Raw genomic sequence first — 72089 nt, 5'->3', positions numbered from 1 at the left:
TACGGTTCGAGAATCCCAGCAGCGATCCAATGTTGTTAGGCTTGCTAAAATTCATTCTGTAGGCGCATTTGATCTCGCTCCTCATCGTATTATAATTAGCGCGGAGCACTATCGGATATTCTCCATCTTCAAAGTCACCGTCGTCATTCGTCCGAATATGCATGGTGTCAGCGTGTTTTTTATCATCGTCATGAACAGCGTGTCGCGGACGTTTTCGTAAAATTGCATGTTTCAAAAACTCATGTGCATACGTTTTGCCAGTTGTAGCAATTGTATGTTGGTAGTTACGCCCTGTGGCATTTTTAGCGTCTCTTTGACGTTTTTTTTTTCCCCTTTTTTCTCGTTGAAACTCCTCGTCCGCGTTTGTATGGAGCGAGATACAATCCGTGACCTTCCATGGCGCGATTGTGACGTAGCATCTCTTGCAACTGACGTTGTGCGGCTTTTCCGTCGTTCACCATCTTTGCTACACCAGCCGCTCCACCGACCAGAGATCCGAGCGCGCCCAACATTGGTAGAATCGGCAATACACCCCCACGTTTCGCTACCGGAAGTATTCGCTTCTTCGCCATCTTTTTCTTCGTCTTCGTCTTTGTCGTCTTCAGGCCCATACCGAACTTCGTCTTGGCTTTCATCGCTGCCCAGACAGCTGTGGCGGCGGCTCTCTCACCGAGAGTCGAATCTCTCGCAATGATGCGAGTTTGCGCTTCCTTGGCGAGTATCCTATCTGCCGCGTGTCTCTCGATGAGATCGTTGCTTCGAGAGTACGCTATATCGTGTTCACGGCACGCTGCGTCCAATGGGTTGATACCTCGATCGCCTCTGGCTAATCGCTTTTGTAGTCGCGTGCCCGGACCGCAAAACTGATAGCCGGGGATATGGAATTCGATCGGAAGTGCGTTTATCGCGAGATTTAATAGGCCTCTACCTATTTTCGTTGACATTCGCTGCAATCCTTTATCATCGGCGCTGGACCGTCGATGTGCGTCTGCTGCCACGGTCGAATGTAATGTTCGAAACAGCGGCGATAAGTTTGAACCTCCAAATCCGCCTTTATATGTTCCGGAAGCTTGTCCCACACGCAGTGGACGTAATTGCCACACATTCGCAATAAAACTGTTTTCGACACAAATTGTAGCTGTTCGGCGCTCAAATTACAAATATCGTAAGGACTTGATAGCAAGACAAACATTTTTTCGTTACAGAGCGATTCCGCGCAGCTATAAATAGGCAAGCGTTCGATTCAATCGGGGAGTGGGAAAATGAGATTCGTGCGACAACCTTTCGCGATACGCGTGACGAATTACGACGCCAGATTACGATCGATGGGGGACAACGCGGAGATGCGTAGGCACGGTACGATACTGCCGACTACTATACGCGCGATCGTTTGCGGCCCCTCGAATTGCGGTAAAACTAACGTGTTGATTAGTTTGATAGAAAGCCCGCACGGCGTCCGCTTTGAAAACGTGTACGTGTACTCAAAGTCACTGCAACAGCCAAAATATCAGTATCTGGAGAATTTGTTGACGTCGATCGATGAAATCGGCTATTTTACATTCTCCAATAACAGTGACGTCATTCCACCGAGCGAAGCATGTCCAAACTCGATTTTCGTTTTCGATGACGTGGCGTGTGACAAACAAAATACGATAAGAGAATACTTTTCAATGGGACGCCACTCGAACGTCGACTGCTTCTATCTCTGTCAGACATACGCAAGAATACCGAAACATCTTATACGCGACAACGCAAACCTGCTAATCTTGTTTAAACAGGACGGCACCAACTTGAAACATGTGTACAATGATCACGTGAATACTGACATGTCATACGAGGATTTCAGTGAATTATGTCGTACTTGTTGGCAGCAAAAGTATGGATTTCTAGTGATAGATAAGGATAGCTCGCTTACGAACGGCCGATACAGAAACGGATTTAACGTGTTCGCGATACCGCAAAACAATTAGTCGTTGCCGATGTTCTGTCGAGAGAGGTGAAACACGAGCGTTCGACACTCTACCGACATGGCTGAGAACGATAATATTCGCGAACGTGAAAAGATAGCGAAGGAGATTGCGAAAACGAGTGAAGCAATCCGCAAGAAACATCGCGCTTTGAAAACCGGTAAGATCGATGACGATATCGCGGTCAAGACCCATTTTAGACCTATTATTGAGCCGCTACAAAAGATTGTCGACAACTCGATCGCGGTGAAAAACGAGCCGGAAAGTACCGCAAAGATTAAAATCTTACCCATCAAGCGGTACAAGGAGGAGGAGGAGGAAGAGGAGGAAGAGGAGAAGGATGATGCGACACCGAAAAAGAGGAAACGGTCAAACCCGAATCGCTCATCGACACCGCGTACATCGAATGCTTTATTGGATGAACCGATGATAAGCTCTACACCGTTCGCGACAACGAGAATCGTACAACCTATGATACCCGAAACACTCGCAAACGAAAATGTTTTCGAAACCTCGGGCAGCACGCTCGAAACATCGTTTGTTCGAAACACATTACAAACGCTGGAAGGTCAAGAAATGTTGCGAAAGCACTTGGGACCACTGGGACAAGAGTACATGAGCACTCTCCTCGGTGGCGACAAAGAAAGGAAAATCGATCACGTGTACGGTGTCTATTTCGACAAGGATGAAATGCGTCTCGGTAACAAACGATTCGACATTGACAAATATGACTCTATAATTATAGATGAAGTGAGGTACATTGGTACACCAGGATTATACGAATTGATCTTCAAGAGAATTCCCGATGATGACATTTACACGGAGGATGATATGCGTAAATACAAGAGTATATTATTGGCGACGAACGCGCATAAACGCAATTATGACACACAAGGCCAATTACGAAGCAACAGGGGATATAAGTACAAACATATAATCGCACCATTGATATCGATTGAAAAGAAAAAATCTGGAAAGGGAGTATTCATGCCTCACGCGATGGCGCTAACCGACAATAAGATCGATTACATACACTGGGATGACCCCAACGAGCTAGTGGATCGGGTACGATTGCTGGACGCTTCGCGCCAAGCTGGCCACAACGCTCACGACAATGAGATCCTGTCGATCATCGAGGAACTTCGCGAAGCAGGCATTATTATAAATTGAATGGTGTCTCGACAAATCTAATCAGTCGATCAGCGTCACTCATCGGTGGAAAAAAAAATGCCTATCAACAAATTTGGATTATTCGAACCAAGAAATGATGCAACCGGCACAAGCGGTTCTTGGGATAGATTGGTGAAAAGTTATGTGCATGAAAACGCTCTGTGTCGCGTCGTTACGGACTATGACGCAAGGTCGAAGAAGATTCGTCGTGTAGCGCAACCTGAGGCTGACACCGATGCCGTCAACAAACTGTATGTGGAATACTGCGTTAAAAGATTGATGAATCAACAGAAAGAATCAGATGAGAAGCTGACTTCGTTCGAGAAGGATGTGCGGGCAATACAGATTGTGATAAACGAACTTCAACGCGCGGCTAACGCTAACTCAGAAACGGCTATCAACCTGAATGAGCAGCAGTGAACGGGTTAGGAGCGGCTATCGAACGGTTATCGAACATCTACGAAGGGTTATCGAACGGCTACGAACAATTATCGAACAGCTACGAAGGATTATCGAACTACTATCTAACTACAATGAGTGGTAGTGAACGGCCTAGCAACAGCTGCGAACGAGGCTATGAACGGCCTAGCAACAGCGAACGAGGCTACCAACAACTCAAGCAGGGCTGCGAACGAGGCTACGAACAAGTCTTTAAAGGCTACATGCAAGGCTACAAACAACTCAAGCAGGGCTGCGAACGGGTCAGTAACGGCTGCGAACGGGTCAGGAAAGGCTACGAACGGGTTAGAAACGACTGTGAACAAGGCAGCGAACGAATCAAGAACGATTTTCGAATGGGTCAAGAACGGAAGTAAACAACACAAGAACGGCTCAAGAACGGGTCAGGAACGGCTACGAACGGGTTAGGAACGGCTACGAACGGGTCAGGAACGGCTCAAGAACGGGTTAGGAACGGCTACGAACGGGTCAGGATCGGCTCAAGAACGGGTCAGGAACGGCTCAAGAACGACTATGAACAGCTCAAGAACGGCTCAAGAACGGCTATTGAAGAACGACAAACGAAAATGAATCATAAAACGAACGACAAACGGCGATCGAGAAAAACGGACGAAGCGAAGAAACAATGAGTGGTAGTGGTAGTGAACGGCCTAGCAACAGCGAACAAGGCTACCAACAACTCAAGCAGGGCTGCGAACGGGTCAGTAACGGCTGCGAACGGGTCAGGAAAGGCTACGAACGGGTTAGAAACGACTGTGAACAAGGCAGCGAACGAATCAAGAACAGAAGTAAACAACGCAAGAACGGCTCAAGAACGGCTCAAGAACGACTACGAACCGCTCAAGAACGGTTCAAGAACGGCTCAAGAACGGCTCAAGAACGACTATGAACGGCTCAAGAACGGCTCAAGAACGGCTATTGAAGAACGACAAACGAAAATGAATCATAAAACGAACGACAAACGGCGATCGAGAAAAACCGACGAAGCGAAGAAACAACATAGTTTGGAGAAACGGCAGTTGGTGAACGAACTGCACGCGCCGGCAAGGAAAAATTTTCCCCGAAGACACGTCATAGTGCGGGGATACGATGACCTGTGGCAAGTTGACATCGTCGAGATGCGTCCGTACTCTCGTTTCAACAGAGGTTACCACTACATTCTCACCGTCATCGATGTGTTGAGCAAGTACGCGTGGGCCATACCACTCAAGAGTAAAGCTGGAAGCGAGACGGCTGACGCTATCGCCGAGATAATTCGAGATAGCAAGAGATGCCCGAGAAACATGCAAACCGATATGGGGAAAGAATTTTATAACGCCGACGTGCAACGGCTTATACGGAAACATAACATCAATCACTATTCTACATATTCGGTATTGAAGGCATCGGTCGTGGAGCGATTCAATCGCACGCTGAAGAACGACATGTGGAAGATGTTTACGCTGAACGGAACTTACAAGTGGATCGACGCGTTGGCGGAACTCGTATCGGATTACAACGCGCGCAAGCATCGAACGATCGGCATGCGACCCGTCGACGTCACCCCCGCGATCGCTGATAAACTTTTAAAAACGGTATATAGTAACATAAAGATTGCCGCTCCGGCAAAGTTCAAAGTAGGTGACCCGGTACGCGTTAGCAAGTACAAGAAACTTTTTGAGAAAGGTTACACACCAAATTGGACAACCGAAGTGTTTAAAATTGTTAAAGTGCAGCGTACTAATCCCATAACCTATCTACTCGAGGACTATCGCAAAACATCTGTCGTTGGAGCGTTTTACGAGCACGAGTTGCATAGCGCGAATTATCCGGACGTATATCTCGTAGAGAAAGTACTGCGCAGGAGGGGTGACGAGGTTTACGTAAAATGGCTGGGATTTGACAATTCGCACAACTCTTGGATACATAAGGACAATGCAATTTAATTCATACAAATTGTATTTATTAATTACTCAAAAATTAAAAAATATATAATGTGTACAACAAATAAAAGTATTTGAAATATTACAATATACATGAAATATGTGAAATACAAAATCTTTATTAATACATCCTTTCCGTTCCAATATATGAAATACATACACATATGTTACATAACATATCGCACATACATTATATTACATTATATTACATTATATTTTATAAGGGTATCTGATAATGTCCCCATGGTAATGTGTCGGTCGAATCAGGTATGATATACCGCTTATCGCCGTACGGACTTAGAGCAATTTTTGTCTCGCAGATGGTGTATACTTCATGCAATTTCGACCTAATACATGACTGACTACGTGTCATTTCAATCTCGTCGTTCAGGCACCGCGTATAATCGTCGAATGTTATCGTTCTCGCGACAACGTTACTTTTGACACCTTTAACCTTTTTTGTATCTTTCTTACCATCTACTCGCAAAGCGTACATTTTTGCTCTAAGTCCTACAAATTCAGTCATTATCGCGCCATTATTTTCATCCTTCATTAGACCTGGCACCTTTTTATTCACAAGCGGTATACTGTACGCGTTGTCAATTGGATAATCGCTCGTATCGAATCTAGCGATATCGCGTTTCATATTTTCATACACGTCTTCGCATTTAATATGATATATTAAACTATCTGTATCGGTGTACATTACCCGACATCTGTCACGATAGAGCGGTGACATGTACTCGTGATGAAATTCGTACAGACACACTTTCGATATGTCGAGTATACACATACCAACATAGATTGGTTTGTTAAATTTTACTTCTAGTTTACGTAATTCTACGGCAATTAAATTTTCTGAAAAGACGCTCCTGCTATGGAAATTTGGTTTCGCTATCATCGCCTCTGCACCGTATCGTCCGTCCCACTTTGTCAATAATTTTACATCTACATGATTACGCACATTTTCCATCGTTTTGCCAAATACCGCGTTGATCATCAATTTGTTCAAATTTTTCTCAAAATCATTTTTCGCTTGTGTTCTAAATTTTGTATTTAGTTCAATGTAATCGCGGAGCCATGCGGATTGAGTGAATTGTAATACGCGATGTATTTTTGTAACGCGAAGACCGTGACGCGTGCACTGCTGCAGGTTGCGGTAGTGTATGACGTAACGCTTCTTATCATATAGCGTTGCGAGAAGCTTATCTTCCCGCTTGCCGGGCGGTTTGTCACGTGTCGGGCAAAACGGTAGGTCAGTGTGCATGTCGTGAAGATGTTGCGGATATTCTAAATCTACTTCGAGGATATAGCCTGTAGGTGAATCGAGCGCTATTGACGAGATGTCAAAGTTAGATACATCGTCGACCCATCGAAAATCGGCATAAGGCAGTGGTTGACACATTGCCCATCCATACAAATTATTTACATCTAAATACATAAGGTACGACGATGGTTTCGACGGATCATATGACTGCATGTACTTGTTATTAGCATGCGCGTATCTTCCTGAACATTGACTTAGACCGCCGCGTATACCCCGTTCAATAAACATAACGATATCGGTAAGCAGTTCGAAATTTACGCATGTATGTTTTAACATGGCGTCCCATGTATACCCAGGAAGAGTATAATAATACGTAGGGTCGAGTCCGTAACTCGCGATGCAAGTGTCGCGAAAGTTTTCAAATATATCTGCCAACAACAAGACATCAGTTTTTAAGTACAGATCGCTGTATTCACCCAAGGTTTGAATGGAGAACTGCTGCCACACGTTGACGGCGTGTGCGTAGTCGCTCTCGGATACAGTGTCACTGGTTAAAGAACTGTAAAACGATTCGCGTGGTGGTAAACGCGTGTCCTGCAGCCTGTCCACGCAGTCAATGTACTCGTACGGAAAGACACCTTTTCGCGTTAATAATTCAAAATTGTTAGCGGATAATGCGGAAAAATTGGAACGCAAAATTTTTAACTTATCCTTATTCAAAAAAGATGCCAATTTGTCAAGACTAGCATTGAGAAATTTGTATGAATCGATGAATCGTAATTTCATGCAAGCTTTCCGATCTTTATCGTCGTCGGTACTATTGACAGTCTTCGTAAATGAAATGTATTTTTCTTTTGTTATTGGAAGCACATCTACGCGTCCTTCATACGCGGTAGCTATTTCTTTTATGATAAAATGTGCGTCATAGCCGGATAGATTATGGAAAACTACAGGAATGACATAAGAGTCTTTGTAGTTTAGATTACAGTTTGAGTGCGCGGGACCCCTGTATCGCCCGGTCAGATGACAATGATCGCGTACGCGTGTATCATCCGGCGCAAACGGTTTTTCGCAAATGTGACATTGCGTGACGCTATGAAATTTTTCCCATTCATCTTGCGTTAATTTTGTCATGTGGACATTATCAGACAAAATACCCTTTACGCGATGCGCTAAATTTTTAGTTCTTCGGCGAACCATGAAACGCAATCGATACTACGGCGAGAATTATACGCGGATAACGAGTTGTCGTACGAACATTGCACGTAATACCCAACGCTAAATACCTCGTGATGTTGGGAGTATGACGCATGTTCCGGCGTCTTCTTCAGCACACACTCCAAGTCGGCGTACATCACGAAGGGAAATCGCTCCTTTCTGTTGTAGTTGTCGAAGTCGAGCCACTTGTCTTTATCGCTTGGTAATCGGATAGCGCAGTCGTTCATTTCTCGACAGTCCGCAATGTGAGCCTCCAATTTTTCGCTCAAATTAAAGAAGTGCAAGCATCTGTGAAAAAAAAATTACAATTTTATTTACAATTTTATTTAAAATTATTATATAGTTTGCAATAAATATACATACCGATCGCAGATATATTTTTGACCATTGTGTTTGCTCAGTTGCGTGCTGACAAGCCGAGATAGATTTTTTATATACGCGAAATGCCCAACGCTGTCGTCCTCCTCCACATACAGCATATTTACATGTTTTTCTCTCTTCCGATCGGTGAGCTGTATCGGAAGAATAGATAATTCCTTCTTCCTCTCAATGCCGTAGACGTTGATTGAGATGTTATTTGCCAGTTCAAACTTTTTAATTTGGTTCAACGTCATCGGAAACTCAATGTTTTGTAAATTTAGCACTGTCGTATAGTGTGGATATGACAATGTTCTCTCACTATATTTTGCAACTGGATGCAGAGCGGCCACCACTGACCATGCGAAACATGCATTGTCCGTTGATCGCACGTTCACCACCGCTCTCTTTGTCACAATTTCTCGCGGTAAGTTTAGATAACACCCCGCGCGCATAGGATTGCACTTGTTGACGTTGACCGTAAGATCAAGGATTCGTGACAATGCCCATCCGCTATCACGTTCCTGAAACTCTTCGAGAGACGCCAATGTGGATTCGATGACATGCCGCTCATACCACTCGTGTAAATCGGACGTGCGAAAGAGTTCATAATTTCGCGTGTTAATGCTTTTGTTGGAGCGCTTATCACCTGTCACAAATTCACCGTTGAACACGGTATTTACTTTTGCACAGTTGTGTATTTTTATAACATCTTGCACTTGCTCGAGTACTACACTACTAGCGTCTTCCAAAAATTGTCGCGGTTCGATATAGTCTGCGTTAATCACCGCACCTGTCAGTATCCGATTTTCGAACGCGGTATCAATCTCTCGCCAAACGAGTCTTCCCGTGTTATTATCGCCACTGTAATTACCGCCACTGTAATTACCACCACTGGGTATAAACTGTCTCTGCAATCGAGTCTTTGCACCCTCGAGTCGCGCGATTCTAGCAACCAAAGATTGTCTATATCCAATGGAGAGTCGCGGACGCTTGACACGACTGCGTTCTTCGAGCAGTTTGATAAAGTCCTCGCAGCGCAGCGCCCATTCAAAATATTCGCCCAAGGTGGTGATTTGATGGGACCGCTCCAACAGGTCGCTTTCGTTCTGCTCGATGTTTTCCATTATTTCTTTTATTCACTATTATACCACTAACACTTCTAATACAAGAAAGTAACCACTAAACTTTTTTCACCGCTGCATCTATGCGCTTTCAAATCGTACTATGGTTTGACGCGCTCTCATCCTCCTTATATATATTTCACCTAATTCTATCTTCTTTTCTAACATTTGGCGTATCTCAAAAGATAGTTTCCCGAGATATCGGTTTTATGGATAGAGGAGTAAGGACACAAGCTGCCGAACGTTGGCGCCGATACGTTGCATTCTTCCTTAAAAAATATTAAGAAAAATGTTTCGCTCTCGTTTTTATGGGAGATTTTCCGCGAGGGTACAAAGCTGCCGAACGTCAACGCAAATAGGTAGAGGCCTATTAAATCACGTTTAGACATGTTCGTCGCAGCGTCGGCCCTAAAATCTTCATTCCTTTCCTAATGATAAAATGTCTATAAAATGAAAAACATAGTTTTAATGGATTCTAGAACGCTCCGTTGACGAGCAGCCGGACATCGGCACTTCCGTAATAAAATTATATTAACGAGGGTACAAAATTGTTAATCATCGGCGCTTGTTCTATACCTTTTTGGGGAAAATGTCTAAGAACCCTCATAAAAAAGTCGTAAAGATACCATCTACAAATATTGCACTCAGAAAACTCCCCCTCTTTTGTCGAAACATCCCCCTCCACCCGCGTGACGTCAGCCCCCGCGCCAACGAGATACCCCCGCCCCGCGTGACGTCATTCCCCTCGCCACGGAGAACCCCCCGCGCCCCGCACCCCCCTCGGAGCCCCATGGGTTAGAACTCTCATAGTATTACTACTGGTATGTATATTTATTACAATAAAATTATATAAAATAATTGTAAATAAAATTTTTTTTTTTTTTTTCACAGATGCTTGCACTATTTCGGATCGGAGGACAAGTTGCAGTCACATACAGTAGACTGTCGAGAAATGAATGACTGCGCTATCCGATTACCAAGCGATAAAGACAAGTGGCTCGACTTCGACAACTACAACAGAAAGGAGCAACTTCCCTTCGTGGTGTACGCCGACTTGGAGTGTGTGCTGAAGAAGATGCCAGAACATGCGTCATACTCCCAACATCACGAGGTATTTAGCGTTGGGTACTACGTGCAATGTTCGTACGACAACTCGCTATCCGCGTATAATTCTCGCCGTAGCATCGATTGCGTTTCATGGTTCGCCGAAGAACTTAAAAATTTAGCGCATTGCGTAAAGGGTATTTTGTCTGATAATGTCCCCATGACAAAATTAACGCAAGATGAATGGGAAAAATTTCACAGCGCGACGCATTGTCATATATGCGAGAAACAGTTCGTACAAGACGATACACGCGTACGCGATCATTGTCATCTGACCGGGCGATACAGGGGTCCCGCGCACTCAAACTGTAATATAAATTACAAAGACTCTTATGTCATTCCTGTAGTTTTCCATAATCTATCTGGCTACGACGCACATTTTATCATAAAAGAAATAGCTACCGCGTATAAAGGACGCGTAGATGTGCTTCCAATAACAAAAGAAAAATACATTTAATTTACGAAGACTGTCAATAGTACCGACGACGACAAAGATTGGAAAACTTTCGTGAAATTACGATTCATCGATTCATACAAATTTCTCAGTGCTAGTCTTGACAAATTGGCATCCTTCCTCGATAAGGGTAAGTTAAAAATTTTGCGTTCCAATTTTTCCACATTATCCGCTAACAATTTTGAATTATTAACGCGAAAAGGTGTCTTTCCGTAGGAGTACATTGACTGCGTGGACAGGCTGCAGGACACGCGTTTACCACCACGCGAATCGTTTTACAGTTCTTTAACCGGTGACACTATATCCGAGAGCGACTACGCACACGCCGTCAACGTGTGGCAGCAGTTCTCCATTCAAACCTTGGGTGAATACAGCGATCTGTACTTAAAAACTGATGTCTTGTTGTTGGCAGATATATTTGAAAACTTTCGCGACACTTGCATCGCGAGTTATGGACTCGACCCTGCGTATTATTATACTCTTCCCGGGTATACATGGGACGCGATGCTAAAACATAAACGCGTAAATTTCGAACTGCTTACCGATATCGATATGGTTATGTTTATTGAACGGGGTATACGCGGCGGTCTAAGTCAATGTTCTAACAGATACGCGCATGCTAATAACAAGTACATGCAGTCATATGATCCATCGAAACCATCATCATATTTAATGTATTTAGATGTAAATAATTTGTATGGATGGGCAATGTGTCAACCACTGCCTTATGCCGATTTTCGATGGGTCGATGACAAATCTAATTTTGTAATATTATCTATCGCGCTCGATTCACCTACAGGCTATATCCTCGAAGTAGATTTAGAATATCCACAACATCTTCACGACAAGCACGCTGACCTACCGTTTTGCCCGACGCGCGACAAGCCGCCCGGCAAGCGGGAAGATAAGCTTCTCGCAACGCTATATGACAAGAAGCGTTATGTCATACACTACCGCAACCTGCAGCAGTGCACGCGTCACGGCCTTCGCGTTACAAAAATACATCGCGTATTACAATTCACTCAATCCGCATGGCTCCGCGATTACATTGAACTAAATACAAAATTTAGAACACAAGCGAAAAATGATTTTGAGAAAAATTTGTACAAATTGATGAACAACGCGGTATTTGGCAAAACGATGGAAAATGTGCGTAATTATGTAGATGTAAAACTCATCATACATTGGGATGGACGATACGGAGCAGAGGCGATGATTGCTAAACCAAATTTTCACAGTAGAAGCATCTTTTCGGAAAATTTAATTGCCGTAGAATTACGTAAACTCGAAGTAAAATTTAACAAACCAATCTATGTTGGTATGTGTATACTCGACATATCGAAAGTGTGTCTGTACGAATTTCACTACGAGTACATGTCACCGCTCTATCGTGAAAGATGCCGGATAATGTACACCGACACAGATAGTTTAATATACCATATTAAATGCGAAGACATGTATGAAAATAGGAAACGCGATATCGCTAGATTCGATACCAGCGATTACACTGCGGGCAATGCGTACGGTATACCGCTTGTGAATAAAAAGATACCGGGTCTAATGAAGGATGAAAATAATGGCGCGATAATGACCAAATTCGTCGGGCTTAGAGCAAAAATGTACGCGATGAGGGTGGACGGCAAAAAGGACACTAAAAAAGCAAAAGGTGTCAAAAGTAACGTTGTCGCGAGAACGATAACATTCGACGATTATACGCGGTGCCTGAATGACGAGATTGAAATGACACGTCAGCAGTCATGTATAAGATCGAAATTGCATGAAGTGTATACCATCTGCGAGACAAAAATTGCTCTAAGTCCGTACGACGATAAGCGGTATATCAAACCTGATTCGACTGACACATTACCATGGGACATTACCAGATACCCTTATAAAATATAATATAATATAATGTAACATATGTGTATGTATTTCATATATTGTAACGGAAAGGATGTATTAATAAAGATTTTGTATTTCATGTATATTTTAATATTTCAAATATTTTTTTTATATGTTGTACACATTATATATTTCTAATATTGAGAAATTAATAAACAGTTTGTATGAAATAAATTGAATTATCCTTATGTATCCAAGAGTTATGCGAATTGTCAAATCCCAGCCATTTTACGTAAACCTCGTCACCCCTCCTGCGCAGTACTTTCTCCACGAGATATACGTCTGGATAATTCGCGCTATGCAACTCGTGCTCCTAAAACGCTCCAGCGACAGATGTTTTGCGATAGTCCTCGAGTAGATAGGTTACGGGATTAGTACGCTGCACTTTAACAATTTTAAACACTTCGGTTGTCCAATTTGGTGTGTGACCCATCTCGAAAAGTTTCTTGTACTTGCTAACGCGTACCGGGTCACCTACTTTGAACTTTGCCGGAGCGGCAATCTTTATGTTACTATATACTGTTTTTAAAAGTTTATCAGCGATCGCGGGGTGACGTCGACGGGTCACATGCCGATCGTTCGATGCTTGCGCGCAGTTGTAATCCGATACGAGTTCCGCCAACGCGTCGATCCACTTGTTAGTTCCGTTCAGCGTAAACATCTTCCACATGTCGTTCTTCAGCGTGCGATTGAATCGCTCGACGATCGTTTTCTTCAACACCGAATATGTAGAATAGTGATTGATGTTATGTTTCCGTATAAGCCGTTGCACGTCGGCGTTGTAAAATTCCTTCCCCATATCGGTTTGGATGTTTCTCGGGCATCTCTTGCTATCTCGAATTATTTCGGCGATAGCGTCAGCCGTCTCGCTTCCAGCTTTACTCTTGAGTGGTATGGCCCACGCGTACTTGCTCAACACATCGATGACGGTGAGTATGTAGTGATAACCTTTGTTGAAACGAGAGTACGGACGCATCTCGACGATGTCAGCTTGCCACAGGTCATCGTATCTCCGCACTATGACGTGTCTTCGGGGAAAATTTTTCCTTGCCGGCGCGTGCAGTTCGTTCACCAACTGCCGTTTCTCCAAACTATGTTGTTTCTTCGCTTCGTCGGTTTTTCTCGATCGCCGTTTGTCGTTCGTTTTATGATTCATTTTCGTTTGTCGTTCTTCAATAGCCGTTCTTGAGCCGTTCTTGAACCGTTCTTGAGCCGTTCATAGTCGTTCTTGAGCCGTTCTTGAGCCGTTCTTGAGCCGTTCTTGAACCGTTCTTGAGCCGTTCGTAGTCGTTCTTGAGCCGTTCTTGAGCCGTTCTTGCGTTGTTTACTTCTGTTCTTGATTCGTTCGCTGCCTTGTTCACAGTCGTTTCTAACCCGTTCGTAGCCTTTCCTGACCCGTTCGCAGCCGTTACTGACCCGTTCGCAGCCCTGCTTGAGTTGTTGGTAGCCTCGTTCGCTGTTGCTAGGCCGTTCACTACCACTACCACTCATTGCAGTTAGATAGTAGTTCGATAATCCTTCGTAGCTGTTCGATAATTGTTCGTAGCCGTTCGATAACCCTTCGTAGATGTTCGATAGCCGCTCCTAACCCGTTCACTGCTGCTCATTTAGGTTGATAGTCGTTTCTGAGTGAGCGTTAGCCGCGCGTTGAAGTTCGTTTATCACAATCTATATTGCCCGCACATCCTTCTCGAACGAAGTCAGCTTCTCATCTGATTCTTTCTGTTGATTCATCAATCTTTTAACGCAAGATTCCACATACTGTTTGTTGACGGCATCGGTGTCAGCCTCAGGTTGCGCTACACGACGAATCTTCCGCGACCTTGCGTCATAGTCCGTAAAGACGCGACACAAAGCGTTTTCGTGCACATAACGACGCGACACAGAGCGAATATAACTTTTCACCAATCTACCCCAAGAACCGCTTGTGCCGGTTGCATCATTTCTTGGTTTGAATAATCCAAATTTGTTGATAGGCATTTTTTTCCGATACGAGTGACGCTGATCGACTGATTAGATTTGTCGAGACACCATTCAATTTATAATAATGCCTGCTTCGCGAAGTTCCTCGACAGGATCTCATTGTCGTGAGCGTTGTGGATAGCTCGGCGCGAAGCGTCCAGCAATCGTAACCGATCCACTAGCTCGTTGGGGTCATCCCAGTGTAGGTAATCGATCTAATTGTCGGTTAGTGCCATCGCGTGAGGCATGAATACTCCCTTTCCAGATTTTTTCTGTTCAATCAATATCAATGGTGCGATTATATGTTTGTACTTGTATCACCTGTTGCTTCGTAATTGGCCTTGTGTGTCATAATTGCGTTTATGCGCGTTCGTCGCCAATAATATGCTCTTGTGTTTATGCATATCATCCTCCGTGTAAATGTCATCATCGGGAATTCTCTTGAAGATCAACTCGTATAATCCTGGTGTACCAATATACCTCACTTTGTCTATTATTATAGAGTCATATTTGTCAATGTCAAATCGTTTGTTACCGAGACGCTTTTCATTCTTGTCGAAATAGACACCGTACACGTGATAGATTTTCCTTTCTTTGTCGCCACCGAGGAGAGTGCTCATGTACTCTTGTCCCAATGGTCCCAACTGCTTTCGCAACATTTCTTGACCTTCCAGCGTTTGTAATGTGTTTCGAACAAACGATGTTTCGAGCGTGCTGCCCGAGGTTTCGAAAACATTTTCGTTTGCGAGTGTTTCGGGTATCATAGTTTGTACGATTCTCGTTGTCGCGAACGGTGTAGAGGTTATCATCGGTTCATCCAGTAAAGCATCCGATGTACGCGATGTCGATGAGCGATTCGGGTATGACCGTTTCCTCTTTTTCGATGTCGCATCATCCTTCTCCTCTTCCTCCTCCTCCTCCTCCTCTTCCTCCTTGTACCGCTTGATGGGTAAGATTTTAATCTTTGCGGTACTTTCCGGCTCGTTTTTCACTGCGATCGAGTTGTCGACAATCTTTTGTAGCGGCTCAATAATAGGTCTAAAATGGGTCTTGACCGCGATATCGTCATCGATCTTACCGGTCTTCAAAGCGCGATGTTTCTTGCGGATTGATTCACTCGTTTTCGCAATCTCCTTCGCTATCTTTTCACGCTCGCGAATATTATCGCTCTCAGCCATGTTGACAGAGTGTCAAACGCTCGTGTTTCACCTCTCTCGACAGAACATCGGCAACGACTAATTGATTTGCGGTATCGCGAACACGTTAAATCCGTTTCTGTATCGGCCGTTCGTAAGCGAGCTATCCTTATCTATCACTAGAAATCCATACTTTTGCTGCCAACAAGTACGACATAATTCACTGAAATCCTCATATGACATGTCGGTATTCACGTGATCGTTGTAAACATGTTTCAAGTTGGTACCGTCCTGTTTAAACAAGATTAGCAGGTTTGCGTTGTCGCGTATAAGATGTTTCGGTATTCTTGCGTATGTCTGACAGAGATAGAAGCAGTCGACGTTCGAGTGGCGTCCCATTGAAAAGTACTCTCTTATCGTATTTTGTTTGTCGCACGTCATCGAAAACGAAAATCGAGTTTGGACATGCTTCGCTCGGTGGAATGACGTCACTGATATTGGAGAATGTAAAATAGCCGATTTCATCGATCGATGTCAACAAATTCTCCAGATACCGATATTTTGGATGTTGCAGCGACTTTGAGTACACGTACACGTTTTCAAAGCGGACGCCGTGCGGGCTTTCTATCAAACTAATCAACACGTTAGTTTTACCGCAATTCGAGGGGCCGCAAACGATCGGGCGTATAGTAGTCGGCAGTATCGTAGCGTGTCTACGCGTCTCCGCGTTGTCCCCCATCGATCTTATTCTGGCGTCGTAATTCGTCACGCGTATCGCGAAAGGTTGTCGCAAGAAATTCATGTTCACACTCCTGACTGGATCGAACGTCTGCCTATTTATAGCTGCGCGGAACCACGAATCGCTCAGTAACGAAAAAATGTTTGTCTTGCTATCAAGTCCTTACGATATTTGTAATTTGAGCGCCGAACAGCTACAATTTGTGTCGAAAACAGTTTTATTGCGAATGTGCGGCAATTACGTCCACTGCGTGTGGGAAAAGCTTCCGGAACATATAAAGGCGGATTTGGAGGTTCAAACTTATCGCCGCTGCTTCGAACATTACAATCGACCGTAGCAGCGAACGCACATTGACGGTCCAGCGCCGATGATAAAAGCTTGTAGCGAATGTCAACGAAAATAGGTAGAGGCCTATTAAATCAGGCGATAAACGCACTTCCGATCGAATTCCATATTCCCGGGTATCAATTTTGCGGTCCGGGCACGCGAATACAAAAGCGATTAGCCAGAGGCGATCGAGGTATCAACCCATTGGACGCAGCGTGCCGTGAACACGATATACCGTACTCTCGAAGCAACGATCTCATCGAGAGACACGCGGCAGATAGGATACTCGCCAAAGAAGCGCAAACTCGCATCGTTGCAAGAGATTCGACTCTCGGTGAGAGAGCCGCCGCCACAGCTGTCTGGGCAGCGATGAAAGCCAAGACGAAGTTCGGTATGGGCCTGAAGACGACAAAGACGAAGACGAAGAAAAAGATGGCGAAGAAACGATTACTTCCGGTAGCGAAACGTGGGGGTGTATTACCGATTCTACCAATGTTGGGCGCGCTCGGATCTTTGGTCGGTGGAGCAGCTGGTGTAGCAAAGATGGTGAACGACGGAAAAGCTGCACAACGTCAGTTGCAAGAGATGCTACGTCACAATCGCGCCATGGAAGGTCACGGATTGTATCTCACTCCGTACAAACACGGACGAGGAGTTTCAACGAGAAAAAAGGGGAACAAAAACATCAAAGAGACGCTAAAAATGCCACAGGGCGTAACTACCAAAATACAATTGCTACAACTGGCAAAACGTATGCACATTCCGTATTTTAGAGGTGTTTTCCTGCGTGATTCATTACCGATCGGTGGTATATATCGAAACGAAAGCGGCATCGTAAATTTGGATAACGCTAAAGGATCGGGTACTCATTGGGTAGCGTATGCAAAGAGGGAGGATCGCGCTATATATTTTGACAATTTCGGCAACCTTCGACCGCCGAATGAATTGGTGCGATATTTAAATGTGACAAAGATACAATACAATTACACACCTGTTCAAACTTACAATTAAAGCATCTGTGGACAATTGTGCGAAGCGTGATTATGAGAAACGCCGGCTGGACTGATCCGACTACTGCGAATGGAAACTTCAATTTTTGCGTACCACTCTACATGTTATTGGGATTTTGCGAGGATTACAGACGAGTGGTAATTAACGCTCGTCATGAGTTAATCTTAATACGATCGCGCAACGACAACAATTGTCTGGTTGGAGATTCGACGCTGGAGCCTGTGATCAACATATTCAAGATACAATGGCGAATGCCACATGTGTTATTGAGTGAGATTAAGAAGCTGTCGATGCTGCGTGCTCTGGAAGCGGACATTACCTCAGCATGGGTTCTCGCTCGTGGGATCTGTATGAGTACCCGCTATTGCAGCGTACAACCAAGCATTCATGGGCCATTAAGACAGCGACTCAGCTGGAGAAGCCACGATATGTTATCTTCGCTCTGCAGACAGGTCGGAAAAACATCATGTCTGAGGATATGAGTCGATTCGACGATTGCAAGATGACCAATGTGAAACTCTATCTGAACTCGGAATGTTATCCGTACGACGATATGAATCTGGATTTCGATAAAAACAGATGGTCGATTCTGTACGATACGTATGCGCGTTTCTGCAAGAACTATTATGGATACGAGTATCTCGAGCCGAGTCTCACCGTCTCAATGTTTCTACGTAACGGTCCGTTCGTGATCATCGATTGTTCTCGACAAAACGAATCGGTCAAGAGCGCAACCGTGAATGTAAGATTGGAATTCGAGTGTAAGGAGAATGTGCCGATGAATACCACTGCGTACTGTCTCATCATACACGATCGCGTGATCCAGTACAACCCGTTGACCAACGTTGTGCGCAAAATCACCTAAACGGACCAACAATTTAGGGAGAGAGAGGGGGAAGCATAGCAGAATATAAATCAAAGTGTTATGAGATAGTTGTCATTCTTCTTTTTTAACTGATACATCGAAGAGAGAGTGATCTCGTCATGTCCGTACCAACGTTTGTGGATCTACAGGGGTTTATCCTCAATAAACAATTCATTGTAAAGGAAGCGGCAATCTTGAGAAGAGGATTTATTTTATCACATTATTTTTTCGCATGTCCTGTACCATGGGGTGTGGTCATAAAATCGGAGAGACATCAAGCCTCATGGTTGACTCGAAATCATCATGGATTGCAATGGGAAGATGGAAACGTTCCATACAGCATGGCTCAGCGTTTGATTACAACAACTATCGTTGGTGGACCACATGAAGGAGAAGAAGAATCTATTCTCGTATATGTAAAAGGACTTGAAAAGCGAGAATGGTTAGCCGATATATTGGATGATGCGGGAAACGGTTTCATTATTGAGACCTTGGATGCTGATTACGACGATATCGAGTCTCTAAATAATCTAGATGTTAAAAACACTATGCGATGTGGAAACATGTTAAGAAATGCGTATTCAAAATATTTAACTGGTGGTCGCAACGCCAGAAAGAATTGCAAGATTTGGAAAAATAAAATATTTAAACATTAATGTGTTTTATCTCTTATTCCCCTTCCCCAATCCTTTCCTCACGAATCGTTTCTAAGAATTCTTTTTATCCGAGCGCCGTTTCCCCTTCTCCTAAATTTCATAGCGCCAATAGTATTCTAGAATCTCCCACCACATTTACCCCACTACTTTTAAAAATAAGCGTCACGTATATTCTTAATTTTATACGATCAGTGTAGCGTTAACCGTTCATACTGGTGGTTCAATTTAAAAATCTGGAAATATGTACTACGCTGAAAGAAGCAGTGGCTCCGGCAGACGTGTGAATAATTACGTACCGAGTCGTGATGACACTCCATCGTTTGAGAACAAATGCGACAATTAAGTTTAACTTTTTCTATTTTTCTATTTTTGTCTTTATATTTTTTTACAAATTGTATTATTTTTCAAACTAATTTCATTTTTACAGCATTTCGTTGGAGCCTCGTGCAGTTCGTATACTAGGTAGACGATATGCATTGGCAGCTACGGAATTTAAATTCCTTGAAATTGGTATCAAAGTGGATCCACCGAGTTACGTGGAAATCGCCATAGGAGATCATCGAGGAAAGGAACTGATACTATCTCTCGAAGCGTGGAAGGGACTCTATGAGCAACGTCACAATATTCAGAATCTGCTTCGAAACGATTCTAAAGATGCCTACAGTTTTATAAGCGTTAGACCGTTAACAGTGCGAGTTCGTACGATTAACGACGCCAAGTTAATAAGTCTTGAATCTTCAAATGTGTGGATGATGATGATCGAATCGACGTTACACAATATGTTCGATCTCGATCCATGCATTGATGTAACTTTTGACCGATTGGTTAAAATTACCAATACAGTCGATATCAAGTTTACGCAATTTTCAAATATCGCGTCCAATGTAACGAATCCTAAAGAAGTATCAAATGTAATACGCGCTAGCGACGCCTTCAACAAGCATCAGCTCATCGATTGCGAGCTGGCAGCTTTAGTTTTTAGTCCATAATATGTAAGAAAAAAATATTTAAAAGAAGAATAAAGAGTTTTTAAGTCTAAATTATGATGTAATTTCTTTGCATACATTTCCATTCTCCATCTTTCTCCCACCCGTAAGCAGTCCCAGCTCTCATACGTATAGCTCCCAATAGTTGCTTGGTCCTTGCGGGGGCTGACGTCATGCGGGGAAGGGGGAACGTGACGCTAGAGACTGAGAGGCTAGGGACTGAGAGGTTAGGGACCGAGAGGCTAGGGACCGAGAGGCTAGGGACCATGAGAGAGGTAGCGCGAGAGAGATGACGCGAGGCGCAGCGAGGAGAGAGAGAGAGAGAGATGACGCGAAGCGCAGCGAGGAGAGAAAGAGAGATAGCGCGAGGCTAGGGACCGTGAGAGAGGTAGCGCGAGGAGAGAAAAAGATAGCGTGAGGTTAGGAAGCGCGAGAGAGATGGCATGGCGAAGAAAGAAAAAGATAGTGCGAGGCTAGGGACTGCTGGAGAGATAGCGCTTAGGAGAGAAAGAGAGAGCGCGAGGTGAACGTGAGAGACAGAGGTAGCGAGAGGCGCACGCGAGAGAAAGAGAGCGAGAGGCGCACGCGAGAGATGACGCAGTGAAGGAAAAGAAGAGGAATTTTTAAAATGAATATATTAATTTAATATTAATTATTTTTAATTATGAATAAATGTGTATTATACATTTGTGTGTGTGTGTGTGTGTTTGTGTGTGTGTGTGTGTTTAAAAGAATATAAATGGATATAAATGTATATAAATGTGAATATATAAATGTGAATATAAAATGGATATAAAATGGATATAAAATTATAATATAAAATGGATATAAAATTTTTAAAAATATAAATGAATATAAAGATAAGAATATAAAGATAAGAATATAAATATTATAATATATAAAAATTGTCGGTGGTGGAGGTGGCTATGGTGGAGCCGACGATTGTGGAGCGGCGGCGGCGGATGGATGCGTGGCGGTGAGGCGGTCGGGCGGCTGTGCCGACGATGGTGGGGGTGGCAAGGCGACTGCCGTGGGACTACTGCGAGGGGTTCCTTCTGTGACAGAAAAAATTTTTTATTAATTATTTTAACAATTTTTAAATTAAAAAGAAATACTTACAACACACTCTCAATCTTCGTCCCTCACATCCGACTCATCGTTTTCTAGGTCTGAATCCGGAATATTATGTTCTGGCAACACATCTGATTTGGATGGCAATAGCAATGGTGGCCATGGTGGCAATGTTATATTCATTGGGTTCCTATAAACTTTCACTTGTCCACTTAAAAAATGCAATACCTTTTGATATCGACGCTGAAAACACGCGATTCGGTTGTGTTTAGATGATGTGACGCAGTTACATACGGTAGTTCTCATTAATTTCCTTTCATGACATTGCAGAAAATGGGCCAAATCTTTTGTTTGGGGTTTCTGTACACCGAGTTCACGATTTCTTAAATAATGCACCATCGAAGACATGTCCTTCGATTTTTTCTGAGTCACCATTTTCACAACACTTATAGAATTCTCACTTTAAGTGTCCCAGCACAATCTCCCAAAGTTTATTGTGTGCAAATAGGGCACATATCGCATGGAATTATTATATACAATGGATTTCTACAATTGCAGCACGATCGACTCTCCACTGCGTCGTGTAATTGAATCACATGCTTCCGAACAGAATACATGTGTCCGAAGTCTTGAATAGAGATCATACATGTAGTACATAGAGCTAGATCAGTACCCGTCGAATAATAAAAGTATATGGTACAAACTTTTGTACGTCCGTTTAGCGCAAGGATTTGTGAATTGTCCACTACCTTGTCGTCAATATCCGTAAGGTCCTCACTGCGATCACTAATATAATTACTATCATCCGACAGCGCGTGATCTTCGTCAGACGACTCGTCTAATATCGCTTCGAAATTATTATAATTTTCCATTTTTTTTCTCACTACTATGCCACTAACACTTCGCACAGGACAGTTTTCTGAGTGCAATATTTGTAGATAGTATCTTTACGACTTTTTTATGAGGGATCTTAGACATTTTCCCAAAAGGTATAGAATAAACGCCGATGATCGACAATTTTGTACCCTCGTTAGTATAATTTTATTACGGAAGCGCCGATGTCCGGCTGCTCGAACTTGTCAACGGAGCGTTCTAGAATCCATTAAAACTATGTTTTTTTTTACATTTTATGAACAAAATGTCCATTAAATGTCCACAAATCATTAGGATATTATGGAAAGAAATGAAGATTTTAGGGCCGACGCTGCGACGAACATGTCAAAACATTATATATAGGTGCAAATGTAAAAGCGTTGACGTTCGGCAGCTTTGTATCCTCGCGGAAAATCGGTCGTAAACGAGAGCGAAACATCTTCCTTAATATTTTTTAAGAAAGAATGCAACGTATCGGCGCCAACGTTCGGCAGCTTGTGTCCTCCTCTATCCATAAAACCGATATCTCGGGAAACTATCTTTTGAGATATGCCAAATGTTAGAAAAGAAAACAGAATTAGGTGAAATACATATAAGGAGGATGAGAGCGCGTCAAACCATAGTACGATTTGAAAGCGCATAGATGCAGCGGTGAAAAAAAGTTTAGTGGCTACTTTTCTTGTGTCAGAAGTGTCAGTGGCATAATAGTGAATAAAAGAAATAATGGCAAACATCGAGCAGAACGAACGCGACCTGTTGGTCCCGCCAAGTCATCACCTTGGATGAATATTTTGCATGGGCGCTGCACTGCGAGGAATTGATCAAACAGCTTGAAGAACGCAGCCGTGTCAAGCGTCCGCGACTATCGATTGGATATAGACAATCTTTGGTTGCCAGAATCGCGCAACTCAAGGGTGTAAAAACTCGATTGCAGAAACAGTTTATATCCAGTGGTGGTGAATACAGTGGCGACAATAACGCGGAAAGACTCGATTGGCGAGAGATTGATACGGCGTTCGAGAGCCGCATCTTAACCGGTGCGGTAATAAACAATAATTACATCGAACCTCGTCAATTTCTCGAGGATGCCAAAGACATTGTGATCGAACACGTGCAGAAAGTGATCACAAATAATTAACTTGACTATAAATATAAACAAGTATAATTCAATGCGCGCGGGATGCCATATTAAATTACCGCGAGAAATTATGACGAAGAGAGCGGTAATTAATGTACAATCCAGACACAATGCGTGTTTCGCGTGGTCAGTGGTGGCCGCTCTGTACCCCGCTGAAAGACATATGGAACGGGAATTTTCATATCCACAGTATCATATACGACAGTGCTAAATTTACAAAACATTGAGTTTCCGATGACGCTGAACCAAATAAAAAAGTTTGAACATATAAACGATATCTCAATCAACGTCTACGGCATCGAGAGGAAGAAGGAACTATCAATTGTTCCGATACGACTCGCCGATCGAAAAAGAGAAAAACATGTGAATTTGCTATACGTGGAGGATGACAACGTTGGACATTTCGCATGCATCAAAAATCTATCTCGGCTTGTCAGCACGCAACTGAGAAAACATGATCACAAGAAATATATCTGCGATCGGTACGCATATTTATTGCAATAAAATTATATATTAAAATAATCGTAAATAAAATTTTAATTTTTTCTTTCATAGATGCTCGCACTATTTCGGATCGGAGGACAAGTTGCAGTCACATACAGTAGACTGTGGAAAGATAAACGACTGCGCTATCCGGTTACCAAGCGATAAAGACAAGTGGCTCGGCTTCGACAACTACAACAGAAAGGAGCGACTTCCGTTTGTAGTGTACGCCGACTTGGAATGTGTTTTGGCAAAGACTGAAGAAGCGACAAATTAACAACATCACAAGGTACTCAGCATCGTTTATTATATACATTGTTCGTACAACAACTCGTTATCCGCGTATAATTCTCGCCGTAGCGTCGATTGCGTTTCATGGTTCGCCGAAGAACTTGAAAATTTAGCGTTACGTATAAAGACTATTTTAACGACAAATGTTCCCATGTATTTAATCCCATAAATTTAACATCGGACGAGTAGAAAAAATTTCACAATCGGAATTTCAAAATTTACCGACAGAAAATTTCAATCTATTAACACGGAAGGGTGTCTTTCCATACGAATATATAGATTGTATCGACAAATTGCAAGATACATGTTTACCGCCGCGCGAATCATTTTACAGTTCTTTGACCGGTGGTACAATATCCGAGAGCGATTACGTGCACGCCGAGAACGTTTGAAACCGATTCTCCCTTCGAACGCTAGGCGAATATAGTGATCTATATTTAAAAATTGATGTCATGTTATTAGCAGATATTTTTGAAAATTTCCGCGATAGTTGTATTAAAAGTTATGGGCTTGACCCTGCGTATTATTATACTCTTCCCGGGTATACATGGGATGCCATGTTAAAACATACAAATATAACATTCGAATTGCTTACAGACATTGATATGGTCATGTTTATCGAACGGGGTATACGCGGTGATTTAAGTAAATGTTCCAATAGATACGCCCATGCTAATAACAAGTACATGCAATTGTATGATCCGTCGAAACCATCATCATATTTAATGTATTTAGATGTAAATAATTTGTATGGATGGGCAATGTGTCAACCGTTGCCTTACGCCGATTTTCGATGGGTCGATGACATATCTAATTTTGACATATCATCTATCACGCTCGATTCGCCTATAGGCTATATCCTCGAAGTAGATTTAGAATATCCGCAACATCTTCACGACAAGCACACTGACCTACCGTTTTGCCCAACACGCGATAAACCACCTGGTAAGCGAAAAGATAAGTTACTCGCAACGCTTTAAGATAAGAAGCGTTATGTGATACACTACTACAATCTGCAGCAGTGCACGCGTCACGGTCTTCGTATCGTAAAGATACATCGCGTATTACAATTCACTCAATCCACATGGCTTCGCGGTTACATTGAACTTAACACAAAATTTAGAACTCAAGCGAAAAATAATTTTGAAAAAAATTTATATAAATTGATGAATAATGCAGTATTTGGCAAAACGATGGAAAATGTGCGTAATCGTGTCGATGTAAAATTATTGACAAAGTGGGACGGACGATACGGAGCAGAGGCAATGATAGCGAAACCAAATTTTCATAGTAGAAGCGTCTTTTCGGAAAATTTAATTGCTGCAGAACTACGTAAACTTGAAATGAAATTTTATAAACCAATCTATGTCGGCATGTGCATACTCGACATCTCTAAAACGTGTTTGTATGAATTTCATCACGAGTACATGTCACCGCTCTATCATGACAGATGCCGGGTAATGTACACCGATACAGATAATTTAATATACCATATTAAATGCGAAGACGTATATGAAAATATGAAACGCGATATCGCTAGATTCGATACGAGCGATTATCCAATTCCGATTATCCAGACAACGCGTACGGTATACCGCTTGTAAATAAAAGGGTACCAGGTCTAATGAAAGATGAAAATAACGGTACGATAATGACTGAATTTGTAGGACTTAGAGCAAAAATATACGCTTTACGAGTGGATGGTAAGAAAGATACAAAAAAGGTTAAAGGTGTCAAGAGTAACGTTGTCGCGAGAACGATAACGTTTGATGATTACACGCGGTGTTTGAATGAAGAGATTGAAATGACACGTAGTCAGTCATGTATAAGATCGAAATTGCATGAAGTATACACCATTCGCGAGACGAAAATTGCTCTAAGTCCGTACGATGACAAGCGGTATATCATACCTGATTCGACCGACACATTACCATGGGGACATTATCAGATACCCTTATAAAATATAATGTAATATAATGTATGTGCGATATAATGTTATGTAACATATGTATATATATTTCATATATTGTAATGATTATTGGAAAGGATGTATTATAAAGATCTTATATATTTTTATATTTCAAATACTTTTATATGTTGTACACATTATATATTTTTTAACTTTTGAGTAATTAATAAATACAGTTTGTATGAATTAAATTGTATTATCCTTATGTATCCAAGAGTTGTGCGAATTGTCAAATTCCAGCCATTTCACGTAAACCTCGTCACCCCTCCTGCGCAGTACTTTCTCCACGAGATATACATCTGGATAATTCGTGCTATGCAACTCGTGCTCGTAAAACGCTGCAGCGACAGATGTTTTGCGATAGTCCTCGAGTAGATAGGTTACGGGATTAGTACGCTGCACTTTAACAATTTTAAACACTTCGGTTATCCAATTTGATGTGTAACCCTTCTCAAAATGTTTCTTGTACTTGCTAACGCGTACCGGCTCACCTACTTTGAACTTTGCCGGAGCGGCAATCTTTATGTTACTATATACCGTTTTTAAAAGATTATCAGCGATCGCGGGGGTGACGTCGGCGGGTCGCATGCCGATCGTTCGATGCTTGCACGCGTTGTAATCCGATACGAGTTCCGACAACGCGTCGATCCACTTGTAAGTTCCGTTCAGCGAAAACATCTTCCACATGTCGTTCTCCAGCGTGCGATTGAATCGCTCGACGACCGATGCCTTCAATACCGAATATGTAAAATAGTTGATGTTATGTTTTCGTATAAGCCGTTGCACGTTGCCGTCGGCGTTATAAAATTCTCTCCCCGTATCGGTTTGCATGTTCCTCGGGCATCTCTTGCTATCTCGAATTTTCTCGGCGATAGCGTCAGCCGTCTCGCTTCCACCTTTACTCTTGAGTGGAATGGCCCACGCATGCTTGCTCAACACATCGATGACGGTGAGTATGTAGTGGTAACCTCTGTTGAAACGAGAGTACGGACGCATCTCGACGATGTCAGCTTGCCACAGGTCATCGTATCCCCGCAATATGACGTGTCTTCGGGGAAAATTTTTCCTTGCCGGCGCGTGCGGTTCGTTCATCAACTGCCGTTTCTCCAAACTATGTAGTTTCTTCGCTTCGTCGGTTTTTCTCGATCGCCGTTTGTCGCTCGTTTTATGATTCATTTTCTTTTGTCGTTCTTCAATAGCCGTTCTTGAGCCGTTCCTGACCCGCTCGTAGCCGTTCTTGAGCCGTTCGTAGCCATTCCTGACCCGTTCGCAGCCGTTCTTGACCCGTTCTTGAGCCGTTCCTGAGCCGTTACTGACCCGTTCTTGAACCGTTCTTGAGCCGTTTGTAGTAGTTCTTGAGCCGTTCTTGAGCCGTTCTTGCGTTGTTTACTTCCGTTCTTGACCCATTCGAAAATCGTTCTTGATTCGTTCGCTGCCTTGTTCACAGTCGTTTCTGACCCGTTCGTAGCCTTTCCTGATCCGTTCGCAGCCGTTACTGACCCGTTCGCAGCCCTGCTTGAGTTGTTTGTAGCCTTGCATGTAGCCGTTAATGACTTGTTCATAGCCTCGTTCGCAGCCCTGCTTGAGTTGTTGGTAGCCTCGTTCGCTGTTGCTAGGCCGTTCATAGTCTCGTTCGCAGCCCTGCTTTAGTTGTTGGTAAACTCGTTCGCAGCTGTTGCTAGGTTCACTACCACTGCCACTCATAGTAGTTAGATAGTAGTTCGATAATTGTTCGTAGCCGTTCGATAACCCTTCGTAGATGTTCGATAACCGTTCGATAGCCGCTCCTAACCCGTTCACTGCTACTCATTCAGGTTGATAGCCGTTTCTGAGTTAGCATTAGCCGCGCGTTGAAGTTCGTTTATCACAATCCGTATTGCCCGCACGTCCTTCTCGAACGAAGTCAACTTCTCATCTAATTTTCTCTGTTGATTCATCAATCTTTTAACGCAGGATTCCACATACAGTTTGTTGACGGCATCGGTGTCAGCCTCAGATTGCGCTACACGACGAATCTTCCGCGACCTTGCGTCATAGTTCGTAACGACGCGACACAGAGCGCATATAACTTTTCACTAATCTATCCCAAGAACCGCTTGTGCCGATTGCATCATTTCTTGGTTCGAATAATCCAAATTTGTTGATAGGCATTTTTTTCCCGATACGAGTGACGCCGATCGACTGATTAGATTTGTCGAGACACCATTCAATTTATAATAATGCCTGCTTCGCGATGTTCCTCGATGATCGACAGGATCTCATTGTCGTGAGCGTTGTGACCAGCTCGGCGCGAAGCATCCAGCAATCGTATCCGATCCACTAGCTCGTTGGGGTCATCACAGTGTAATCGATCTTATTGTCGGTTAGCGCCATCGCGTGAGGCATGAATACTCCCTTTCCAGATTTTTTCTTTTCAACCGATATCAATGGTGCGATTATATGTTTGTACTTGTATCCCCTGTTGCTTCGTAATTGGCCTTGTGTGTCATAATTGCGTTTATGCGCGTTTGTCGCCAATAATATGCTCTTGTATATATCATCCTCCGTGTAAATGTCATCTTCGGGAATTCTCTTGAAAATCAATTCGTATAATCCTGGTGTACCAATGTACCTCACTTTGTCTATAATTATAGAGTCATATTTGTCAATGTCGAATCGTTTGTTACCGAGACGCATGTCATCCTTGTCGAAATAGACACCGTACACGTGATCGATTTTCCTTTTTTTGTCGCCACCGATGAGAGTGCACATGTACTCTTGTCCCAGTGGTCCCAAGTGCTTTCGCAACATTTCTTAACCTTCCAGCGTTTGTAATGTGTTTCGAACAAACGATGTTTCGAGCGTGCTGCCTGAGGTTCCGAAAACATTTTCGTTTGCGAGTGTTTCGTGTATCATACTTTGTACGATTCTCGTTGTCGCGAACGGTGTAGAGGTTATCATCGGTTCATCCAGTAAAGCATCCTATGTACGCGGTGTCGATGAGCGATTCGGGTTTGACCGTTTTCTCTTTTTGGGTGTTGCATCATCCTTCTCCTCTCCCTCCTCTTCCTCCACATGCCGATTAATATTATCAAAGTGAACATTATCCACGTAGAATGTAATATAACCGCGGGCGCGTACAGCAACGGCAAACTCGTTCATACGATACATGAATTTTCACCGAGGGTACCACCAGGATATAAGATATCGAAAACACCGGCGCACATCATTTACCTGCCGATCATCGTGCGGAGCATTACGTATTTAACGTTACGCGTTGTCGACCAGGACAGACGATTGCTCGATTTTCGAGGAGAAAAGATCACCATTAGCACGTACAACGACGACAGCGACGTTAACGTACGTGTGCGGCGTATGAGATGCTCGTTTTGAACGGATCGAAAGACACGAGAGATAACACAATCTTTACGGAGCCAGCGACAACAACAACGTCGACATTCACTAATATCCAATCATCCGGTTGCACTAAGAAAAAGAAACTGAACGCATCAAACGTTGCCTTTTTACAATCTCTGGAATTCGCGGTGCGAAACATCTGAACAATGACCGACATCCTCAACATTGGAGACGACCCAATCTTCGACGATCGCATCGTCAAGATCGAGACTCACACGTACAACCTGTTCGCTAACACAACATTCGGACACAGTGATGAGATAAGAATACCCATACAACAGGATCTATATACGTTGCCGTATGAAAGTTTCCTATACATCGATGAAGAACTAAAGATAAATAAACCAGCCGAAGAATCTGCTGTGATACTGGGAAATAATTGTGTCGCATTGATGTTTGATGAGATTCGATACGAACTAGATGGCGTGGAGATTGATCGCAACAGAAACGTGGGAATAACAAGTATGCTCAAAAACTATGTAACGATATTATTCGATAGAAGCGTGATTATGAGAAACGCCGGCTGGACTGATCCGACTACTGCGAATGGAAACTTCAATTTTTGCGTACCGCTCTACATGTTATTGGGATTTTGCGAGGATTACAGACGAGTTGTGATTAACGCTCATCATAAGTTAATCTTAATACGATCGCGCAACGACAACAATTGTCTGGTTGGAGATTCGACGCTGGAGCCTGTGATGAATATATTCAAGATACAACGGCGAATGCCACATGTGTTGTTGAGCGAGATTAAGAAGCTGTCGATGCTGCGCGCTCTGGAAAGCGGACATTACCTCTTTTTTTTTCTTTTTTTTTTCGCTGGGGAAACCTTTTATAGGTACCCTTACTCCCCGGGTAGAGAGCAAGGGTTATGTGGGACTCATTCTTATCCCGGGTGGTAGGGGGACCGAAGTTTTCCCCGTGATAAGCCACAGAATGTTATCGCACTAAAACCCCAGCGGGTATCCTTACTCGGACGTTAGATAAGGGACGCGAGGGATGCTGGTATCCCATGTCGTCCTCGCCCTTCCCCCCCCCCGCCCAGCCGTCTCCGTGGAGCTGCCTCGGCTTTGCGACCGAGATCCCACCCCGTCCGCCATCGTGCGGATCCTTCCCTGTTGTGACGCAGGGTGGACACCTACCCCACGTCACGCCCTCCCGTTGAATGTGGGGGACGGGGTCGGGGCTCGAGTGTTCCCGCTCGATCCCCGGCCCCTCGGCCACCGGTTGGGGTTCCCTCCGCCCCCAAAGGGTTAGCGGATTCGACCGTCAGCCGGGGGCCCTCCTCGAGATTCAGGCGGCTATCCGTGGTTTACACCATATAAAACCGCGCTTATCCCTCCCGCGAGGTCTCCGGGGGCAGAGCTCCAGACTTAAGCGTCCGGTGCTCCCCCCGGAGATCTCATCCCACCCCAGTTTTGCCTGGAGCGGGACGAGGCCCGACCCTCCCCCGGCCCCCACCACGGCGATTTTCTCGCCCGGGCAGCCAGGAGGGGTCGTCCCTCTCCTCCCGGGATTCAGGGGAGCGGGCGGATCTCCCCCTTCTTCCCCGTCTCTCCCTCTCTCTTTCGGCCTCCTCCTTCTGGAGCATCACCGTCTCACAGAAAGAGGAGAACGCCTTCCCCTCTTCCCCCTCGACCATTTTGCCCACTACTGTCGGTAGGGACAAGTCCCCACCCATCACCGAAGTCAGTTGCTACCTTTCTCCCGCCTATGCGGGGCATTCGGCCAGGGTGTGCTGAGCTGTGTCATTTGGATGCCCACAGTGCCTACACATCCCGGTCTGCTCCTTCCCGATGCGACCCAGGTATTCGCCAAAGCATCCATGCCCGGATCATCCTGTACGTCACCCCGCCCCGAGGTCGTCCCAGCCACTGGACCAAGTGGAGATTTAATTGCCCCGACTGTCCTCTGGCCGGGCAGGCTGGGATCTTCCAGCATGCCCGACCATCTATCAACGAGGACTCGTCGAGACTGTCCCCTAACTGCACGCCTGACACCGTCTGTTATTATAACCCCCGCTCGCTGCAGCTCGCGCACTCTGTTGTACACATCTGCGTGCATGCGGGTGAGGAGTTTGATTGGTGGCACTCCTGAGAGTACCCCCACTGCCGTCCAGCTTATCGTTCGGTATCCCCTGCAAACTCGATTTGCCACTCGTCGCTGTAATTGACGCAGAGTGTCTCGCAGCTTCCGGGTGGCGATCACTTTTTCCGCCCATATGGGGGCACCGTACAATATCATGGCATGGACGGTGCCAGCGTACAGTCGACGAACATTCTCCACCGGTCCCCCGAGGTTTGGCAGAAGGCGGCCCAGAGCCATGGCCGCCCTCTCCACCCCAGGGGACGTCTGTCGAAAATGCTCGCCGAAGGCTCAACGGCTGTCTAAGTGGAGACCCAGATATTTGATCCGGGTCCCCACCTCGATCGGGATGCCTGCCACCTTGATTTTGACTTTGGGTGGCGCCCCTCTAACCTTATAGAAGAAAGTGGCTTCTGTTTTGTGGGGCGCCACCTTCTGTCCCACCACCTTTATGGTGTTTATCACCCGTGCCGTGGCGAAATTCGCTCTTGTCGCGGCTTCCCCCCAGTTCCTCCCTCCGGCTATGATGAGTGTGTCGTCCGCATAACAGATGACATGGCAGTCGGAGGGGAGGGCAGTTCGCAGGACCACATCGTAGGTGATGTTCCACAGCAACGGACCCAGGACCGATCCCTGCGGAACACCACCCGACATTTCTCTCTCATTCCTTTCCGCGTCCCGGTCATAGTAGACAATCTTCCTATCCCGGAAGTAGTCCCGGATCACGGCGACGAGATAGGGAGGCACCTGATGATACTCCAGGGCCTTCCCCACCCGCCGCCAGGACAGGGTGTTGAAATGCGTTTGAAATGTCTAAGGACACTGCTAACGCCACCCCGCCCTCCTCCATCACGGACTCCGCGATCGAGCGCAATCTCTTGACTGCATCAATTGTTGAGCGCCCGACCCGAAATCCGTACTGATCCTTATTGAGATCCGGTCCCTCCCGAGACAGGTGCCGGACGAGGCGATCGGCTATTATTCTTTCTAGAATCTTTCCCGCCTCGTCCAGCAAACATATTGGCCGGTACGCGGAAGGCTGGTCCCGCGGTTTGCCCTCTTTTGGAAGAATGACAATATTCGCCTTCTTCCAAATGGGGGGGGGGAATTTTCCTTCCCTCAAGCATGTGTTGTACAGGTCCCTCAGGTCCTCTCCAAGTTCCTTATGGGCGAGACTCCAGGTCTTTCCTGTGATGCCGTCAGGACCCGGCGCCTTGCCGTTTTTAATCCTCCTGACGACATCCCTCAGCTCCCCTCACGTGACATGATGTTCCTCCTCGTCCCACTCCGTCTCCCGCTCTGGATTCGGATTGTTAAGTCTATCATCCATCACAGGAAAAAGAGTGTCGATGATCTTCCGGACGAGGAGGGGATCCAAAGTCTCCGTCATTGGGGACGCCGGCTGCTTCAATTTCCCCAAAACCATCCTATAGGGGCGTCTTCATGAATCCCTGTCTAGAGAGGAGAGCAACTCTCCTCAGGATCTCGCCTTTGCCGCGCGGATTTGTTTGCGCATTTCGTCCCTGAGGGACCTGTACTCCGCCCATGCTTCCTCGTTGTTGCCTCTTTGGCGGTTCCTATTGGCCCGCCTCTTCAGGCGGACCAGTTCCTTCCTCGTTTCCGCGAGCTCGTCCGACCACCAATATGCTCTTCTTGGTGGCCGGTAACTGGCCCTGGGCATCGACGCGTTACATGCGTCTTTCATGATGCCCAGGGTCCAGTCGAGCTTGCCCTCCAGTGTATCCTCCATTGTATCCTTTTTACACATAAGGGCGCCGTAGATTGATGCCATAAACGAATCGCCATCTATTTTCTTTAGGGCCCATCGTTTTTGCCTTTCCTTCATTTCCTTGCGGCGAGCCACGGTCTCCCCAGGGATGGCAGCGACTGAGAACTCTATGTACTCATGATCTGAGAGAGTTTCTTTCCCAGTCGCTACCATCCATCCTTTAATCAGCCTTGATGCTAGGGGGTTCACCCATGTCAGGTCGACAATTGAGCCCCCCCGCATCCTCACGCAGGTGTTACTCGCTCCTCTGTTCATAATCCCGAGACCGTGGTCCGCCGCCCATTCCAACACTAAGCTCCCCCTCCAGTCCTGTCGCTGGGACCCCCAAACGCCAGATTTGGCATTAAAGTCGCCCGCGACTATAACTGGACGGGGGGAGAGCTTTCCGAGTTGTCTACCTATCTTTTCGAGCCTGCGCGCGTATTCCGTTCGCTGCAGGCTCGGCGACAGTTAGACACTCACCACAGCGATAGGTCCCCAAAGAACTACCACGAACCCCCGCCCCTTGACATATAGCTCCATGGGCGGGGAGTTTATGGCATCCCTCCGCACTATGGCAGCCAGCCCATCGAGGCTAACTGCCCACCTTGGACCCTCTCGGACGTTATACGGTTTCGAAAGAATGCCAAGGCTGCAGTCTGACTGGGCCATTTCTTGGAACAGGCAATCCTGCGCCTTCCCAGAGTGGTTAAGGTTAACCTGTATTACTTTACAGGTCATCTTCTTCCACTTCGGTGCCCGACCCTTCGTCCGCCTCCATCTCGGAGGCGGACTCTCTATCTCCAATATCTTCCCGCAGTCTTCTTCTCTTATTTCCCGTTACTGCGGGAGGATGCTCCTCTTCCTCGTCCGCCTTCTTTCTTTCCGCCGGGGGGTTTGATGTCCTACCGGCGGATGAGGAAGGCCTTTTCACTTCCTCTTGTATCTTCTCGGGGGGGGGGGGAGGGCTTGGCTCTGCTGCTCAGCTGGTTGAGCGCCAGTCTTCTTGTGCCTTTTTGTACCGTTGTACATAATTTCCCCCCCGAGCGATGATCTGCAGGGAGGTTCCTGTCCTTGCAAATTGGACAGTGTGGTACCTCCCTGCAATTTTTTGCTTCATGCCCTTCCTTGCCACATCTATAGCACAATTGGCTCCTATCTACTTTGTTGGGGCACCTTTGTCTAACGTGGCCCCCCTCCAAATGTTTAAAACATTGGAGGGGCCTGTTTTCTAGCAACTGTGTCCCAACTCGTGCCCATCCTATTTGAATTATCTCCGCGGCAGTGATTATGTTAGCCGCGGAGAGTGGGCATCTCACCCACGCCGTGCTTACGCCCCCAGGGGACATTCTGTCCCCCACTTTCACCTATTCTATTTCACACCCCCCGTTATGTGCCACCGAGGTGGCTATTTCGCGGGGGGTGATTGATTCTTCTAAGCCCCTCAAGCGGATCTCCGCCATCTTGGTGGGCCTATCCACCCTCACCTCCTTTTTGTCGGAGAATACCTTTTTTAGACTGACCGCCAGTCTATTACTCTCTTTGCCGGGGATCTCGAATTTGAGAGCCCCGGTTATGCCCTTGCTGATTTTCATCCCCGAGGGGATGCTCAGGGAGGTAGGGTTGATCTTGGTCCTTGCCTCCCTCATTGTTTCTTCGTAACGGCCAGGAGGGCACATTACTGTAACCACAGCCGTCTTCGGCTCCCTCCTGGTTTTTACATTTGTGTTAGGCTTCTGAGAAGCCTTCTCTTTTCCTCTCTCTTTGGCAGTGACCTGTGGAGCGGTGGTCAGTGCTGCCTTTTTTTCAGCCCTTGCCGCCTTTTTGCCAACAACAGTGGCCCATGCCTCTTAGCCGGCTATTTGCCCGTGGTTTAACCTTGGTGGCTTGCTGCTGTTGCTGCTGTTGTTGCTGCTTGTTGTTCTTAGAGGGGGCCTGTGTTTGCTTATTTGCCTCGGGCTCCCTCTTTACCGCCTCTTTCTTTTTTATGGGGCATTTCCGGCCACGTTTCTCCCCGGGTTGGCCGGTGGATTAAGCGTGGTCACAGATAGGATTTTTATCCCCTTTGTTCCCTCTTTCTCCTTCTTTGCAGTTGGGGGGGGGGGATTATTGCTGCTGCCAGACGTTGGTGTTGTCTGGATCCCCTTCAGCTTTCTTTCCTTCCATCTGTCATAACTGGTTGGGGGGCTCCTAGGCGTTTATCCAAGAGCCTTTCCATGATGCCCTCGATCATCATGACTAATCTCTCTTGTCTCTCCCTCCCGTTATCCACCTGGTTGTCTCCCGCCTGGGTTATATGGTCCAGTAACAGGGGACTAAACTTGGCGGTTTGTGGGAACGTTTCCTCCATTTCGGCGCCCCTTTCCTCTTCCCTCCATGAGGGGCCCGGTGTTTCCCCGCCAATGTGCGGAAGAGGAACCTCAGGCCCTTCCCGGTTTGGTGAGGCCCCCCTGTCCTTGGACAGAAAAGGGGTTTCCTCAAATCTCTCCCTTTCCTCTCTTTCCCGTGTTCTCTCGCTTCTTTTCCGGGGCGGAAGCACTCTTTCATCTTCCAAGGTGTATCCGGCTCTCTATTTGTGTCACACCTAAGTCTTCCTCTCCCTGTAATACCTTCCAATCCGCCAGAGGGGCTTTTTGCTTCTTACTGGCGTCTTTAAGTTTGGTATTCAGTATCTTTAGGTTGGTATTTTCATGCTGGAGTTTCATGATTTGCAGCCTAAGAGTCTCCAGTTGTTCCTCAACCGGTGTTCCCACAGGGTTCTGCGCCCGGATGGCGAGGGCCGTGGCCGCTGCACACATTGTGGCTACAGCATCTTTCATTCCCTTGGTGATGGTACCTTTCATCGTACCGGTTTTTATGGCGACCTTATAGAGGGTGGTGGCTTGTTCCGCCGCCATCACCTCAAGGTCTGCAATAGGCCAAAGCCTATAGTCCTCCTCCTTCTCTCCTATGTCCTCAAGGAACTCTCGATATGATTTAGATTCTCATCCGGCTTTTTTAACGGGTCTAGCATGTCCCTCTGCCTCTTCACCTTCGCCTCTGTTGCCTCTCTTTCTTCGGAGGCACATTTTCGGCGATAGTCACCGGTTATCTCCGGTCTTCCCCTTCCTCTTTCTTGCGGGACATTTGGGATCTTTTCTTCCTCATCCTCTCCATCAGCAGCCAAGGTCATGCCTATGTAAGCCTCCCCTGATCCGCTGTTGGCTCTGTTGTTCGAGCCTTCCTCATGATAGGCAATATCCTCTCCCGTATCGCCTCCTGTGTTCCTCTGACGAGATCCCCTTTTCTCGTGTTCTTCTGCATCCAGAGATGTCGAACTGCTCGCAGGACTCATTCTCGATAGCCTAACTATCGGTATTCTGCCGTCAGCGACTGCAGAAAGGTCCCTGCTTATAGATGCGCTTGTTTCCGAGCGCGTACCATCCGCCCCATCTGCTAGCAATGTCCTGCTGGCGGACCTTGTCCTTCTTCCTTCGTCCTCCGACCCGCTCTCGTTCCTCTTGTTGAGGATTTTATTTTTTTTGTCGCCATGTTTGTGTTGTTTAAGTTCTGCATTTTTTGTTTTCTTCCCACTACTCGCAGAGGCTCCGTTGACCGGCGTATCTCCCACCGTCCGAGGGATGACCCGAAACATGACCGGAATCATCCCCCGGCCGGGCCCCAGGTAACTCCGGGGAGTCAACTTATGTCACGGGCCAGGGGGGAATACACGCACCCTGGCACAGGACTCCAGGCCCCCTACAGCCCTAAGCTTTCGGGGGTCTCCTGTATCCGACCCCAGGAGCACCTCTGCGAGTGACGCCACTCGGGGGGCCCCACGGACGATTGGGACTGGGCCGCCGCTCCCCGACCCAGTCTTGCCCGCCGTGGCAGCCAGCACGCCCGTCGCTGGGGGACTGAGCGTACGGGCAGGTGCCTCTTCCGACCGGCCGGTTCGGAAGGGGCAACGGTCCCGACCGGCCGGAAGTACTTCTTCTCGTCGCCGGGCCCCGCCTCGGAATGCGTCCGAGCGGCCCCGGCAACCGACCGGAGAGAGCGGCCTCCAGAGTTCCAGGACTCCCTTCCCCGACTCCGGACGTAAAACTCCGCCCCCCCACCGACCCGAGCCCGGAATACATCCGGGTGGCCCGGCGGAAAAGGGCCAGGATAGCAGGTCCGGGTGACTCCGGATGCCCAGATATCTCCGGGCATATTTTGTACCGACCCTAGTCAGTACGGAGCACTGTTAGCACCCAGTCCTCCAGCGGACTGGGTGAGCTCCCCCATCACGACAAGGTCGTGCTCCACGGGGGAGAAGCGGACATTACCTCAGCATGGGTTTTCGCTCGTGGGATCTGTATGAGTATCCGCTATTGCAGCGTACAACCAAGCATTCATGGGCCATTAAGACAGCGACTCAGCTAGAGAAGCCACGATATGTTATCTTCGCTCTGCAGACAGGTCGGAAAAACATCATGTCTGAGGATATGAGTCGATTCGACGATTGCAAGATGACCAATGTGAAACTCTATCTGTACTCGGAATGTTATCCGTACGACGATATGAATCTGGATTTCGATAAAAACAGATGGTCGATTCTGTACGATACGTATGCGCGTTTCTGCAAGAACTATTATGGATACGAGTATCTCGAGCCGAGTCTCACCGTCTCAATGTTTCTACGTAACGGTCCGTTCGTGATCATCGATTGTTCTCGACAAAACGAATCAGTCAAGAGCGCAACCGTGGATGTGAGATTGGAATTCGAGTGTAAGGAGAATGTGCCGATGAATACCACTGCGTACTGTCTCATCATACACGATCGCGTGATCCTGTACAACCCGTTGACCAACGTTGTGCGCAAAATCACCTAAACGCACCAACAATTTAGAGAGAGGGGGAAGCATAGCAGAATATAAATAAAAGTGTTATGAGATGGTTGTCATTCTTCTTTTTAACTGATGCATCGAAGACAGAGATCTCGTCATGTCCGTACCAACGTTTGTGGATCTACAGGGGTTTATCCTCAATAAACCAATCATTGTAAAGGAAGCGGCAATCCTGAGAAGAGGATTTATTTTATCACATTATTTTTTCGCATGTCCTGTACCATGGGGTGTGGTCATAAAATCGGAGAGACACCAAGCCTCATGGTTGACTCAAAATCATCATGGATTATAATGGAAAGATGGAAACATTCCATATAGCATAGCTCAGCGTTTGATTGCAACAGCTATTATTGGTGGACCACATGAAGAAGAGGAAGAAGAAGAATCCTTTCTCGTATATATAAAAGGACTTGAAAAGCGCGAATGGTTAGCCGATATATTGGATGATGCGGGAAACGGTTTCATTATTGAGACCTTGGATGCTGATTACGACAATATCGAGTCTCTAAATAATCTAGATGTTAAAAACACTATGCGATGTGGAAAACATGTTAAGAATTGCGCATTACAAAATGTATTCAAAATATTTAACTGGTGGTCGCAACGCCAGAAAGAATTGCAAGATTTGGAAAAATAAAATATTTAAACATTAATATGTTTTATTTCTTATTCCCCTCCTCATTCCTTCCCTCGCGAGTCGTTTAAGAATTCTTTTTATCCGAGCACCGTCTCTCCCTTCTCCTAAATTCAGAGCGCCAATAGTATTCTAGAATCTCCCACCACATTTACCTCACTACTTTGAAAAATAAGTGTCACGTATATTCTTAATTTTATACGATCAATGTTGCGTTAACCGTTCGTGCTGGTGGTTCACTTTTAAAATCTGGGAAATATGTACTACGCTGAAAGAAGCAGTGGCTCCGGCAGACGTGTGAATAATTACGTACCGAGTCGTGATGACACTCCACATTTGAGAATAAATGTGACGAGTAAGTTTTGTTTAACTTCTTTCTATTTTTTTTTATTTTTACAAATTGTATTATTTTTCAAACTAATTTCATTTTTACAGCATTTCGTTGAAGCCTCGTGCAGTTCGTATACTAGGGGTGCGTTCGGGCAGACGCTTTTCGCGCTACGAAACGCTAACGCTAATACAGCCATTCGAGGAGCTATTGTGGCGCTCACATTGCGAGCTCCCCGAACGACTTTTGTAAGCGCTGAACGCGAGATTACGCTGTCTTTTGAGGTTACAGTGCTGTTCGTTTTTTATTGAAAATTTTCGCGTTTTTTTAATCAGTCTATTTCCAAGTTAGATCCAGCAATTTTTGGAGGACATGGATAATAATCAGACTGCAATTTTGCGTGGGATTGCAACAATGTTAACTGATTTAATCGATTCCAGTTCATCATCAGAAAGTGAAGATGAAATCGAATATATTATGCACATCAACAGAAGAAAGAAATTGCCAAGACTAGAAAATTATGTGGAAAACATTGTACCTATGTACAGTGATCAACTATTCAAGTCACATTTTAGGTAATTTTTGAAATTTGTATATTTTCTATGTGTATTTCTATGATGTTTTCCATGTTGTATATTTTCCATTATTATTTTCTAAATAATTTATTTATCTTGTTTCTATTTTATGATGCAGAATATCTAGAAGTACATTTGAATATGTACTTATCATTATTGCCCCGAAATTGGAAAGAGTGCATCCAGGATCTGCAATGATTTCTCCTGAAAAACAATTTCTTATCGCAATATGGCGTATGGCAACTCCTGATTCCTATAGGTAAGTGTTGCTTGTGAAATAGATTTTTGGATGTCACAATTGTAGTAGTTCTTGCTTATGATTACTAAATGGTGTCTTTTCAGATCTATATGTGAAAAATTTGATGTTGGTCGAGCTACTGCTCTTAGTGCCACACGAAGAGTGGTAAAGGCTTTATGATTTGTGTATCACAGAAATAGTAACTTATTTTATAAAATAAAACTGACTTGAGTATCAGAAATATAGGAATATTGACTTATTTTTTAAATAAAGCTTTAATATCATGAGAAATATCAACTTAAATAAAGCTTTAATACAACCAGAAATATTAACTTGTTTTTCAAAATAAAATTAACTTAAACATTGTAAAGTTATTGGTATCTTATCCATTTTTTAAACAAAATATCTATAAAATGTATAATATAATTATAAATATATATATATATATGTATATATATGCGTTTAAAAATTCACTGCTAAAATAAAAAGTCACGTTACAAGGCACAGGTTAGTTGTTATAACATACCTAGAAGAAAAAGCGTCGCACAGCGTTCGGGGAGCTTATTTTGACGCTATGAGTGCTGTAAGCATCTCGTGCCTCACCTCGGAATCGTGAGCACGAGTTAGCGCGAGTGATGACGTTGCAATGCACAAACAGTGACGTCATCATTATTTTGTTGGCGCTATGAAAGAGCTCCACGAACGGCTATAGCGCGCTCGTAGCGCTAAAAGTGCGCTGCACGAACGCACCCTAGGTAGACGATATGCATTGACAGCTACGGAATTTAAATTCCTCGAAATTGGTATCAAAGTGGATCCACCGAGTTACGTGGAAATCGCCATAGGAGATCATCGAGGAAAGGAACTGATACTATCTCTCGAAGCGTGGAAGGGACTCTACGAGCAACGTCACAATATTCAGAATCTGCTTCGAAACGACTCTAAAGATGTCTACAGTTTTATAAGCGTTGGATCGCTAACAGTGCAAGTTCATACGATTAACGACGCCAAGATAATAAGTCTTGAATCTTCAAATGTATACATGATGATGATCGAATCGACGTTACACCGTATGTTCGATCTCGATCCATGCATTGATGTAACTTTTGACAGATTGGTTAAAATTACCGATACAGTCGATATCAAGTTTACGCAATTTTCAAATATCGCGTCCAATGTAACGAATCCTAAAGAAGTGTCAAATGTAATACGCGCTAGCGACGCCTTCAACAAGCATCAGCTCATCGATTGCGAGCTGGCAGTTTTAGTTTTTAGTTCATAATATGTAAGAAAAAATATATAAATAAAGAGTTTTTAAGTCTAAATTATGATGTAATTTCTTTGCATGCATTTCTATTCTCCATCTTTCTCCCACCCGTAAGCAGTCCCAGCTCTCATACGTAGCTCGTTGCATGGTCCTTGCAGAGGATGACGTCATGCGGGGAAGGGGGAACGCGACGTTAGGGACCATGAGAGAGGTAGCGCGAGAGAAGATAGAGATAGCGCGAGGCGAATGTGAAGAAGAGAGATGTTGCGGCGAGGTACATGAAAGAGAGATAGCGCGAGGTTAGGGACTGCGAGAGAGGTAGCGCTTAGGAGAGAAAGAGAGAGCGCGAGGTGGACGCGAGAGAAAGAGAGGGCGTGAGGCGAACGTCAACGCAAATAGGTAGAGGCCTATTAAATCACGTTTCAACATGTTCGTCGCAGCGTCGGCCCTGAAATCATCATTTCTTTCCATAATATCCTAATGATTTATGGACATTTAATGGACATTTTGTTCATAAAATGAAAAAAAAACAAAGTTTCAATGGATTCTAGAACGCTCCGTTGACAAGTTCGAGCAGCCGGACACCGGCGCTTCCGTAATAAAATTATACTAACGAGGGTACAAAATTGTCGATCATCGGCGTTTGTTCTATACCTTTTGGGAAAATGTCTAAGATCCCTCATAAAAAAGTCGTAAAGATACCATCTACAAATATTGCACTCAGAAAACTCCCCCTCCTTTGTCGAAACATCCCCTCAACCCGCGTGACGTCAGCCCCCGCACCCACGAGATACCCCCGCCCCGCGTGACGTCATACCCCTCGCCGTGGAGAACCCCCCGCGCCCCGCACTCCCCTCAGAGGACCCGGGTTAGAACCGGCCTTGTATCACTACTCTCTCACTGAAAATGAATCATAAAACGAGCGACAAACGGCGATCGAGAAAAACCGAAGAAGCGAAGAAACAACATAGTTTGGAGAAACGGCAGTTGGTGAACGAACTGCACGCGCCGGCAACGAAAAATTTTCCCCGAAGACACGTCATAGTGCGGGGATACGATGACCTGTGGCAAGCTGACATCGTCGAGATGCGTCCGTACTCTCGTTTCAACAGAGGTTACCATTACATACTCACCGTCATCGATGTGTTGAGCAAGCATGCGTGGGCCATTCCACTCAAGAGTAAAGGTGGAAGCGAGACGGCTGACGCTATCGTCGAGATAATTCGAGATAGCAAGAGATGCCCGAGAAACATGCAAACCGATATGGGGAAAGGATTTTATAACGCCGTCATGCAACGGCTTATACGGAAACATAACATCAATCACTATTCTACATATTCGGTATTGAAGGCATCGGTCGTCGAGCGATTCAATCGCACGCTGAAGAACGACATGTGGAAGATGTTTACGCTGTATGGAACTTACAAGTGGATCGACGCGTTGTCGGAACTCGTATCGGATTACAACGCGCGCAAGCATCGAACGATCGGCATGCGACCCGCCGACGTCACCCCCGCGATCGCTGATAATCTTTTAAAAACGGTATATAGTAACATAAAGATTGCCGCTCCGGCAAAGTTCAAAGTAGGTGAGCCGGTACGCGTTAGCAAGTACAAGAAACATTTTGAGAAGGGTTACACACCAAATTGGATAACCGAAGTGTTTAAAATTGTTAAAGTGCAGCGTACTAATCCCGTAACCTATCTACTCGAGGACTATCGCAAAACATCTGTCGCTGCAGCGTTTTACGAGCACGAGTTGCATAGCACGAATTATCCAGACGTATATCTCGTGGAGAAAGTACTGCGCAGGAGGGGTGACGAGGTTTACGTGAAATGGCTGGAATTTGACAATTCGCACAACTCTTGGATACATAAGGATAATACAATTTAATTCATACAAACTGTATTTATTAATTACTCAAAAATTAAAAAATATATAATGTGTACAACATATAAAAGTATTTGAAATATAAAAATATATAAGATCTTTATTAATACATCCTTTCCAATAATCATTATAATATATGAAATGTATATACATATGTTACATAACATTATATCGCACATACATTATATTACATTATATTTTATAAGGGTATCTGATAATGTCCCCATGGTAATGTGTCGGTCGAATCAGGTATGATATACCGCTTGTCATCGTACGGACTTAGAGCAATTTTCGTCTCGCGAATGGTGTATACTTCATGCAATTTCGATCTTATACATGACTGACTACGTGTCATTTCAATCTCTTCATTCAAACACCGCGTGTAATCATTAAACGTTATCGTTCTCGCGACAACGTTACTCTTGACACCTTTAACCTTTTTTGTATCTTTCTTACCATCCACTCGTAAAGCGTATATTTTTGCTCTAAGTCCTACAAATTCAGTCATTATCGTACCGTTATTTTCATCTTTCATTAGACCTGGTACCCTTTTATTCACAAGCGGTATACCGTACGCGTTGTCTGGATAATCGGAATTGGATAATCGCTCGTGTCGAATCTAGCGATATCGCGTTTCATATTTTCATACACGTCTTCGCATTTAATATGGTATATTAAATTATCTGTATCGGTGTACATTACCCGGCATCTGTCATGATAGAGTGGTGACATGTACTCGTGATGAAATTCATACAAACACGTTTTAGAGATGTCGAGTATGCACATGCCGACATAGATTGGTTTATAAAATTTCATCTCAAGTTTACGTAGTTCTGCAGCAATTAAATTTTCCGAAAAGACGCTTCTACTATGAAAATTTGGTTTCGCTATCATTGCCTCTGCTCCGTATCGTCTGTCCCACTTTGTCAATAATTTTACATCGACACGATTACGCACATTTTCCATCGTTTTGCCAAATACTGCATTATTCATCAATTTATATAAATTTTTTTCAAAATTATTTTTCGCTTGAGTTCTAAATTTTGTGTTAAGTTCAATGTAACCGCGAAGCCATGTGGATTGAGTGAATTGTAATACGCGATGTATCTTTACGATACGAAGACCGTGACGCGTGCACTGCTGCAGATTGTAGTAGTGTATCACATAACGCTTCTTATCTTAAAGCGTTGCGAGTAACTTATCTTTTCGCTTACCGGGTGGTTTATCGCGTGTTGGGCAAAACGATAGGTTAGTGTGCATGTCGTGAAGATGTTGCGGATATTCTAAATCTACTTCGAGGATATAGCCTATAGGCGAATCGAGCGTGATAGATGATATGTCAAAATTAGATATGTCATCGACCCATCGAAAATCGGCGTAAGGCAACGGTTGACACATTGCCCATCCATACAAATTATTTACATCTAAATACATTAAATATGATGATGGTTTCGATCATACGATTGCATGTACTTGTTATTAGCATGGGCGTATCTATTGGAACATTTACTTAAACCACCGCGTATACCCCGTTCGATAAACATGACCATATCAATGTCTGTAAGCAATTCGAATGTTATATTTGTATGTTTTAACATGGCATCCCATGTATACCCGGGAAGAGTATAATAATACGCAGGGTCAAGCCCATAACTTTTAATACAACTATCGCGGAAATTTTCAAAAATATCTGCTAATAACATGACATCAATTTTTAAATATAGATCACTATATTCGCCTAGCGTTCGAAGGGAGAATCGGTTTCAAACGTTCTCGGCGTGCACGTAATCGCTCTCGGATATTGTAACCGGTCAAAGAACTGTAAAATGATTCGCGCGGCGGTAAACATGTATCTTGCAATTTGTCGATACAATCTATATATTCATATGGAAAGACACCCTTCCGTGTTAATAGATTGAAATTTTCTGTCGGTAAATTTTGAAATTCCGATTGTAAAATTTTTAGTTTCTCTTTATTCAAAAAAGATGCTAATTTATCAAGACTTGTTGCCAGAAATTTATATGAATCAATAAAACGTAATTTTATATGATTTTTTGAATTGTCTTGTGTCAATTCAACAGTTTTTGTAAATGAAATATATTTTTCTTTCGTTATCGGAAGTAATTCGATTTCCCCTTCGAACGTTGTAGCTATATCCTCGATAATGAAATGCACGTCATAACCGGATAAATTGTGAAAAACTATTGGAATACAAAAAGATTCTTTATAATTTAGATTGCAATTTGAGTGCGCGGGACCTCTGTATCATCCAGTCAGATGACAATGATCGCGTACGCGTGTATCGTTTTGTACAAATGGTTTTTCGCATATATGACAATGCGTTGCGCTGTGAAATTTTTTCCACTCGTCCGATGTTAAATTTACCATGGGAACGTTTGTCGTTAAAATAGTCTTTATACGTAACGCTAAATTTTCAAGTTCTTCGGCGAACCATGAAACACAATCGACGCTACGGCGAGAATTATACGCGGATAACGAGTTGTTGTACGAACAATGTATATAATAAACGTATATAATAAATTGTTGTGTATATAATAAATTTGTCGTTTCTTCAGTCTTTGCCAAAACACATTCCAAGTCGGCGTACACTACAAACGGAAGTCGCTCCTTTCTGTTATAGTTGTCGAAGCCGAGCCACTTGTCTTTATCGCTTGGTAACCGGATAGCGCAGTCGTTTATCTTTCCACAGTCTACTGTATGTGACTGCAACTTGTCCTCCGATCCGAAATAGTGCAAGCATCTATGAAAGAAAAAATTAAAATTTTATTTACGATTATTTTAATATATAATTTTATTGCAATAAATATACGTACCGATCGCAGATATATTTCTTGTGATCATGTTTTCTCAGTTGCGTGCTGACAAGCCGGGATAGATTTTTGATGCATGCGAAATGTCCAACCTTGTCGTCCTCCACGTATAGCAAATTCACATGTTTTTCTCTTTTTCGATCGGCCAGTCGTATCGGAACAATTGATAGTTCCTTCTTCCTCTCGATGCCGTAGACGTTGATTGAGATATCGTTTATATGTTCAAACTTGTTTATTTGGTTCAGCGTCATCGGAAACTCAATGTTTTGTGAATTTAGCACTGTCGTATAGTGCGGATATGAAAATTCCCGTTCCATATGTCTTTCAGCGAGGTACAGAGCGGCCACCACTGACCACGCGAAACACGCATTGTGTCTGGATTGCACATTAATTACCGCTCTCTTCGTTATAATTTCTCGCGGTAATTTAATATGGCATCCCGCGCGCATTGAATTATACTTGTTTATATTTATAGTCAAGTTAATTATTTGTGATAACGCCCAACCACTATCGCGTTCTTGAAATTCTGCTAGCGATGCTAGCGTGGGTTCGATAACGTGGCGCTCGTACCACTCGTGTAAATCGGACGTGCGAAAGAGTTCAAAGTTTTTTGTATTGACACTTTTGTTGGCGCGTTTATCACCGGACACAAATTCGCCATTAAACACGGTGTTCACTTTTACATTAATGTGTTTTTGCATAACTTTCTGCACGTGTTCGATCACAATGTCTTTGGCATCCTCGAGAAATTGACGAGGTTCGATGTAATTATTGTTTATTACCGCACCGGTTAAGATGCGGCTCTCGAACGCCGTATCAATCTCTCGCCAAACGAGTCTTTCCGCGTTATTGTCGCCACTGTATTCACCACCACTGGATATAAACTGTTTCTGCAATCGAGTTTTTACACCCTCGAGTTGCGCGATTCTAGCAACCAAAGATTGTCTATATCCAATCGAGAATCGCGGACGCTTGACACGGCTGCGTTCTTCAAGCTGTTTGATCAATTCGTCGCAGTGCAGCGCCCATGCAAAATATTCACCCAAGGTGGTGACTTGGCGGGACTGCTCCAACAGGTCGCGTTCGTTCTGCTCGATGTTTTCCATTATTTCTTTTATTCACTATTATGCCACTGACACTTCTGACACAAGAAAAGTAGCCACTAAACTTTTTTTCCCCGCTGCATCTATGCGCTTTCAAATCGTACTATGGTTTGACGCGCTCTCATCCTCCTTATATGTATTTTACCTAATTCTGTTTTCTTTTCTAACATTTGGCGTATCTCAAAAGATAGTTTCCCGAGATATCGGTTTTATGGATAGAGGAGTAAGGACACAAGCTGCCGAACGTTGGCGCCGATACGTTGCATTCTTCCTTAAATAATATTAAGGAAGATGTTTTACTCTCGTTTACGATCGATTTTCCGCGAGGGTACAAAGCTGCCGAACGTCAACGCTTTTACATCTGCACCTATAAATAATGTTTTGACATGTTCGTCGCAGCGTCGGCCCTAAAATCTTCATTTCTTTCCATAATATCCTAATGATTTATGGACATTTAATGGACACTTTGTTCATAAAATGAAAAAAAACATAGTTTTAATGGATTCTAGAACGCTCCGTTGACAAGTTCGAGCAGCCGGACATCGGCGCTTCCGTAATAAAATTATACTAACGAGGGTACAAAATTGTCGATCATTCGCGTTTGTTCTATACCTTTTGGGAAAATGTCTAAGATCCCTCATAAAAAAGTCGTAAAGATACCATCTACAAATATTGCCTCAGAAAACTTCCCCTCCTTTGTCGAAACATCCCCTCAACCCGCGTGATGTCAGCCCCCGCACCAACGAGATACCCCCCCCCCCCCCGCGTGACGTCATACCCCTCGCCATGGAGAGCCCCACGCGCCCCGCACCCCCTTCAGAGGACCCGTGTTAGAACCGGCCTTGTATCACTACTATCGAGATATTGATTCCATTTTTTATTATTTATTATTTTGTATTTTTACATTTTTTTGTATTTTATATTTTATTAGATTGTATTTTATATTTGTATTTTTATATATTTTAGTTTTAACCTTTTTTCTATGTTGATTTATATTGCCCATAGTTCAGAGATCCTTCTAAGAAGCATAATAATCACGCGACAAAGTTGTTATTGTGAATATATCTATTTGAATATAATTATTTGTCAAAGCTATTTGTTTATAATCTCTCAAGAACAATATAGCTGCTAAAAATAAAATTAAAACTTTTACTGTTTAATTAATTAATTTTTTTTATTATTTGAAATGATGTATTTATCATTTTTATACTCATATATGAGACATTCTTTTACAAATCGAACACGTAAAATGGGGTAACATTTTTTATTTGCTTTAAAAATTGTTTACGTGTTTCTTATACAAAATAAGCCAACACGTATTTTGGCATTTTTTTTCGTCAATATTTTCGAAAAAACAGACGGTTAAAATTTTGAAAACTCGCCGATTATGCACTTATTTAAATCGCGATAACTCCGCTTCTATTCATCGTATAGAGTTCAATTTAGGCTTATTTTCAAGGTAATAGAATTATCTTCATTTTAATGTCGATTATTATTATATTTGTTGTTAACTTGTAATTATTATAAACAATTAAAGTATTTAAAGTCATTTTCACTACTCGAGGCCATCAGTTTAAAAATGTAAAAAAATACCATCGTATTCCTCGTTTCATTTTCTATAAAAATAATATTTTTTTAGAATGGTCATTTGATCCCATCTGTATGGAATAAATTAATTTGTACTGCAGGACGCGTTCCGCCGCCGCGCGCCGCGGAACGCGTCCTGCAGTACAAATTAATTTATTCCATACAGATGGGATCAAATGACCATTCTAAAAAAATATTATTTTTATAGAAAATGAAACGAGGAATACGATGGTATTTTTTTACATTTTTAAACTGATGGCCTCGAGTAGTGAAAATGACTTTAAATACTTTAATTGTTTATAATAATTACAAGTTAACAACAAATATAATAATAATCGACATTAAAATGAAGATAATTCTATTACCTTGAAAATAAGCCTAAATTGAACTCTATACGATGAATAGAAGCGGAGTTATCGCGATTTAAATAAGTGCATAATCGGCGAGTTTTCAAAATTTTAACCGTCTGTTTTTTCGAAAATATTGACGAAAAAAAAAATGCCAAAATACGTGTCGGCTTATTTTGTATAAGAAACGCGTAAAAAATTTTTGAAGCAAATAAAAAAAGTGACCCAATATTTTTTACAAAATCCGTTCGATTTGTAAAAGAATGTCTCATATACGCACATGCAATTTAACATACAATTTAAAAATCATACACTTAATACCAATTGTGCTTTGGAAACTTTGTGTGTTTACATATATGAATGTGTGTGTATGCTACAATTATATTGCAAATTGTCTTACTTCTGTTTCGTTTTCGTAATCTTATATACACACTATGCCTTTTTTTTATTAATTTTAATTATATATCTCTACTTTTTATTTAACTTTACTATTCTGTGATTTTGTATTTCGAGTCCATCTGTTTTCTGCTGAGAAAATTTTCTTGTTTCACATTTAGGGGTCGCTTAGAAATCTTAATTTTAATTCTTGCCACAATACTGTTGTTTTTTGTTGTTATTTCAAAAATTTTTTTATAACATCGGTTTTCATCTTTCTTTATCTCAGAGAGTTTCTTTTCATTCAGTTAGTCTCGCTCAGGTGTTACTGAGAAATTATTTAAATACTACACAATAAATCACTTGAATAATTCTATTATAGAAAATATTGTCGGAGAGGAAGAGAATAGATAAATTTTGATATAAACTTTCAAGTTTCTCTACATTTATTTTAACAACTGAAATTGACTTTGATTCAAAAGTATCTAAATTTGAATCACTCTACGAAACTTTAATTGCAATGCGCGGGCAAAACATATTAATCGATTTCAAAAATATTTAGTACTATAAATTTAAATATGTATCGACATTTTAATTTTATTATGATGCTTATAAAAAAATTTGCCTGGTTTTGCTCTACCTTATCATTTATCATTAAGAATATGTAGTTTTACTACTATTTTTACTAATCTATATTAGCACACGGCACATTATTTAATTAAATAAATTTAATTTAAAAAAAATTGATATAATAATATATATGGGGCATTCTTTCTCAACAGGATACCCCATGCCTCATGGCAAAATTGGTTTAACTTTAAACAGTCGTTCAAGGACCTAAAATTTAGCTAATTGTATCCACTTTTTGATGCCAAGTGGTGTTTTTCAAAATTCAATATAATGGACTCAATATAGTGGCTATAAGCAGTGGACAACCAAAAAAATTTTTTTAATCTTCAATACAAAAATTAATTTTTGCATTACAGTTTTTCTTAAAATAACGTTTTGTTCTTTAAGAACCCCCCAACGTTAATATCTCTAATGTCAATGGTAAAGAAAATAACTTGTAACACTTTATGCGGGACCTGCATATCATATGTCAACATGTAGATTCATTATCAGCGACAACAAAAATGACGATTTTTATCCAAAATACAACAAAATTATATATAAAGGTTTTCGCCTGAAAATCCAAATTTTTTGGCCGTCCCCTGATTATAGGTATATAAGTCCCCGATATAATGAGTCTGTTATATTGAATTTTGAAAAACGCCACTCTGCATCAGAAAGTAGATGCAATTAGCTAAATTTTAAGCCCTTGAACGACTGTTTAAAGTTGAACCAATTTTGGAGAGCATGGGGTGTCCGCATATATTATTATTATTATTGTTGTTGTTGTTATTATTATTATTATTGTTATTCTTGTTATTCTTATTGTTGTTGTTGTTATTATTATTTACACATGGCTATGTGTGGACAGACTTTGACAAGCGTGTACTTAGGAAAATGTAATTACTACAACACATGTATTGTTTATGCGTAATAATTATAACAAAATAAAATCCGTTTTTCCTGACTGATTATATCAACGATTATCAAATTTATTTTACAGCAAAATAAAGTATTCTAAATTATTTGAGAAATATCTAAAAAGAATCTATGTGATAAAATTTTACGATTTTATGATACCTCTATGATGTATTGTAGCATTTTATGACAATAATTGTATATATTAAATATTTTCCGATTATAACTACAAAAGCTCCATGACTCTTTCTAAAAGATATCAAGATTATAATTTAGGTGCATATTGTGTATAATTATAGGCCTCAAATATATCGCTTATTACTTTTCATAGCTCCAGAAATCGGTAAATATTAAACGATATAATTATACTAATCTTCACAACTTTATAGGTGGCCTTCAGACCGGTAATGGAGGAACTGACTCGTAGAGGACATGAGTTGACAGTTTTTACGCCGGCTCCCATGAACAATTCGTCTCTTCAGAATTACATCGAAGTAAAGTTGAATTATTCCTCTTACAAAGTGAACGAGAACGTAGACGTATTTGCGTATACTAAATTAGGGATATGGCCGATTCTGAATGATTTCTATCAACGTAATGAAGAAATGACCGATAGTGCGCTATCCAATCCAGTCATGCAACAGCTAATATCATCCAACTACACCGGAAAGTTTGACTTGATCATAGTCAAATCTCTGGTTTACGACGCATTTTATGCGCTATCGCACCGCTTCAACGCATCGTTGATTGGAATCACGTCGGTACCGCTTATAGCTATTCATCATTATACATTCGGTAAGCGGAATGTTTAATATTCGTGCATATGTGTGTACAATTATGTCACCAATTGTAATTGTGTTTCTCGCAGGAAATCCCATATCGTGGGCTTATTTGCCGGATTTATTAGCGAATAATTTGGATGAAGATATGAATTTGATAGATCGTTTCTTCAACGCGTATTACATTCGTCAATTATGCTGGTATCGATATGAGATTATCCCCGTGCAGAAGATGGTCAGGAAATATTTTGGGGACACCGTGCCGCCCGCTCATCAGCTTGCCTCAAATATGGCATTATTGTTAGCGAATTATCATCCATTTCATCATCCAAACGCATACGTTCCCGGAATCATTCCCATAAGAGAATCTCGTCAAATCACTCAGAAGAACCATAGTCTACCACAGGTGCGAGCAATGTAAACCGTAAACAGAAAATGTCATTGCAACATCTGCGAGCAATGTAAACCGTAAACAGAAAATGTCATTGCAACATCTGCGAGCAATGTAAACCGTAAACAGAAAATGTCATTGCAACATCTGCTAATATTAAGCTGCAACATCTTAAAACGTTTGGCACGAAAACATATTACGCATACAAATATACATATACATACACAAAGTTTCCATTGTTGCAACAATTTTGTTGCAAAATGTTTCTAATATATAATATGATACAGATACTGCTTTTATCTCAATGTTGCAACATAAAATTAAAAAGTAAAATTAATTAAAGCAGAACGTGTGCATTTTTGTAGGATCTTCAGAAAGAATTGATGACGCGAAGGAAGGATTTATATATTTCAGTTTAGGCTCCAATATAAGAGGTAATTTTCTATCTATCGAAAGACGTGACATGTTTCGTACAGTTTTCGAAAAATTACCCTACAATATAGTGTGGAAGTTTGAGTCCGATTTCCCGAATAAACCAAACAATGTTATTATGAGGAAGTGGTTGCGGCAGCATGAAATTCTAGGTTTGTAGTTTTTATTGCATGAAATCTCTATATGGAATATTGATAAATAGATTAAAATGACTAATTTTTCTTTAAGATATCTAAGAAATAAATTTATAAAAATAAATGACACATGAAAAAAGATAAAAATGTATGTAATACCGTCGAAAATTATCGATTATATAAAAGTTATCTGTTTATTTTATTAGCACATCCGGCAAACATACGGCTTTTCATGTATCAAGGAGGCTTACAGAGTACCGAAGAAACAATAGAAAATGGAGTACCTGTAATTGACTTCCCCCCCGTTATTGCCAATCAACACTATAACGTAAAGCAACTGGTAAATCATGGTTCGAGAAAAAGCTTCAGCATCACCGACGTGACCGAAGACGAGCTCAAAGAGGCTATATATGAGATCATTACGAAATCTAGGTAATTCCTTTGTTTTTTTATTATCAGCTGTGGATCCATCGTTTAAAAAATATGCATATTCCTATAGTTATCAATATCCCGAAATTTTTTTTTACTTTTGATCTCAATTTTTAATCTAACTTTTATTTGTTATTTTAAGCAGTCAGATCATCATTTTTGAAATATTTAACCTACAATTTTCAAAAGCATTTCTTTTAAATCTCTAAGTGAAAAACTGTTCGTTTACTGTCAGGGCACAAAATAGGAACTCAATTTCTCTATTAAAGCTATCGAAATTTTCTAGAACCTATAAACATAAACGAATTGAGAAATAGGAAGCAAATTTTTCGAAAATAGAAATAAATTTTGAAATGTTTGAGCAATTAATTTATTTGTGCTATCTCTCTACTTTTAGTTACAAGGAAAATATGCTGAAGTTGCGCGACTTACTGCATGATGTGCCGTACGATCCATTGAACAATGCCATTTGGTGGATCGAGCACGTCATACGTCATAAAGGAGCACAGCACCTTCGGAACAAATCGCGAGATATGCCCTGGTACAAGAGTCAACTATGGGACATAATAGGACTTATATTAATATTACTTCTTTTCGTTACGTACATATTATATTACGTAGCATGTATTATTTATCATTACTTTATATTAATTATCTGTTCCATCGGCAAACGCGTAATTGCACGTATCAAACCAGTGTCCAGCGCGAAGAAGCAACATTGATAACATTAAATAAAGATGATCTAAAACAACATTTTTACTATAAATTATTTATAAAAAAAAATATATATATAAAGTTACTACGAATTCTTATATATGTATATGTATTGTCGTTTTTACGTCCCAGATTGCCTTACATCTTGCATAGCACTTGCGTGATGAAAAATAAGTGGATGATAACAAAATATAAAACATATAATAACGCAATCAAAATATTTCGAACAATGAATTAAGGGGATCCTAAACGGTTCTGCCGTACCGACAGAAATGATTATATTTTTCTATTTCGAAAACTTTTACACAATTAAAGTGAATATAACCAGTGAAAAATTTAAGTTGCAAACCCATGTAGAATCGTATAATTATAGACCTCTCTTCACGCTGAAAGTTGCAAACCCATGTAGAATCATAACAAAAAAATAAGACAAAACACATAAAAAACAGAATAAAAAATTAATACAAACATTAAAAATTAAAAAATTATTAAAATTAATACAAATAAAAAAAAATAAAAAAAATTTTAATTAAAAAAACTAGGCACTGCTAAATTAAACAATATGCTAAAGTTAATTTTGAAATTTAGCAGTGCCTAGTTTTTTTTATTAATTATATTATTTATTTGTATTAATTTTAATAATTTTTTAATTTTTAATGTTTGTATTAATTTTTTATTCTGTTTCTTATGTGTTTTGTCTTATTTTTTTGTTATGATTCTACATGGGTTTGCAACTTTCAGCGTGAAGAGAGGTCTATAATTATACGATTCTACATGGGTTTGCAACTTAAATTTTTCACTGGTTCATTATACGACTCTATAGGTTTGCAACTTAAATTTTCCACTGGTACAAAAGTTTCTACTTTCACTTGGCGCGCAATTTTTTTTGATATTATTACTTTTGTAGTACGATTCTACATGGGTTTGCAATGGATAATTTTTCATATGATTCTACATGGGTTTGCAATAGGTAATTTTTTATACTACAATTCTACATGGGTTTGCAATGAGTAATTTTTCATACGATTCTACACATGGGTTTGCAATGGGTAATTTTTCACTACTGGCGTGCCCATACTAGGCGCCTTTTTTTTACCTTTTTTTTAAAGGTAAGTTTTTATAGGGATATCATTCATTTTTGTATATGATTTAGATTTACTAGGGTTGCTCAAATAATGCCATTTTTTTCAGAAACTATTTATTAAACAGGTTTGAAATGTTTTTAAACATACATGGATATTTCTTCTTTTTAAATATATATTATTTTTTAATATAATCTCAATCAACTTCTATAACCTTATACCAGCACGATACAAGTATATGTATGCTTTTACTGTATCAACTCTTGTTTTTTTTATGTAACCATGTCGTCACAGCTTCAATCATCCCCTCATCATCTTCCCAATCTTGTTTCGCAGAGATCTTTAAATTATATGTTTAACACAGTTTAGCGATAGCTTCCAATATTTAACTTTTTGAACCACTTAATTAAATGCACTTCGCGAAATAAGGTTTGCAAGATGAAGAGGGCGTGATTCAAATGTGAAAACATGGTTACGTGGAAAGGACAAAAGTTGGTATAGTAAAGGCAAGTAAATACATATAATGTATCGTACTGGCATAAAGCAATAGAAGTTGATTGAGATTACCATGTATTGGATGATTGCAAAAGTTCGTGCCCGATTTGAAGTTATTACCACCATCTATGCAAATCGGGCACGAACTTTTGCAATCATCCAATATATTGTGTATAAATTGTTGAATAAATATTCTGGAAAAATAATGTAGGGCATTACTTTTTGAGCAACTCTAGTACTATTTCAAAAGATTACAATGTCCTCATTCTGTATCTGTAATGTAAAACATATTTAAATCATTAGAATACGGACATATATGCAAAATATACTGTTTCTTTATTTTATATTAACAATTATATACTTATGAAAGGAATAGTAGCATAGGATGGTAGCGTAACAAGAAAGTAGTTATTATTGTGAAAGAAATATAGAACATCACATATAAGTAGTATTGCATATCACATGTATGTAGTAGACATTGCAAAATGTAGATCCTTCTATTTCTTTCTTGAATACATATTTATATAATGATATTTGCAACTACTTTCTTGTTACGTTACCTTGTTAAGTTACGTTACGTTAATCTGTCACATTTATATATTCAACGCTGAATATAGTTCAAAAAGTGGACCGAAACGTATGTTCCTTTGTAATCTATATATACAATTTGTTTTTATTAAAAAAACCTTTCTTCTAATTTTCCTTTTTATTTGTGCTCCACCTCTCGTGCTGGCTCTCCGGATAGCCTTTCACACCGTTTATTTTGATATAATCATTTATATTTTATAAAAAAAGTATATAAATTGCAATCTATTTTTTAAAAATCAATTATGTGTTTTCTTCACACCAATGGTTGGTCTCATTATTATGTGCATAAAAGTATTAAGGTAAGATTACCGAAAAGTAAATATTTCACAAGATATTTTATTTTTTATGTCAAACTACTGTAAATTTTAAGCCTTATAATTCGGAAAGTATTTAATAAAAAATAACTTAATTATATGTTTTGAAAAGCTTTCGAAATAAGCTACAAAAATATGTAATAAAAAATAGTGGGTTCCATTTAAGAAATTGAAAGTGATCTTCACGTGACCGTGACAACACTCTTCAAAATCATAATAATATTGCTATGTAATGTGCCACTTCAAACCCTACAACTTTTATCCGAAACACTTTTCTGTAAAACTTATATTTTTCGAGAATTTTCAAGGTTTCCATACTTTTTCATCACCCTGTATAATAAAACGCGACCGCACGCGTGCACGTGTGTATGTACGCACGGTTATCGCATCGGCGCCTCTGCGAGTTCAAATCGAAGGAATGGATCAACGACCACAAACTATGCTACGACACGGTCAAAATTTCTTAACATTTATCAGTAAATAAAACAAAATAAAATAAATGATATATGTATATAAATTATAGTTATCAAAAAAGGGGGGAAGAAGGAAGATAAAAATATACACAACAGAATTAGATAAGATATATGACAAGAGGATTCTAAATCTGGATGCTATGTAGATAAAAAAAATTATTTACGTGATATTGCAATTGTGATCGATCATCCGTCAATCGTTTTGTAAATAATGCATTGTTTGAACAAATTCGTGGTGAAATGTAACAGGCTATCTTTATTTCGAAACATTTCGAAAAGGATTAAATATTGACTTGACAGGCTTTCAATCGAAATATTTCAGAATCATCGTTTAGGCCGGGTCTACAATAGGTGTAGTAAGCCCTAAGCCTTAAGAAATTGATCAATTACAGTCAAGTATGAGGAGAATATTGGACTGTAATTGGTCAATTTTTTAAGGCTTAGGGCTTACTACACCTATTGTAGAATCGGCCTTACTAATTTATTTCACGTGCATCATTAAAACTTAGTCCATACTATTATCAAAGGTAACACAGGACCACAAAAAAATGTTTGTTTTGGTTCTGAAACTAGAGTAGATGTTTCTTATAGATTTTGGGTCCCTGAATCCGAATCTGTAACCCGTTTTACTCCATCACGTCTAGTTTTCTAAATAATCATAAAATAGAGTGAAAAATTTGTAAAAAATGGAAGGAAACAAAGTATTTTTTTTTTAATAATTTTTTTTTCAGAGATATGTAAACGTAAATTCAAATTGTTTTGTAATATGTAAATGAAAATCTATCCATTTGGTTAATTGAAAACCATTTTTATACAAATGGGGGGGGGAGACTAATGTGTAATTGGCCCCCAAAATTTTTTGAATAACTTTTATAGGACAACATTTTTTTAAAATATAATTGGAACTAAAATCTATTAGAAACACCTACCCTAGTTCCAAATATATAAAAAGAAATTTTGTCCTGTGAAAGTTATTCAAAAGTTTTGGGGGCCAACTTCACATTAGTCCCCCTTCCGCCAATTATACAAAAATGGTTTTAAATCAACCAAATCGATAGATTTCCATTTGCATATGGGTGATTCTACAAAAATAGGAATTATTTGACATTATTTTTGTCCACATCCTTTTTTAATATATTTGATGGATTATAACTGGCATATGATGTGAAACTAGGTATGTTATTATAGTTATAAAAGCGGCCAGTCAATAAAATATGTATTTAAGATTTTATGAGCATTTTTCCAAAACTTATGGTCAGGAGACTGGAAAGATTTCCAAGAAACTAAGATTTAAATAAAAAAATTAACGAGTAAATATTTAAAAATTTATATTGAAATTAAAAACTGGTATCTTTTTTTACAAAAAAAAATATTTCAGTTGGAATCACAAAATTTCTTTCATAGGAGAATATTGAATAAGTAAGTAAAATAATAAAATAACTGCCAATAACTTTCAAGAAACAATGCGAAACGCTCTTTAAATACAAAGATACATTCGTTTTAATATACATTTATCAATATCCCGGTTAGTGCCTAGTCTCCTGTCATATTGTTTTCCAAGGAACTGAGAATAGGGACTGAAAACCAGGGGACTGAGAACCAGGGGACTGATAATTTTGAGGTTTATAAATGAAAAATATCTTGTTTGAATTATATAGAGGTTTAAATAGTTGAGGAAAACTTAAAAGTTAAACTTATATATAATTTACATTAAATGAAAGTTAATAAAAACAATAAACTTTTAACATAACACTTACCAGGGGACTGAGAATTTGACTGACCCAACACGTATTTATTATAACAAATCACGCGAAATGAAATTAATAAAAATGAAAATAAATAAAAATGACTGACGTACGTTAACTTTACTTCAAACTCATTCATTCGGTACAAATAGCTATTTCGCTGAGACCGTATATGACTTTACAATGCAAATAATTTTAATGTCAGGGGACTGAAAATTAAATCTTGGGACAAAGTTTAATAACGTTGTTTATCAATAAAATAAAATTAAATAACATAAATAATACAGTTGTTGATATCAGTGACTAATGTAAATTAGTTATCACACATAAAAATTTTATATAATTTTAAAATTATTTTGTGACAATGTATTAAAATTTGCATTCTAGGTTTGTGTGACACACCAGGGAACTGAGAATTTCTTATTTATAAGATAAGTTTTGAAAATAAAAACATTATTTTACCTCTTTTTTATTATATGTCTATATGTATTCAAGTATTATCTTCATTTTAATTCAAAATAAAATCCAATTTAATGTTAATTTAAGTATAAAAATACAAGAGCCGCAAAAAATTCCTATTTTTGTAAAATCACCCATATATCAAAACAATTTAAATTTTCGTTTACATATCTTTAGAAAAAAAAAGTTATTAAAAAAAACCTTTATTTTCTTCCATTTTTAACATTTTTTTCGCTTCATTTTATGATTATCTAAAAAACTAGATGTGATAGAGTAAAACGGGTTACAGATTCGGATTCAGGGACCCAAAATCTATAAGAAACACCTACTCTAGTTTCAGAAACAAAACAAAAAAATTTTCTTGTGGTCCTGTGTAATTTATCATTGTATATTTCTCCTTTCCCCCGCATCAAATTCTTATTTTGATATTTTAAGGAAGAGATTTTTTATGTGAGAGAGGTCAATCACTCACGAAATGAATGTTTGATAGTATTAAATGGTATTGCCTTTTTTTATCAAGCTCTAAGTTCTCAAATACATAATCTGAAAAATTTAGTTAAAAAATATTTTTATCTTTCTCTCAGAGATATGCATTTCATAAAATTGAAAGATTATTCCTATACTAACAGAAACATCGAAGAAGCAAATATCATTGTACCATTCGATAAATTAAAGAAGCATAATATACTAAAGAATGCGTCATAATTTAATTTACAGAGCTAAATCTCTGGAATAACGAGTAGCATTCTGGTCAAATTCTCTAATAAAATCTTAAAAGATAACTGTAAGGCCTATATCTTAGCCTATCATGTATTACTTCTAAGTTACACTGTATAAGCTGTACATGCTGCGTTCATGCGATAGGCCAGCGTGGCCCCTGACAACGGGCATCATTGCGATTGCGTTTGTTTTAACAGTCTTTGAAAACGTCTCTTACGAACTAGACGTGTGAGTTAATAAAAGTATTTGTGATTCTTAATTCCGTAATAAATCTCGTCGATTTCCTTTGAGAACCGATTCCACGCTTATCCTCCTGTCTTCCATATCCTGATCATTAAAATAACCAGGCTCTTTCAGTTCAGAAGTGGGATACTCCCTCGGTTCTCTCTGGTTTTCGGTCGTCGAATTTTTATCGGAGTTCGAGTCAGTGTACTTCAATCTATCCGTCTTGTGAGTCATACACGCGGTTAAGTCGTCGTCGTTATTTCGCCGAATTGATTTTGTCGTGGTCGCGCTTACATTTTTGTCGGTTAGTGCCACGGGGTCATACTGATTTTGTCGTTGCCGGGTCGACACTCGTTAATCAAGATCGCGTTTCTTTTTCGGCCTTTTGTAAGCCTTATATTAACTATTGTCTTGTGGCTTCGCGATTTTTGATCAAGCATAGTTTTTCGCTCTATCACGACTGTGGTTTCGGTATTGTGATTCGAGCTACGGAGTAATAATAATACCCTGGCACGTGGAGTACACGTGCACAAGGATAGCCATCTTGTTGGTCTCCTGTATAAAGAATTTAGCAGACATTTTATTGCGGCACGATATAGTGATGTTTATCTGTTTTCAACACGAGCTTCATCTCGCCGCGGGAGTTAATTGTCTGCATCTTAGCTGTCGTCAAGTCCTTACTGTGAGGATAATGGATCGCCAGCGGCTAGAGATACTGTCGCTCCTCGAACTTCAAGAGGAAGCAATTCGTTATGGCCTCGTCCCACCATCAGATAGGAATCTATGTTTAGACATGATTATGTCACATCTAGAGAGGAATGGACTTCTCCGAGACCTATTGGGGAATGCTGCTATACCTTCTATTTGTCCAGTCACAACGGTATCTGATACGGCTTATACTGCTACAAGTTCTCAGGTAAATGCTACCTCTTCCAATAATGCATCTTCAGCTTCTGCGGAAGGATCGCTCTTGCAAATGTGCTCGCTGGTGATAGAACAATCAAAACAGCAGCAATTATTGATGCAGCAGATGTTCGCGGCTATGAACTTAAATAATGCAAGGCCTTATACTACAGCTACAGCTTCAGGTTCTCAAACCCTTTTTCCTGATTCATCGTTTCCTGGACAGAAGTCTTCTTTTTCGACTGCATTCACGTCTCAGGCAGTAAAGCTTCTCTCAACACACCTTCCTGATTTTTCTGGCTCTGAAGATGAGGATGTCGAGTCTTGGGTCCATACCGTTGAGCGAGTTGCTCAAATACATGGAGTTTCAAATGATGTTTTGCTCCTAGCTGCAACTGGAAAACTGAAGAAAACAGCTCGTAAGTGGTTAGATCTGAATATAACCAGTCTAATAGAGTCTTGGTCTTATTTTCGAGATGCAGTTATAAGGCGCTTTAGAAGAACAGTCCTGTTCCATGTGGCTATGCAGAAAGTAGAGGCTCGTAAATGGATTTTTATGAAGGAGTCTTTTCATGATTATGCCATGGACAAATTAGTTCTTATGAAGAATTTGGAACTACCAGACCGGGATTCCATTCATTGACTGATCAACGGGATTGGAAGCAGATCCTTGAGAGAGTTAGCTGTTGCTCTTCGGGTGTCTTCAATCAGATTCATTTCATTCAGATCATTCAGATGAGTTTCTTGAAGAGATGCATCGTATCACTATGGCTTCTGGCGATATTCAAAGGAAGTCTCCGACTTTTTTTCCGAAGAATCAGGCGGCTAAGGCGGTTGCCATCTTCCAAGGAGGCGAATCATTTAAAGGACGTTTACTGTGTCTATTGTCGCTCTAAAGGACACACTCGGGATGAGTGTTATAAGCTGAAGAAGAAGAACTGAAAGAGCCTGGTTATTTTAATGATCAGGATATGGAAGGCAGGAGGATAAGCGTGGAATCGGTTCTCAAAGGAAATCGACGAGATTTATTACGGAATTAAGAATCACAAATACTTTTATTAACTCACACGTCTACTTCGTAAGAGACGTTTTCAAAGACTGTTAAAACAAACGCAATCGCAATGATGCCCGTTGTCAGAGGCCACGCTGGCCTATCGCATGAACGCAGCTTATACAGTGTGACTTAGAAGTAATACATGATAGGCTAAGATATAGGCCTTAGAAAGGCAAGGGGCCTCAGACTAAAAAAGCACTCCATTTTGTGAGAGGCAAGGGGGATTCACACTAATAAAGTACCCCGATAAGAAGTTTAAAACCGTACTGCAGCCGCACCGCATGCATGATTTTCATCATTTTTCGCCATGAAGTACCTCTATGAAAAATTTGGAAAAAATATATGTTAAAGTAGACATTTCAAGGTTTAGTTAAAACAAAAATTAGAGGTGTATCTCTAAAACATAACCTCAAAAAAAATTTTTTAAAAATTAAAAAATTTTTTTTTACTTGTATTTTTGTCAGAATTTTTTTTTAAATTTTATTCTTAAAATAGTCTCATTGATGTTTATAACATATATTTTTTTCATAAAAATCGGTTCAGCCGTTTTCGAGAAAAACCACTTTTTGATTTTGCTTTCTACCTCCATAACTCCTACAAAAATGTAATTTTAAGGTTGATATTTGCAGGATTTTTTAGTTACATAGATGCCAATCTATGGTGTCAATTTAAACTTGATACGTGCGGGGCAACTTTTACACGCTTATCCCCCTAGGCCCTTTATTTGGCGCAATTTTTTGATAACATTATTTTTTATAGAAATATGTTTTTTTACAATAATTTAAAAACATTGTTTTTGTATAACACTTTTTACATGATACGTAAACTTGGTGCCCTTTTTTTACCTTTGTTTAAGTTAAAAAAACTGATATAACAAAAAAAACCTTTTTCTAAAAAAAGGTTTTTTTTGTTATATCAGTTTTTTTTATAGTATATATTTATTCAAACATCTTAAAATAAAAAAGCAAAGAACTCGCCACCACCCCCGTTATATTTCATCAAAATACGACGATCCTCTTTGCTTATAGTAAATACCACAGATCTTTCAAATTTCTTTGCTTACTCTTTCACAAGAATAACGAATAATTACAAACCAATATGTCAGAAATATACATTTATTATTACATTTATTATTATATGAAGCTTTATTCATGAAATTGTTGCTGATTTATTGATGAGACATTTCTTTATATAAGATTGATCGAAATGAAATTATTAAGTGATTAATTATTAATTATAAATTTGATATTACAAAAATATATTTTTAATTAAATATTTTATATATAACTAATGAAATTAATTAGATTGGTAGACTTCACAAACCAATCTATATGGCTCTGCTTAAATTAAACATAAAACAATCTATATAAGATTTGGCTATGAGAGCTCTAGCGCAGTTATTGGGGCGCAATACTAGTCAAATGAAATAAACATATCAATATTTCATCACATTTAATGTGAGTCTAAATATACATTGAACATTTATAAAAATTTGGCGAACGTTTCGGCTCTTTTTTTGAGCCTTCCTCAGCGCATAATTTAAACCGTGATACAATAATTGAATAAGTAAGCTATTAGTAAGTGACATGTTCAAGTCGAAATAATGGTGGATAATTCAACGGGATCATCTTCAATAACGGCTTCTCTCCGGGGTTGTTGGACCCAAGACGAGAGAATTAAATATTCTATGTCGCCATATCTGAGATGAAGACCTTATTATTGCAATCGGTAGTGTTAGAAATTTACAATGCTTCGGTATGTATAAACTTACAGATATTTGAATCTCATCTTTGGAGTTGCACATTATCATACAATCACCGTGGATCCGTCTATATGTTGTGAGGATCAGATTACAAACGTATGTAAGATATGAATAATTCAGAATGGCTTACAATGAACGGTTAAAAGTTTTTATCACTTTATTGGAGCACACAAATTAATATAACTTCTTTTAATAAACTGTTACGTCCTGTGAACTCCACGATTCTTTTCTCCTCCCCGATTTACGCAAATCCGCGTTCCGCGAACGTATTAATTGTAAGACCCGAAATTAATTATAAGAAATAAACGGAAAAAGACAGTGATTGTGAAACAGCTCGACCGGTGAAATTATGAAACCTACACAATAATCGATAAGTCATAGGTAATGATGAAATATCACGCTCGACACACGTTATCAACAGACCAAAGAACAAATTAAGAAAGAACTTCTTACGCAAGAGGGATTTAAAGAACGCCGAACTTGTGACTATGAATCACAAGACAGGAACTGCCCTTTGCCCTACAGGAAGGGCAGACGAATAGTATAAAAGCAACAAATCTTCAAGAAGACTCGCTCATTCCGGCTGCATCTTGGCACTTGCGCACCGTGTAATACACACTCACTGTGACCATCAATCTCAACCAGTTAGCAACCAGCCAGCATCCTACTCATTCGGCAATTCGAGAGAACCCAGCCATCCGGAGAGTCGACTGAACTGTCATCACAGACCAGCCACTTGTACAGATCAAGTACTGAGTACACTTATCCACATCGCGTAAAAAATAATTAAATCCGCCAACGCGATTTAAATAACCACTAGTCTCAGTGGAAATCGCTGCCCCCCAAGCGGTCAAACGCGCCCTCCGGTGGAAACAAGATAATTCACGGTCGATGCGAACACTCGCTAGACTGGTGGCATTGCGATACGACTTCCACAATTATCAGGAGTTCAGGGAGCGGTTTTTCTCGTCGGCTCCTAAAAGAAATCGCTCTTCCTCCTCCTATTCCACCTCATTTTCGGGGTCTTTATCCACCTCATCACCCTCGACTTCTTCAACTTCTTTACTCCTTTCCTCGTCTTCTTTCGACTATCCCGAGCCTTCATACTCCCCTCTCCCCCTATCAGAAGACACCTACTCTTTTAGATTCCCTTCCCCCCTAGTAATAACCATAAACGATTCCCCTCCTAACTCTCCTGAAAACCCAGAGGTCATCGACCTCACCGACGAAGAAACCGTAGAAACACGACACATACACACATAAAATTATACAACTATCTATACATTTCAAAGTCAAATGTCTAACTCTTTCATCTCTTGTTTATTTCTGTTTAATATTGAATAAATGCTAAATTGTTACTTTATGCAAATTTAGCGTCTTGTTAAAACCCCTGCGTTCCTTCCTACTTCCCCTGAGATCGCACAAGGTCCTATCCCGCGTAAAAGGGATTTAATTCCCTTACCGAAAAGGGATCGACGAACGGACATCCGAGATAAGCCAGGTAAAAGCGACTATCTAGTCGTTGACCTCCCTCTGGGCCAGACAATCTGTTCGACCCGAAATCACACAGACTTCGGGAAAAACATTGTTACGACCTCCTTGCGGCCTATCCTTCCCACAGGTCAGGACGTAACAAAACAAACGTAACTGATTAGTTTCCACAATATAAAAATATAGGTAATACAAATAGGCCGATCTTATAGTGCGCAAATTATATTTCTTTTATTGCGGTCGATTTTTGCCTTTATAACGTTACGATCGTCGCTCGACTCAGACTGCCTGCCTCGGCTCTCGCGGTCTCGCATACCTAAGCTTTATCCCACTCTTACGCTCTTTCGTTATTTTTCAAATGTCTGTGCCCTTTTGTCATAGCTCCAAAATCATACAGATAGTATATATATATATTCGGTAGCCTACAGCTTCGGCCGTCCTGGCGTTAGTTCGTCTCGAACTAATTTTCGCTACGAGTTTTCGAGTACGTCAAAAATTTAATGAAACACCAATATGAACTTTTGTTTTTTTTTTTCACACAAATTTAAACGTCGGATTCACCAGGATCATTGTCCGATATCTTAATCCATTTTTTAATTTTGTCTACCGATAAGATAGTATTTAAGGGTCTTATCGAGTGACTGTAACCCGGTACGTCAACTACTACATACCGGTTTTTATTCAAAACTTTTTTAATCTGGTACGGTCCCTTATATTTTGGTAATAACTTTTCATTCGTGCCCGGTTTATGTTGTAAGACTCTTATTAATACTAAGTCACCTTCACAATATTTAGTCGGTTTCTTATGGCGCCTGTCAAATTGAGACTTGTTATATTCTTTCAACGCGCGATTTACAACATCTGCCGCATCTCTTAATTCATTTCGTGTCTCTACAAAATTCCTGTCGATATTCGTCAAACTTTCGATAAACTGTCGTAATTCATCATCGTTCGTATTCCGCTGTTCGAACCCTAACAACAATTTACTCGGAGTTGTATTAATTGCCTTATGCACGGTATTATTTATCACGTACTGGACTTTGCCTAAATATTTTTTCCATTCGTCGGAGTTATCAATCATTTTCGCCAATGTGGATTTAAGAAAACGGTTTACGCGTTCCACCTGACCATTGGCCCATGGCGAGGCCACTGCCGTCATGGTATGTATTATCTCGTTCGAATTCATAAATTCCGCGAAAAGTTTTGATGAAAAAGCAGTTCCTCTATCGCTTATTATTTTTATTGGAAGGCTGAAAGAAAGAAAAAGTGAAGAAAAATGTTTAATGATTTCCTCGGAAGTTGTCGATTTGCAAGGAAAAAGCCATACGTATTTGGTGAATGAATCTATAATTACTAAAATATATTTAAATCCTTTTTTTTCTTTTTCAAGAGGCCCGAAATGATCTACATGCAATATTTGCATGGGCTTGGTACAATTCTCCACCAACTCCATCTCACCTTCCTTTTTTCCCGACGCTATCGTACAACTTAAGCATTTAATACAATTTTCAATATATAGCCTCACTTTCCACTTATATAAGGCAAGGGAACCAATAATGACCGAGAATTCCACGAACTGTCTTTTCTAAGCCAACGTGACCCATATCGTCATGGTAAACTCTGATAATACTATTTATCATATTATCCGGTATCACGAACAAAGGCTTGTCTTTATAATTTCTGAATACTAATCCGTCTATTAATGAAAAGTATTTATTATCCTTGATTTCGAGCTCCGCGGCTATTTCTTTTAATTTCGCGTCTGCCAATTGCTTATACATAAGCTCGTCTTCCACGGAAACGAAATTTACCATCAATACATTTCGACTTAAACAATCAACATGTATCATTTTATTTGACGCGCGATGTTTCAGTTCGAAATGATAATTCTGCAAAAACAGGCCCCATCGAGCGATACGCGGATTTATATTTATTTTTTTCATAGCCAACACGAGTGAATTGCAATCCGTAATTATTGTAAAATTGATACCTTGTAAATAAACATGAAAACGCTCGATAGCTTTAACGATGGCTAATGTCTCAAGCTCAAAACTGTGATATCTTTTTTCTACATCAGATGTTGCTTTACTAAAGTATGCGATTGGCCCGAAACGACCGTCAACCTGCTTCTGCAATAAAATTGCACCGAAACCCAGGCTACTTGCATCCGAATGGAGCTCCGTTTCTGCGGACGGATTATATATACATAAAACCGGAGGAGACGATAATTCTTGTTTTAATCGTGTAAAAGACTCCGTACATTTACTATCAAAATTAAACGGCATGTCTTTTTTAAGTAGAGCTTGAAGCGGTCCGGTTTTTACTGCAAAATTATGAATAAAACGACGAAAATAATTACACAAACCAATAAATCCTTGTAATTCCTTTACATTTTGAGGTTGCGGAAATTCTAAAATTGCTTGCACATGTCGCTTACATAAGGTAACTCCGCTTACAGACACTAAATATCCCAGATATTCTATCTCCTTTTTAAGAAAAGAACATTTCGATAAATTTAATTCGAGTCCATATTCTTTTAACCGAATTAACACCTTCTCCAATATTTCAAGACCTTCCTCGACATTAACTGATGCAATCAGCAATTCATCAATGTATATTAATACTTTATTTTCTCGTATCAAATCATTGAAAATATGCAATATTCGCTTCTGAAACTCTGCGGGTGATTCCGAGAAGCCGAATGGTAGACGTAAATATTCGTATTGACCACTAGGGGTTGCAAACGCGAAATATTTAGTAAAATCGGTATGAATTTTTATCTGGTAGAAGCTATCTTTTAGATCTAACTTAGTGAAAAATTTCTTGCCATACAGTTTGTCCAAATGGTCCTCAATAATAGGAAAAGGATATTTTTGCGGATATACCCGTTGATTTAACGGTCTCAAGTCAATACATAATCTTTTTTGACCATTTCTTTTAGGTATTAGAATTGCTCGAGAACAATACGGAGAAATGCTAGATTTAATAATCTCTCGTTCTAATAGATCATTGATAATCGCATCGAGTTCGTTCTTTTCGGTAAACGATAATCTTCGAGGAGCGAAGCGAAATAGCGAGTCGTCCTTTATATTTAATTTTACACTATAATTGTCTTGCTTTGTTTCATTTTCCATTGCATTTACTGATTTAAATAATTCTACCAAATTCTTTTTCGCAACAAAGGGAACATCTTTATCTAAATTATTTTCGATTTGATCATATTGATCAAATTTTTCTACATCTATGGACAATATCGCGTAAAGTCATCCGAATTCTTTTCTCTCTCAAAGCTAAATCCTCCTTAGTGATACATTAATTTGATATCCGCGTTAATAAAAAATTGACGACCCAACAATAAATCGTATTGCATGGTTTTATCATTAACAATAAATAATTCTACGTCAAACCAAGAATTTGCAATGTCGGGTATTGAAATTTGATCATATATTTTGCCAAAAACTGAAATTATCGTATTATTTACGCCCTTTAAATTGATATTATTTACGATTTTAAAACTTTCTTTGTTAGGAAAATATTTTTTATATATTGAATTACGAATGAGACTCACCGGACTTCCTGTGTCTATTAGCGCTTTGAGACTTACATTAGGATTGCTTATTGATTGAATTTGCACGCACGTTTCATCTTTTGACGCAAAGTTCAATGTATTAACATTCAAGCTTCCTAAAGAAACACCATCCCCTTCCGCAGTAGCCTCCTCTTGCACAATCACGTGACTCGCACTCCTCGCCGACTTCCTCGGGCAGGCCGCGCTAATATGTCCTTTTTGTCCACATGTGAAACATGTTATTTTCCGCTGTGTACAGTCCTTCGATATATGACCGGGCTGCTTACAATTATAACACGTCTTTTCAAAGGTAGCAGATCGCGTGTTTTGATTTCGGTTTGTAAAATTCCCTCGACCTCCATATCTATTGTGATTCGATTCTTTGTTTTTCGGAACCGTTGTATCTTCCGTTATCCTTCTAACATGTTCTAGAAAGTCGGCTATATTCGATATCCATGTACTTAATACCAGTTTTCTTAGCACCGAATCCTTAACACCGTCAGCTAACAAATCAATTTTTTCTTTTTCCGTCAACGAGAGCGTATGCATCAAGGTCAATTTCTCCTCAGCCTAGTCGATAAACTTCTCTGAGTGTGACCTCCAGGTCCTCTGTCCGATTCTTGCCAATGTCGCGGTATACGATTCCTTGACTTGAAAATGTTTTTCGATATAATATTTAAAATCCTCCCAGTTGGACACCGCTTCCAAATTCTGGCGATTACACTTGAGAGCTCTAACTTTTAATTGCGACACTGCAGCCAGTAATATTACGTCGTCTCTTAGATTACAGACGAGCGACACTCGAAATTCGATCCAACTACTTCGATATATTTTCCTCCTCCTTTCCAGAAAAATGTGGAATCAACTTGGTCGCAAATTTAATTTGGGACCAATTATTTGCATCTGGATTACCCGAATTACTTGAGCCGGATCCTACTTCAAGAAAAGGCGAACGTCTCTCCCTCGGATTTCGCTCCCTCGCATCCAACACTCCTACCACGGCTCTTACGATCTCCTCCAGATTCATCGCGGCGACTGCTCCAGTTGTCGGTCGCGAAACATCAGGTCCGCTAGAGGCTATTATTTCCGGTGGCAAAAGGTTTCCCACCGACGCTCCTTCGCCGGCACCTTGCCTCGGTTCATCCATTCCTCTGCTAAACACTGGACCACCTCTATCCAAAAAGTCCAAAACTCTCACCAGAAGTGTTGCTCGCGAGCCAGCCACTGACAAATTTAAACTTGAAGCCAACGATCGCAACTGATTTATCGAGTATCCCTCAACAGTCTCTCGATCCTTAAAAACCGTTAACAGACCTTGACCTGTTTTCACCAAAACATCGTCGCCGATCACATGAATACGTCCTGAACGTTCGAATTCCTTCTCAAACAATCGATCGCGCGAATTTCTTCTCCAACGGAAAATTTCTCCGATAATGAAATTATACCCAATTAACACGGTTCACTCTTAATTATTGTTCTCTGATATACACGCGCCAACACTTTCGAGTCGAGCATGCGATCCTATCCCACTTCTGATATAAAAACGGCTGTAGGATATGAATAATTCAGAATGGCTTACAATGAACGGTTAGAAGTTTTTATCACTTTATTGGAGCACACAAATTAATATAACTTCTTTTAATAAACAAACGTAACTGATTAGTTTCCACAATATAAAAATATAGGTAATACAAATAGGCCGATCTTATAGTGCGCAAATTATATTTCTTTTATTGCGATCGATTTTTGCCTTTATAACGTTACGATCGTCGCTCGACTCAGACTGCCTGCCTCGGCTCTCGCGGTCTCGCATACCTAAACTTTATCCCACTCTTACGCTCTTTCGTTATTTTTCAAATGTCTGTGCCCTTTCGTCATAGCTCCAAAATCATACAGATAGTATATATATTGTTGCGCCCCTCGGATCTGCATCCTCATCCTCGGGATTATTCCGTGTTCGTTTCCGGGAGATCGTCGTCAAGGGAGTTGTTTATCAACAACTCCCGCGTTACTTTTGTTGCCGACGCCATGTCAGTCTTAGTCTGGCTGTCAAACGATATTGACGTGCTACGCGACTACAGATGATATCCCAAAATATTCCTAAATTGTATTCTTCTTTGTTTTTTCTTAAGGGACGTTCCATTAAACTCAATTCTGTGTAATCCTTGTCTTATTTATTTCGCGCGCGAGTGACTGTGAGTGTTTGTGAGGAGATATCTTACGAGATATCTCAAGAGGCGTCTGAGGGACGTAACATTTTGGGGGCTCGTCCGGGATCAACCGAAAGGATCGCCCGAAAGAAATTCCAACGATGGCACAGAATTCTCCGAAAGCGACGCGATCTCGAACGGCTGCGAAAGACGCCGAGACGGATCTTCTACAAGCCGCGCTTCAAGAGCTCAGAGAGATGCGCGAAGAGCGAGATCGACAGCAGGATCGTTTCGAGACTCTCCTGAGAGAGAAGGACAACCAGCTACGTCGACTAGAGCAGAGGATTCAAAGAATTTCTTCACATCAAACACCCAATCAGCTAAGTCCTTCCAATAATAGAGATAGGGCTTGCGGCGATACGCAAAACGATTTTGGGGCTTGCGCTAGTACTGCGAGATCCGCGACAAACGCGAGTGCCGCGATAAACGCGATAAACGCGAGTGAAGTGACCGCCGACTTTCGCACGAAAACGGGTTTGAAATTAAAGCCCGACACGTACGACGGGAAAGTTCCGTTGCGGGAGTTTCTCTCCCAATTCCTCCTAATCGCGGTCGCGAATAAATGGGACGACAAAACAAAGACAATCTCTCTCGCCGCGAACCTTAGGGGAAAAGCGCGTACCGTTCTAGAAAACGTCGAGAATTTTGAGGAATTAACTTTCGCAGAATTAAAATCAAAACTAGAATTACTTTTTGGAGACGGAAATTTGACTCAAAACTATTACTCACTCTTTACCAATAGGAAACAAAAATACGGGGAAGATTTCGCTTCATTCGGGATCGAATTGGAAAGACTTTCGCGGCTTGCTTACCCCGAATGTCCTTACGAAGTCCGTGATAAGATTGCA

The 72089-nt window shown here is 41.1% G+C and overlaps 6 protein-coding genes across 6 annotated transcripts; 3 read left to right on the top strand and 3 right to left on the bottom strand.

Annotated features, from left to right (window-relative positions):
• The first annotated feature begins 12497 nt into the window (after positions 1-12497).
• Positions 12498-20629, top strand: LOC145938313 (uncharacterized). Its single transcript, XM_083041813.1, has 2 exons — positions 12498-12562; positions 20068-20629. The coding sequence occupies exons 1-2, from the start codon at positions 12498-12500 to the stop codon at positions 20627-20629; spliced, it is 627 nt and encodes a 208-aa protein (XP_082897939.1).
• Positions 20630-31539: 10910 nt separating this feature from the next.
• On the bottom strand, positions 31540-32175 carry LOC145938311 (uncharacterized). Its single transcript, XM_083041809.1, has one exon. The coding sequence runs from the start codon at positions 32173-32175 to the stop codon at positions 31540-31542; it is 636 nt and encodes a 211-aa protein (XP_082897935.1).
• Positions 32176-33412: 1237 nt separating this feature from the next.
• Positions 33413-33979, bottom strand: LOC145938310 (uncharacterized). The gene has a single exon (XM_083041808.1). The coding sequence runs from the start codon at positions 33977-33979 to the stop codon at positions 33413-33415; it is 567 nt and encodes a 188-aa protein (XP_082897934.1).
• A 5926-nt stretch (positions 33980-39905) lies between these two features.
• On the top strand, positions 39906-40526 carry LOC145938302 (uncharacterized). The gene is made up of 3 exons (XM_083041797.1): positions 39906-40108; positions 40227-40367; positions 40451-40526. Exons 1-3 carry the CDS (start codon positions 39906-39908, stop codon positions 40524-40526), a joined length of 420 nt encoding a protein of 139 aa, XP_082897923.1.
• Positions 40527-45054: 4528 nt separating this feature from the next.
• Positions 45055-48440, bottom strand: LOC145938301 (uncharacterized). The gene is made up of 3 exons (XM_083041796.1): positions 48411-48440; positions 46338-47329; positions 45055-45061 (listed from the first exon to the last, which is right to left on the bottom strand). Exons 1-3 carry the CDS (start codon positions 48438-48440, stop codon positions 45055-45057), a joined length of 1029 nt encoding a protein of 342 aa, XP_082897922.1.
• A 3240-nt stretch (positions 48441-51680) lies between these two features.
• Positions 51681-54160, top strand: LOC145938297 (UDP-glycosyltransferase UGT5-like). Its single transcript, XM_083041790.1, has 5 exons — positions 51681-52068; positions 52142-52469; positions 52858-53027; positions 53216-53441; positions 53836-54160. The coding sequence occupies exons 1-5, from the start codon at positions 51681-51683 to the stop codon at positions 54158-54160; spliced, it is 1437 nt and encodes a 478-aa protein (XP_082897916.1).
• The last annotated feature ends 17929 nt before the right edge of the window (positions 54161-72089 follow it).

This window comes from Prenolepis imparis, unplaced genomic scaffold (assembly GCF_030444845.1).
Source record: "Prenolepis imparis isolate NDT839.2.m4 unplaced genomic scaffold, iyPreImpa1.0 SCAF_7, whole genome shotgun sequence".
Lineage (NCBI taxonomy): Eukaryota > Metazoa > Arthropoda > Insecta > Hymenoptera > Formicidae > Prenolepis > Prenolepis imparis.
Note: the sequence above shows the minus strand (reverse complement) of the source record. Positions and strands in the feature narration are given on the sequence as shown.

Excerpts from the sequence above, each read along its gene's own strand:
- LOC145938313 (XM_083041813.1), top strand. The coding sequence starts at position 12,498 with ATGTATGAAAATAGGAAACGCGATATCGCTAGATTCGATACCAGCGAT. Across the intron at positions 12,563-20,067 it reads GATTACACTGCGGGCAATGC|CATTTCGTTGGAGCCTCGTG; the intron begins GTACGGTATACC and ends TCATTTTTACAG.
- LOC145938311 (XM_083041809.1), bottom strand. The coding sequence starts at position 32,175 with ATGGCTCTGGGCCGCCTTCTGCCAAACCTCGGGGGACCGGTGGAGAAT.
- LOC145938310 (XM_083041808.1), bottom strand. The coding sequence starts at position 33,979 with ATGAACAGAGGAGCGAGTAACACCTGCGTGAGGATGCGGGGGGGCTCA.
- LOC145938302 (XM_083041797.1), top strand. The coding sequence starts at position 39,906 with ATGGATAATAATCAGACTGCAATTTTGCGTGGGATTGCAACAATGTTA. Across the intron at positions 40,109-40,226 it reads CTATTCAAGTCACATTTTAG|AATATCTAGAAGTACATTTG; the intron begins GTAATTTTTGAA and ends TTTATGATGCAG. Across the intron at positions 40,368-40,450 it reads GCAACTCCTGATTCCTATAG|ATCTATATGTGAAAAATTTG; the intron begins GTAAGTGTTGCT and ends GTGTCTTTTCAG.
- LOC145938301 (XM_083041796.1), bottom strand. The coding sequence starts at position 48,440 with ATGGGCAATATAAATCAACATAGAAAAAAG. Across the intron at positions 47,330-48,410 it reads TAAATCAACATAGAAAAAAG|CTTGAAGAACGCAGCCGTGT; the intron begins GTTAAAACTAAA and ends TTGATCAAACAG.
- LOC145938297 (XM_083041790.1), top strand. The coding sequence starts at position 51,681 with ATGGAGGAACTGACTCGTAGAGGACATGAGTTGACAGTTTTTACGCCG. Across the intron at positions 52,069-52,141 it reads TATTCATCATTATACATTCG|GAAATCCCATATCGTGGGCT; the intron begins GTAAGCGGAATG and ends TGTTTCTCGCAG. Across the intron at positions 52,470-52,857 it reads CTACCACAGGTGCGAGCAAT|TTTAGGCTCCAATATAAGAG; the intron begins GTAAACCGTAAA and ends TATATATTTCAG.